This window comes from Phascolarctos cinereus, unplaced genomic scaffold (assembly GCF_003287225.1).
Source record: "Phascolarctos cinereus isolate Bilbo 61053 unplaced genomic scaffold, phaCin_HiC Scaffold_1;HRSCAF=81, whole genome shotgun sequence".
In the NCBI taxonomy this organism is placed as follows: Eukaryota; Metazoa; Chordata; class Mammalia; order Diprotodontia; family Phascolarctidae; genus Phascolarctos; species Phascolarctos cinereus.
Window position 1 is genome coordinate 73218003 of NW_027555514.1, and position 72089 is coordinate 73290091.

Sequence of the window (72089 nt, forward strand, 5' to 3'; positions counted from 1 at the left end):
GACACATATATTAGAGTAGTGTGCTTAATTTTTATTTTTTACTATGTGATCAACAAAATGTGATCACTGGCCTAGAATGTATTCCTTGCCCTAGTGCCTAGGCGTAGTAGATAATTAAGTTGTTGACTAACTGACATCAGTTGACTTACTTAGTAGGGGATGAAAAGTCATTGAAGATTTTTGAGAAAAAGGCTGCTGTGATTAGCATTGTAGTTTATAGATTCATCTGCCAATTGTATGTGACTTGAATTGTAGTGAGAAGAGAACAGAGGCCAGGGAACCAGTTTTCAGGTAATTCTAGCAGTCCAGATGAAAAGCAAGGAGGCCCTCAACTAGAGTTGTGCAAAGGGAAGGAAAATGAGAGTATGGTTGTGAAGGGCTCTGTAGTTAGGGAGAGAATTTGGTGATTTGATTACCTGTGGAGTGGTTGGGGGAAATGGGGGGGGAGAAAAAAAACTCAAGAGCATTGGTTACTATAAAATAGTAATGCCATTAGAAGAAATTGGAAATTTAAAAAAAAGGTGCAGGTCCATGGGAAAGATGATAAATTTAAATTTTTTCCAATATGAAGAGTTTTTTGACTTGGTTTTTAGACTTGTTACATTTGTGGTGGCGATTAAACATTTGGAAAGAAATCCTCATCTGGCTGTTAGAAACAATGGCAACATTGTTCAAGAAAGTGCATGGGAAGAAGGGAAGCAGAAAGCTGGGAAACAATTTTTACAACCATTGTCTCTGATAAAGGCCTCATTTCTCAGATATATAGAGAAATGAGTCAAATTAATAAGAATACAATTCATTCCCCAACTGATAAATAGTCAGAGGATATGAATAGGCAGTTTTCAGATGAAGAAATTAATGCAATCTATAGTCATATGAAAAAATGCTCTAAATCACTGTTGATTAGAGAAATGCAAATCAAAACAACTCTGAGGTACCACATCACACATACCAGATTGGCTAACATGACAGAATAGGAAACTGAGAAATGCTGGAGAAGATGTTGGAAAATTGGAACGTGAATGCATTGTTGGTGGAGTTGTGAACTCCATTCTGTTGTGAACAACCATTCTGGAGAGCAGTTTGGAACTATGACCAAAGGGCTATAAAACTGTTCATACCCTTTGACCCAGCAATTCCACCTCTAGGTCTATATCCCAAAAAGGTCATAAAAGTGGGAAAATGACCACATGTACAAAAATATTTATAGCAGCTCTTTTTGTAATGGCCAAGAATTGGAAAATGAAGGAATACCCATCAGTTGGGGAATGGCTAAACAAGTTGTGGTGTATGTATGTAATGGATTACTATTGTTGTGTAAGAAATGATGAGCAGGCGGACTTCAGAAAAACCTGGGAAGATTTACATGAACTGATGCTGAGTGAAGTGAGCAGAACCAGGGAACATTGTACATAGTAACAACCACATTGTGTGATGACTAACTTTGATAGACTTACCTCTTTTTAGTAACACAATGATCTAAAACAATTCCAAAAGACTCATAAGGGAAAATGCTATCCACATCCAGAGAAAGAACTATGGAGTCAGAACGCAGATTAAAGAATACTATTTTCTCTATTTTCTTTGGTTTTTTTTTTGTTTCTTCTTTCTCAAGTATTTTTCCTTTGGTTTAATTCTTCTTTACAACGTGACTAATGAGGAAATATGTTTAATATGATTGTATAGCCTATACCATAATGTACACTGTCTTGGGAAGAGGAGAGTGAAGGGAAGGGGAGAAAATTTAGAACTCAAAATCTTATAGAAGTGAATGTTGAGAACTAAAAACAAATAAATAAAATTTAAAAAGTGTGGGGGAACCATTTTCAGCAAAACTAGTGAAAAAGATGTTTTAAAAAAAGCATGGAATCCAGAGCAATAGGACCTGGGATAACATCCCAGCTCTGCTACTTATGCCTGAGTGTTCTAGGGCAGGTCACTTGACCTCTCTTAGTCTCAGCTTCCCTTTTGGTAAAATGTAGGAAGTGGGCTCAAAACCTCTATGTTCCTATGATTTAGGAGAAACTTCAGGGATATCAACAAAGATTTAAAAGAGATTTTACCTAGGGTGCTAATTAAAGCTGTAGAATAAACAAGTTTACCAAGGGAAAGGGCCAGAGAAGACTATCTACATTTACAGTAGGATGGTGAGAGGTAGAGAACAGGGAATGAATAAACTCCTTTTCATGTTCAGAAGGGGATAATCATTCAATTATACTAAAATATTTATTATGTGCTTACTTTGTACAAGAACTTCTGACTGTGAGGAGACAGAAAAAAAAAAGCCTACTCTACTTTCTACTCTGGAGATTCCAAAATCTCTACTCTGGAGATTTCAAACTTGTGGGGTGGGAGAGAGAAAATTATGTGCACATGTAAGATTTATAAGAGGTAGAATTTGGTCAATCCAAAGGAAGAATTCAGAGAAAGGGTGATAAGGAAATTTGAGGAGGTATAGTTCACTTTTAACTGGGAAAGGAGTAGATGGAGGTCAGGGAAGATTTCATGAGGGAGCTAGTTTTGAGATGGGCTTGAGAGAAGATAGAAACTTTAACAGAGCTGAGGAGGCACAAAGAAGGACCTTGAGTAAATGGAGAGAACAGGCTAAGGTTTGAAAACTACTCATGGTCTGATTTGGCCAGAACACAAAATATGAAAAGAACAGTGGAGTGAAAAAGAGGTAAAAATCTAGGTTGGAGCTTTGCTGATAGTTATATTCAGCATTGAGTTCTCTCCAGGGACTGGAGAAGACCTCAAGGACTGATACAGGAATTTCCTATTCCCACCATTTTGACTTATGCCAGAGCATATTGAAAATTGTTTCAGCCAAGTTCATGGAGGTCAAGTGACCCCCATTATAAATGAAAGATTTACCTACATCTTTGTTTTGTCCAAGATTGCAGTTAAGAAAATGATTTGTTGAAATGCTTACATTGAATCACTATATCCAGGCAAATTTAGGTGCATGAGTTGAGCAAGGGGAATGTGTCAGCTAGTGTTGAAAGTAAATCTATGTTTAGATCAAATGTTGTTATAGAGCCAATCATTTATAGTAATACAAGAAGCCTGTGTTAGAAGCCTTGTATTGCTAACTACTTCCTCCCTTCATTTAAGTGCTAGAATTCAGGTTTTACAGTTAAAACAACAATTCTTTGGACTCTGAGACAAGGTCTGTTTGAAAATAACGTGACGTTATAGCGAACTTATTAATGTTCCAGTAACAATATAGAGAACATGTTTCTATATTAATCTTAAGATACTGTCTTTGCCTCAGCTCTCCGTTGATTTGCTGAGGAAAAAAAGTGATTTTCAAATCTAATTTTTCTAGGGCCAAGAGTTGGAAAGGGCCATGAGATCATCTAGTTTCACCTTTACATTTTATATATGAAGAAAGTAAGTTAGAAAGACTCTAATTGACTTGCCCAAGATCACACTGACATTAAATAACAAATTTCAGATATGAATCTAGCTCAGTGGCTAGAATGCTGGGCCTGGAGTCAGGGAGACTTGAGTTCAAAACCAGCCTCAGACACTTAACTGACTATGTGACCATGGGCAAGTCATTAACCTCTCTTTGCTTCAATACACCGGAGAAGAAATGGCAGATCACTCCAATATCTTTACCAATAAAACCTTATGCAGAGTGTGGTCCACAGGGTCACAAAGAATTGGACATGACTGAATGACTGAATGACTGAACAACAACAACAACAACAACAACAACTTTAGATTCAGTTCAGTGCTCTTTCCAGGACAGCAGAAATTAAATATTTATAACATTTGGTGGCTTTAGGGCACAATTGACAGGAGTGGAATGCACATACATGGGAGGAAGATATTGGATTTGGTTGAGGCTTTTGGTGATATTTTACACTCCTAAAGTCCATTTTCATAGGAAACACTTTTGCAAAGGTAGAATTAAATAAAATGGAGAAGTGCGTAGTATGTGATTTATAAGTAATCATACACATTTCATAGGCACATGTCAAATATATGCAGTTTTACAGTGAGGTTTCTCCCATGTTTATCTTAAGATCATGTGAGATTCCTTGGTGTTTGCAACCATTAACATAATCCTATTCAACAATCCTCTGATTATCAGCAAGAAGAAAGGCATAGAACAGAGCTGTATTGTTGCCAAAGGCATTCACCAATGTCACAGAGAATATCCTATGCAGAAATCAAATCAAAGCCAGATTTGTTAGAGGTGGTGAAACCTTCTTCCAGAGATTTATGATTTTGCAGTTGCCACTGTGCTGCTTGCTACAGTGATTCCTCAATTCACAACCACTGGCAAGAATTCTTTCTGAAAGTTATCATAGAAAGGAACAAATGAATGAACTATGATTATGACATGCAGTTGGATGGCCAGCCCAGTGCATTTCTACATAAGTATATCTACCTACCTACCTGCCTACCTACATACCTACTGATTGATCTATCTGTCTATCTATCTATCTATCTATCTATCTATCATCTATCTATCTATCTATCTATCTATCTCCTTTCTATACTTAGATATGTATGTGTTTGGGTACACACACACACACACACACACACACACACACACACACACACACACACATAGACACACGAGTGTATATCTATATCTATAGCTACATATCAGATAAAAACTTTAGTGGACAATGAACTGGACCTAGAACTAGGAGGAAGAGAGCAGGCCAGATTGAATTTGGAAAACCTTGTAGTGATTTAAATGATTTCAAGCTGTTTCCTGACACAAAACCGTATTTTTTTCAACTTCAGTATTTTTCCCAATAATGTTATATTTAGAGATGTTATATAAACCCTTTACATAGAGTAGCGGCAATGTGCACCAAAAAGCATTGTAATAGCAGAAGAATAAACTGTAGGTGACCCAAAGTACAAAGGGGAAAAGTATCACATGCCCTCTGGGTCAGGTCTATCTTTTCCCCAAGCCAGAAAGGGAGAGACGATGCACTTAGCTGAGCTCTCTGAGACTTGAGGTTTTTCTATCCAAGACCTCAAGACTGGTGAGTTTGCTCAGCCTGGGGGGAAGTTTGTGAATGACAAGTTGGAAGGGAGAAAGAGAAAGAGCTGGCACTAGAGTGTTAACCCAAAGTCAAGAGGATGCTGGTGTTTGGAGCTGTGAACTTAGAGTAGAGTAAACCTTCCACAGACTTATAGTTAGCTAGGAGCATCAGCAAAACCTTGAAGTCCTAGAGAACTTTGATAAGAGTCCTCTTCTGTCTCCCAGTTTGGGGCAAACACTGACCAATCCATAAGGCTGCTGTTCTTGATGCTTGTTACTGGTGGGGATTAGAAGGTTGATGGATGTTCCCAACAATGACTTGCTTGAAAGAAGGGATATAAAAGTTACTGTCTGGGAAATGCATGATTGGAAAAGGAGGTAATCTGGGCAGATAGCAACAGTGGCGTTAAACAAATGGAAGGCCCACGTGCTGAATGTAAAAAGACCAAAACAAAGGCTTTCAGAACCTCATGGAATCCATAGCAGCATGATGAAAAGAATGATATAAGATAAGAAGGCATAGATGGATTATAATATGCACTCATAAAGGGAGTATTTATATCCATAAAATCATGAATCTGTTGAGGAATAGATTTGATTATATATCATACTATTACATGTACACATTTTTTATAGATTGGTGACAGAATCTGAATCCATTAGTTCTTTAACGTAAATAAATGCTCAATGAGGGTGCCCATGGTCACAAAGCCAGTATGAGCCAGATGTAAATCTTGAGCCCAGAGCTCACTGGCTTTCAGATCAGCTTCCCCCCGCCTCCCATTAATTGTCTTCTCTCCCCCCCCCCAATGTTTCTGTGTCTCTACGTATGCAGGTATATATGTACACATGTATATTTGTACAGCCATAAATCATATGCACACAACATAGGCAACATGGTACAGTGGAAGGTAAGCCTTAGAACCCAGAAGAACTGGGTTTAAATTTTACTTCTGATACACAGTAGTTGTGTGACCTTGGACGAGTCATATAACCTTTAAGTACCCAAGACACCTCTCCAAGAGTCTAGGTTCCCAATGAGTTGCAAGCTTGTTCTGGTGGAAGGAGTTTCAACATCAATCATCGATCAATTTCTTAATTATTTCCCATTTTCCTGGCACTGTCCTAAGTACAGACCATTAAACAATTCTTATTTGTGGGAACATTAGGGAAATCTCAGTTTCAGAAAGGGGAAAATACTCACATGAATACACATAGATGCATATTTTCCATTGTTATCTTTGTGAACGCACCTGTCTATAAGTGTTAGTCTTATAGTCATTTTCACAAAAGCTAACAGTATGCCTAGGTTTTCACTAGTTGTCTCGCTCTTTCTCTCTCCTTTTGGGATTATTTTATCCCTTAATTTTGCTCCCATGGGGAGCTGTGAAATTCAAATAAATGTCTGAGCAGCAAAGGGAAATGGCTACCCAATAATTTCTATCCTAAAATGTCTTCAGTCATGAACATTCTTCAGCTACTGCTATTCTCTTCTGTAACTTCTATTTATGCCTGCTCTAAGCAAGACCACAAATGCTCATCTTCTCTGCACATATGTGTTGAGGATAGGGAATAGTGGAGAAGAGTTAAGAGTATTTTAGTTCAATTCCTTGCCTTTATACTGATTGATAGAATTCATTTGAAAATAGTGCCTGAATTCTAATCCCATTCAACAGCCTGTAATTTCTCTGGCATTGTCTAGGACAACTGATTGGTTTCTTGGAGATCTTTGTAAGTCTCTATATCCAAATGAGAAGACAAGATGTTTTCATATCCACTTACATTAGAAGACTCCTTCAAAACACTGAAGGTAAGTTTATTTCCTAGACCAATTGGAGTCTGACAAATACAGTTGAACTTCCCCCGATCCATAATTTCACAAAGGCCTAATAACAATTTAATTGTTCAACAATGTCCACATCTTCACTCTGGGTAGATCTATTCATTAAAAATAATAAATAAATAAATAAATAAATGAATGAATGAAACAAAACCCAAATTCCTACCATTTTGGCTCAGATATTTATAAGGGAGATCAATTTTAATTTCCTTTACCTCTCAAGCACACAGGCTATAATTCCTCCAGAAAAGATTTATCACAGCTTTCTAATACATTCTGGGGTAAAGGCTGGGTGCCTGAGGGGTTCGATTCACCTTCACCACGGGTTGACTTAACTGTCTTAATCTGCAGACCAATTTGCTCTACAGCCCCCTAAGGAAGGAACTTGTTGATTTTGGCAGTGTTTACCTTTCCTACAAACAAATCCAACATTTTCCAGACTGGCTGGCTCTTAAAAATCACTTGAGAGCTGGGAAAAAAATCTGCCCCCGGGCTGCACCAGTGTTTTTTTTTTTCTATGTTCTAGGAAAGGCTTTTGTGTTCCTCACAGCTGTTTGAGGATAATCCATGGAGTCAAGATTATTCAGTCAGGAGAATGGTCTGTAAAGTTCTTGGAGTATAGTCCTTTTCAGCAAAAAGAGGGAAAGAAGCTGTCAGACAAAATGGAATAGCTTTGGCTCATGAAACGATATCCTGAACTACCTGTATGGGGGAGGGGAAGGAGGAGACTACTGTGATCTTTTTCCATTGAAGTGTTTTTGGGAAATTTTATTTTTAACTTAGGGGGAACAATAGCATTTTATAAATAATGAGCTTGCATTTTTAGCAGCTTTTATTACGGAGGTATTCACCAGTGCTTGAGAAAGCTAAGAATTGGAGCATTGCTTTGTCCTAATCCCTCATTTCTCTTTCTTTCTTTCTTTCTTTCTTTCTTTCTTTCTTTCTTTCTTTCTTTCTTTCTTTCTTTCTTTCTTTCTTTCTTTCTTTCTTTCTTTCTTTCTTTCTTTCTCTCTTTCTTTCTTTCTTTCTTCCTATCTTCCTTCCTTCCTTCCTTCGTTCCTTCCTTCGTTCCTTCCTTCCTTCCTCTCCTTCCTCCTTCCTTCCTTCCTCCTTCCTTCTTCCTTTCCTTCTATCTTCCTTCCTTCCTTCCTTCCTTCCTTCCTTCCTTCCTTCCTTCCTTCCTTCCTTCCTTCCTTCCTTTCTTTCTATCTCCTTCCTTCCTTCCTTCCTTCCTTCCTTTCTTTCTTTCTTTCTTTCTTTCTTTCTTCTTTCTTCTTTCTTTCTTTCTTTCTTTCTTTCTTCTTTCTTTCTTTCTTTCTTTCTTCTTTCTTCTTTCATCTTCCTTCCTTCCTTCCTTCCTTCCTTCCTTCCTTCTCCTTCCTTCCTTTCTTTCTTTCTTTCTTTCTTTCTTTCTTTCTTTCTTTCTTTCTTTCTTTCTTTCTTTCTTTCTTTCTATCTTCCTTCCTTCCTTCCTTCGTTCCTTCCTTCCTTCCTTCCTTCCTTCCTTCCTTCCTTCCTTCTTTCTTTCTTTCTTTCTTTCTTTCTTTCTTTCTTTCTTTCTTTCTTCCTTCCTTTCTTTCTTTCTTTCTTCCTTCCTTCCTTCCTTCCTTCCTTCCTTCCTTCCTTCCTTCCTTCCTTCCTTCCTTCCTTCCTTCCTTCCTTTCTTCCTTCCCTCCTTCCCTCCTTCCTTCCTTCCTTCCTCCTTCCTTCCTTCCTTCCTTCCTTCCTTCCTTCCTTCTTTCCTTCCTTCCTTCCTTCCTTCCTTCCTTCCTTCCTTCTTCCTTCCTTTCTTTCTTTCTTTCTTCCTTTCTTTCTTTCTTTCTATCTTCCTTCCTTCCTTCCTTCCTTCCTTCCTTCCTTCCTTCCTTCCTTCCTTCCTTCCTTCCTTCCTTCCTTCCTTCCTTTCTTCCTTTCTTCCTTTCTTTCTTTCTTCTTTCTTTCTTTCTTTCTTTCTTTCTTTCTTTCTTCTTTCTTTCTTTCTTTCTTTCTTCTTTCTTTCTTCTTTCTTTCTTTCTTTTCTTTCTTTCTTTCTTTCTTCCTTCCTTCTTTCCTTTCTTTCTTCTTTCTTTCTTTCTTTCTTTCTTTCTTTCTTTCTTTCTTTCTTTCTTTCTTTCTTTCTTTCTTTCTTTCTTTCTCTTTCTTCTTTCCCTATTTTTCTTTCTTTCTTTTCTTCTTTATTCCTTCTTTCTTTCTACCCATCTTTCCTCTTTCTCTTTTCCCTTCTCTCTATCCTTCCTCTCTCTTTTCCTTCCCACTCCTCCCTTCCCTTCTTTTTCTCTGCCCCCCACCCTCCCTCCCTTCATTCCATTAAACATAAAATAATCATAGTAATCCCCCTCCCCCCCATACATAATAAGGAAGCTAATTGGCTGCTAACGTAGCTTTAACTGTTATTGGCCCAGGTATTCTAACTTGTGTTTTCAAAAATAAAGTGTAATACACTTGTTTGTGAGAATTCTCTCACATCTGTTTTTTCAAAAGATCATCCAGATGTTACTAAGTATTCTGTCATTGCTATGGCTGATACATTGGGGAGGCTGCAATAAATAACCACTTTGATTACCAAAATTTTCCTTATCCACGAAACAAAGTAATTTAGTTATATTTCTCACTTGACACATTACATGTGACTCCTCTAGTGAATTAAATCCTATGAACACTCCCCTCTAGACTATGTTTCAATGTTATTTTTTGGGGGGGAGCATATTAATAAAGTAATGACCTTTGGTTATTTTTTTTTCTTTTTTGAACTGAAGAGTTACTATGTTTTGCGCTCCTCACCTGTGAGGTTCCCTTTTCTTGGTCAGAATTTTCAATCTTTCTCATAGTTCTCAAAACCTTTTACTCCCATTTCCTGTACCTCTCTGGGATGCGGTGAGGTAGGGGAATTGATGTCTCCAATTTGTCTTCTCTTTCTTTCAGTTTTTTGACCTCTTTTTCTTTGTATCTATCTTTTATAACTCTCTGCCTCAGTTTCTCTCTGCCTCTATTTTTATCTTTGCCTCCTTGTCTATCGGTAACTCTTTGTTTCTTTCACTGTCTGTCTGGTTCACTTTCTGTCTATCTCTGTTTCTGTCTCCATCTCTCTCTCTCTCTCTCCCCCCCACACTCCCTCTCCTTTTCCTCTCTCCCAGTCTTTCCTTTATGGTTTCCTTTCCTCTCATTCAGTTTTTGGTCATCTTTTTTTTATTTCCCTGTCAGTTGTCACTTGCTGCTTCACATCTAGCCTTTGGATGGGTCTGATTTTTTTACTCTTTTTCTATTTCTGACCTTTCCAAGCAAACAATAAAAGATCTCTTCTCTCTCTCTCTCTGTCTCTGTCTCTCTCTCTCTCTGTCTCTGTCTCTCTCTGTCTCTGTCTCTCTGTCTCTCTCTGTCTCTCTCTCTCTCTCTCTCTCTCTCTCTCTCTCTCTCTCTCTCTCTCTCTCTCTCTCTCTCTCTCTCCCCCCTCCTTTTCTTTTCCAGGATTCTCTTCTGCCAGGCTCTTTCTTTTCTTCAGCCCCTCCTCTTTGCTTAGAACAATGTCGTTAATAAAGTGATTTATTGTTCTGATTCTGATTCTACAGTTGCTCAGTTTTGCCACTGCAAGCCAAGCCCTGACACCACTATGTCTGTCTTCTATTACTGGGTGGTGGGAATGGGTTGAGGGAAGGAGAGGAAACAACTATTTGAGACTTCATTCCTAGAGGTATGCTGAAGTGAAGGAACGAAATCTCTAATGCTTTTAAAATAACATTTTGGAAGAAACCTGAATCTTGGCTAGACTCACCAGTTATTTGGCAGGAATGCATGAACCTGAACTGAGTTTTGCGTCACCCTTTCCCCATCTCATGAGAACTGAGGTGAAATTCTCATCTGGGGTGAAAACCAGAGCTAAGTTATTGTTGGAATTTAACAGAAGTGATTACCAGCGGTGTTGAGGACTGAGAAGAAAAGATATAAATTTAGAACTTGAGAGTTGAGGAAGAAAATTTGCTTCCCTTATTGCTTCTACTTTCTTAAACCCTTGTTTTTCATGTAGCATTGACAGTTTTTTTTTTAATGTTTGTGAATGAAGAGTCATGCAAACTCAATAGCTTTTCACATATACTTAGAATATACTTGACGTCTTCTGCTGAGTTTAACTTTGGAGTTCACTCTTTAGTTTGATAGTGTTGATTTCACAGGTATTTGAGCCCTAGCTCTGGCACTTATTAGCTGAGTATTCATTGGCATATGACCTCTTCGAACCACAATTTTTTCATCTGTGAAATAGGAGAGGTGATGATGACACATCACCTATCTCACGAAGTTGCTCTAACAAAAGCATTTTGTAAACCTTAAGAAATTATTTAAATGTGAGCTATTTTTTTCTTTTCCTAGACTGTAAACTTCATGAGGGCAAGGATTATCTCTTATGTAAACTTTATACTCTACCCAACCATATTCTGGCCCTAGTAGACAATTAATCAATATTTTTGAATCAATAAATTTTGAATGAAGGTGTTAATGGGAAGCTGCATGTTGTGCTGATGCAATTCTCGTGTGGAAAAGGCTGAGGACTCTGTTTGGGGAAAGGTCTGATGATACGTAATGGAAGGGCCCTGCTCTCCAGTTTGGAGTTTGCGCATGTATTTTTTAACTGGTTCATGTCTGGTAACCACTTGCTAAAAAGAAAAACTGTTGATTGGGTGATGAGATGGAATCAAGATATATGCAAAAGGCACCAATAGATCAAAGGGTGACTCCTATTCGTCCTCCTTCCTGCCTGGCTGCTGAGTGGGTAAGAGAGAGAGATGAAGTTTTCCACAACTTTGAGCTCCCCCATTTTTACTGCTGCCACCATACACTTTGATGATTAGGATTGTAAAGTGAGGTGTGGGAGTAGCAGAATCCCAATTCTGTGTAAACCTTAAGAAGTCTGCTCTTTAACTAACATGTCTACTGGCCACTGAAACTAGTCCTTGGCAATTAAGTCAGCAGGGATAATCTAGCAGTTTAGAAATGTTCTTAATATGCATGAATTTTAACAAGCTGCCAGACACTATTAAACCAAATCAGGAACCACATTAGATGATGTTGCCAACTTTTTATTGAAGTAAAAGGTCACTGTTTATTATTCCAGATCTTTCTAGTGAAAATTTCTTAGAGTCACAGGTGCCATAGTAATAGCTTGCATTTTTTTTTGTTTGTTTCACACCTCATTTTCTAAAAATGGGAGAAAATTTACTGAGGAACCATCGGATCGGAAAAGTTCCTCTAACCTAATTTAAAGTATAATGGAACTATGTCAGAGAAGAATGAGATTGGCTAAAAAGCTATAGATTTCTACAGAGGTTCTGTAGTGGAGATATAATAATAGACAACAATCACATTAGCCCTCTAAGAATTGCAAAATGCTTTTCTCCTTTGATTTTCAAAACAATTCTGAGAGACTGACATTGCTCATATTTTCCCCATTTTCATGTTGTGCAGTCCAAAGTTCTAAGAAATTAAATGACTTGCTTACAGCCACACAGACATGTGAGAGGTCAGATTTAAACCAAAGACTTCTTGACTCCATGTCCAGTACTCTATTACCCAACTCCATATTATTTCTCTTTGTTAGGACCCATTTGTAGAGGTTAGCCTTGTACTTATCTCTGCTTGGAATGCTATGCCCTAATGCTGAGAACTATTGTTTCCTTTAAAACTACCTAAATTGTTAACACAATTTGCAAGAGGCTTGTTAGCAATGCAAATATAAAGTGACCTGCACACACTGGGAAAGGAAATAATGAAAGTTTTAAAGCTCATTAAAAGGTATCCTGAGATTTCCAGGCTTTGATATTCCAGCTTTGATTAGTTAGGAAGAGAACAGCACGATCAATGAACAGGTATTTTACAAACCACCTACAATTTCTTTAGGATTCTGTTAGGTACTATGAGGAAGGGAAAACGTACAGAAACTGACATTTTAAAGGACCATGATTCTTCCAGCAAGGTTCTATGGCCTAAAAAACTGAGTCTAAGTTGACTGTAACATATTGCTTTGAACTGAGTTATTCTTCAGACACAGAATTTCAAACCTTATCACAGAAGGTTTGCAGAAACATCCTTCAAATCAGGAAGATCTTGGTTTGAGTCTCACCTCTAAACCATTTAACCTTTTAGTGCCCCAAGAAACCTCTAAGTCTAGAAGTTATAGAGCTCATTCTGAACAAAGACCAGTGTTAGCGAGCATTAAGAGGATATCAGAGAACAGGAGAAACGGGAAGAGGGAAATTTAAGCAGATGGAGGTATTATCAACTAGAGCCTGCAAGACAGGAAAGGGTCTACATCTCTGATTATATTAAAGTCCTGGATATGTAACTTATTCGATTAATCAGTTTCAGTAAATTGCTACCTTCCAACTTCCCTGCCAATTACATCTTGGCACCATATACCCATTTCTCAGCAAACATTCTACTGAATCATCCCAGTCCCTCTACCTTATTCTTAGAATAAGTGTAAATATAGCATCACAGGCAGATTATGGAGGCCTTCATGAGCCAGAGTGGAAATGCTGAAAATTATTACTGGGATACACTCTTAATTTTAGTGGAAATTCCAAAAAGCCCAAAGACTTCTGGGTACTCTGAGAACTAGAATTGTCATTTGCCACCTGGTCTTTTTGCATGATGCTTTTTAACTAACCTTAGTGAATAAGGTCAGCGGAGGGCAGATATAATAGGGCAACCACAGACATAGAAACTTTCTCTCATTCTGTCTAGAAACAATGAAGTCAAGCAAAAATCTTCAGACTTGGGTTTTACCTATCATGTGCTTTTAATTTTCAGTGGTCTTCATCTAGAAGTGTTGCCATATTTGGGTTTAGTCCTTTTTTTTTTCTGGCTCTTAAAGTGAAGTGGAATGCATGCTAGCAGATACTGCTTTCCCTTTTTTAAATGGAATTCACTTGCTTATCCCCAAAACCTTGTTTATGTTATTAAGCTGTGTTTAAGTTATTAGAGCTAAAGCCTCAGGAGGATGATAGTACTGTCACTATTTTTTCCTTTGTTATTTTTTTTTCCATATTTGGCTTGGATTCTTAGAATCACAAGATAAGAATTTTAGAGCAGGAAAAAAAACTTTTGAGATCATCTAGGTTGATGGTCAAGCTTATTTCACAGACAAGGAAATAAAGACTCAGGCAGGCTTTGATTTGCCCAAGATCACATAGCTATTTATAGACAGTTATTCTTCAACTAGAATTTTATGTTGTTCATAAAATAACTATACTTTTATCTATTCAATTCAGTAAAAGGGTATTTATTTATTTATTTGATGATGAAACTTACAATTTTCTAAATTTGCTAAACTTTCTGTGCCTTCTAGGAACTTAGAGAGTGGATAAACTTTGCTCTATATCATGCAACCTATTATATCTTATCTTGTTAAGTTAGAAGTACAGGATTTCCATGTACGGTAGAGCTGACCTAAGAGAAACAGGTTAGGATGGTTATTAGAATCATTTGGTAAAAGAATAAGGTAGATTCAGAAGACTGAAGCAAAATCATTTTTTAAAAACTCCTGAGTTCATCCATGGAAGTTCTCCATATCTAGCTTAACCAAGCCCCACCATGATGCTCTCTAGCCATCTTCATGACACGTCCCTAAGCTCTACCCTCAGCCTTCTGGCACTCTAGCTCCCACTCTGGGCTACTGTGCCACTGTATGGGGGTAGTTCTCCATATCTAGCCTGACCTAAACCCATTGCTATCTGGTCATGTTCAAATCATGCTGCACTATAACACCCCCCCCCACCCTTCCCTCTTCACATCCATCTCTGGAAATTGTATCAAATCAGCACTGCCGTTCTGAAAATAGACATGTCAATCACTTAACCTATGACTGTGCTCAACACATCATCCCTGTTACTTTCCAGACCAAAACATGCCTCTGTGGTCACCATTCCTCAATATGTGTTGTCTTTGCCTATTAGAATGTAAGCTCCTTGAGTGCAGGGGCTGTCCTTTCTTTTGTCTTTATGTCTTCAGTGCTCAGAAAAGTGTCTAGCATATAGTAGATGCTTAATAACGTTTTTCATTCATTCATTCACCCAAGAGGACTTTTGGCATAGAAACTCCCTCTGCCATTATAAAAAAGCTCATAGTCTAGTCTTCGAGCTATACTTGGGCATTTATAGATTAAGGCACTTGCAAATAGTTATACACCTAATATATGTCACAGGCAGGAATTGAAGCCTATATTCTTTATTCCATGGTCAGCCCTCTATCGATTATTTACTGCCTCTAAAAGGTTAAGTGGCTTTACCTATGGATAAGCTATGAAACTCATTACTTTATAAATATGCTAAAATTCTCAGTGCCTTCTAGGAACTCAAAGAGTAGATAAACTTTCCTGTTTATCATAACACACATTACACCATTTCTTATTAGGCTAGATGTACAGGCTTTCCATGTATGACAGAGCTTATCTGCCCAGGATGATTATTAGAATCATTCAGTCAAAGGTAAGGGAAAGTTCAGATGTCCGAATCAAAATCAGATAATTTTTTTGAAATTGTGAGTTTGTCCGACAGAGTTCTCTATGACATAGAGGCCCATATTTTGGTCCTAATACTCATCACGATTGGTGCAGAATTGTTACTTACTGTTAAGGGTTGGACAAAACAACTTCTGGTTCAGGAGTACTTCAAGGTCTAAAATAAGGACTAATTGAAATATAAATACTAAATATGGTTCTAAACTCTCAGTGCCAACCATGAACAGAAACATTTTTGTTTTTGTTAGTAACAAAGATAGGCACAGGATTCTGTACTTAATGTATCCAGAAGTGTAGGGAGTCATTGGAAGCTCTTGAACAAGGAATGACATTATGAAAGAAATTTCTTAGGAAAGCAGTAGTTGTTAAAATGGATTAGGAAGGGGAGGGATTAGAGGCCAGTAGATTAGCTAAAACTATTATAATAATTCAACTGTTAGATGATAAGTGTCTCTTCATTGAAATATTTGAGAATAGTAAGCTGAATTTGGGAACACAAATCTTACGTCATAGAAGAACATTGTGATATAGGTGAGCCCTTCCCAGGCTGCTGTTCTCTTTACTCCACTTAAAACCCTGTTACCTTGGCCTTCTTAGCAGCATTTAAGGGCATGCATTGTGCTGTTTCTTTCTAGTTTTCAAGAGTTCTGCGGTCATCCTGTAGCCAAGCTTGTATAAAGCCATAACATATGTTAGGTGAACATGTTTTGGTCCCTTTGATATTTTGTTAAAATGAATCTTTTTTTCCCCATAAGTAACTAAACATGTTTATGATTTATGTTTAATGATTTTATATGATTTTAGAATATACTTATTGGTCGTGTAACTTCTTGTTAATGTAAGAGCTGAAAGTAATAATAATAGCTAACACTTATATAGTTCTTACTGTGTGCCGGGCACTGTGTTATTAAAGTGATTTGTAATTATCTTATTTATTTCTAACCCTAGGAGGTAGGTGCTATTATTATCCTCATTTTATAGATAATGAAATTGAGGCAAACAGAGGTAAAGTGAGTTTTTTAGGGTCACACAGCTAGTAAGTGTCTGAGTCCAGATTTAAACTCAATCTTCTTGACTTTAGGCTTCATACTCTATCTATCTACTGTGTTACCTAGCCATCCAGGTGATCTAAGTCAAAATAGCAACAGCCCATTGAAACTGATTTGGTTTAGTTTTCCTAGTGAGCTTGCTTGCTTGTTTGCTTCCTTGCTTGCTTCCTTCCTTCCAATTACAAATTTGCCAATCAAAAATACATCTTGGAGTGTTGCTTGGGTAGGGGGGAGGGTACGCCCATGGTCTCAAAGCTTGCATGAACATGAATTGAATTCCACATTTTCTTATTCAAAGGCCAGGTCATTTCAACTCAATAAACTTAATTCATGGTGATGACAAAGTGTATTTAACACTTTTCATTATATGTAAAATAATTTAAATAGAACCTAATTTTTAGTTGCATAAAGGAAAAGTGAGATTGGGTTTATTATATTATATTATATTATCCAGGTGCTTTGAAGTTATTCGTGCATCACTTTTATGGCTCTGGCTAGACTATAAACTCCCTGAGGGAAGGGATCTTCATTTTTTTATCTTTGTATCCACCTCAGTGACTAGCATATGACTTTGATAGAAGAGTGGTTTCACAAATGTTTTAAGAATTTGAAAATACACAGATCATTATTAAAGAAGAGCATTTGACATTACCTTTGCTTCATATAACTCTGGGTAGATAGATTTCATGACCTTTAACAGGAGAGGCAAGGGCAATAAATCATTAGTGGCTTTTTATATTACTGATTTTTTTTCTTAGGCTTATATCCACATCAATATTTCTCCTGATTTATAGAAGGCAAGAGATTAATAATCAGTTTTTTTCTTGACCATAAGGCCTCATTATTGCCATCTCTTACTTTCATTTTACATGTTGATTTTATGCAAATCCACAACATGGACCCTCCAAACTACTAGAACAATTTAAAAAATGTGGACTTTATTTGAGGTTTTAGTTTCTGATTAAATAAGTGTACTAATGAGTCAAAAAAGCCTGGATGGTTAAAGAATGAGCTTCTGTTTCTTAATTCTACCAATATCTTGCTTTTCTTTCTTAGTAATCCATGTTTTTTTTTTAGTCATTACAAAATATTTCCATGAGGACAGTAAACATTCTTATCAACCACATTTTTTCATATAAAAAACCCAAAGTTTTAAGAGGCTTAGTCAAGCTTACAAAGTCAATTCCTGGCCATTTTAGTCTCAGGAGCCAGAGATTTAGGTAGTAATTGTTGTATGTGACACTCTCAGGATGTAGGTCAATATTATGCTTACAAACAGTGGACATATAAATGCATTGTTCAGTGTTCCCTTTCTCTAGTTGATCAGGAAAACAAACACTTACATTGAGTTGGCATTATTTCATGAAGCAAATTGCAGTAAGTAAAGAAAAATGATGCTTTGCTATTAATAACAGTGATCATAATATCAAAGTGACTGTTTAAGGGAAAAAAATAACTCTATACATCTTCATTAATCACCAAATGGAGTGATTTATGAGCTTTGGAAATCCCCAGTAGTATTCCTGTGTTAAGGACAGACAGATAATATTTATAAATGCAGAACTGTTCTGACAATCACTTTTGGTGGAACCCATGACATTGTTATATAGTATTACTCCAAAATCAGAATAATAAAACAATTTATCAATGAACAAATCTTTATTAAATACCTACTGTGTGCCAGGCACTATTCTACATACTTGGGAAAAAATGAAACAATTCTTGATCTCAAGTAGACTTTTGGGGGAAGACCATATGCATACATCTAGACATATACCCAGGAAATATAAAACAAATAAAACAAAATTTTGTGGAAGGCAGTAGCAAATGAGAAGATAAGAAAACGTATGATTCAGGAGGTGGAATTTGATCTCAGTTACAAGGATTGCCTGATAGTATCATCCCCCAATTTTATTATTGTATAAATTATGGGTTTATATATTTGTGTGTGTGTGTGTGTGTGTGTGTGTGTGTTTATGTGTGTGTGTATGTGATAGACCTTTTGGCAGCCTGGTGAAACCTATTGATCTCTCATCAGAGTAACGTTTTAAATAACTGGGGGAGCTACTGAATAAAAAGATATATGTGTTTTCCCATACAAGATGATGGAGCCCTGAATACTTTTTTACAAACTGCTTGGGGAATCCAGTGACCCCAAGTTAAGAACTCCTCATGTAGATGGAATGTGACTAATCATTTTGGCCACACATTTCGAGTAGTGTAGTTCTTTGATTTTTCTGCCTCAGTGCAACTGAAGCAGAAACCAATGTATTTTATATGATCTAACTAAAGCATCCTGGATAGAATTCTGTTTGGGATACTCTAAAGAAAATAATTTTATAGATAAGTAATGTGTTCTTTAAAAAATTGGTTACAAAATTCCCTTGCTTTTCTTTCTTGTTTTTTATAGTCATTACAAAATATTCCAATTCCAATTCCAATTGGTTCAGCACCAAAACATTTGACAGCTACAGCAGGTTATTAGACTTTAATGTTACTCATATCAGCATAGTGGATAGCTTAGTATAGATTATCAGTATTTAATAATTTAGTTCAGTTCAATAAGCATTCATTAAACATCTACTATGTTCTAGACACTGTTCTAGGCAACAGAGATAAAAAGACAAAAGTCAGTCTTAATAAATTATTGAAAAATTACATAACACGAACTCATTCAAAAGTCATACATAATATGCAGGAGAAGCAATTGGTTTATGAATTAGAAAATTGAATAGAACTGTTCAAACTGAGCTAATTAACTACTATGATTTAGAACTGCTTGGTTATCCGTTCACTCCCTTGTGTAGTAAGAAATAGTTTACATTTATTGAATGCTTTAAGATTAAGAAAGAACTTTTAAAAATCTATCTATCTATCTATCTATCTATCTATCTATCTATCTATCTATCTATCTATCTATCTTTCTATCATCTATCCATCCATCTATTTTACAGTGGAGCCATTAGGTAGGTAGAACAGGTATAAATACAGCATGGTGAGAGAGCTGGACCTGGTATAAGAGTTGAATTTAATCCAGGCTTAGGCATTGATTAGCTGTGTGACCCAGGGCAAGTCATTTAATCACTCTGCCTCAGTTTCCTTATCTGTTAAATGTGAATAATAATAGCAGCTATCACATGTAGTTATTGTGAGGATAAAATGAGATTATGTTTTGTAAAATGCTTTGCAAACCTTAAAGCATTATATAAACACTATTAATGTTATCACTACCTATATTTACAGATAGGGAAATTGAGTCTGTGAAAAATTAAGTGGTATTATAACACAGCTACAATTTTTCTGATGCAGGATTTGAAGTCAAATTTTCTGACTTTAAATCCTGCCTTCTTTCTACCACAATGTTGCCTCTCATAAGAAATTTTGACACTATTCTAATGTTAATTTTAGCTTAGTCAAAAGGATATGAAGTTCAGAGGTGGATAAAATTATATTATGGATGGTTCTAGTAAGGACAGAATAAGGAAAGATCAAATTCAAAGAAGTGTGAAAGAATAAATCTACATTCCTCCTATTACTGGTTCTGGAACTTTAGTGGCACTCTGGTAGTAGCTTATCTTAAAAAGTTTGGTGCTCAAATGACATTGGTCCATCAAGCATAATATCATTGTCTCAGCATATAGAATCTACAATTTGTTAATCCCTTGGGTAAAGAGCTGAAAGAATGATTGCATGGGTTATCTCTGGAAATGGAGGGATCTTGTGAACGAATAAAGCACATTACATGCTTGGTTAATATTCATCTTATAGCTTTGCCCCATACACGTAAGCCTTACTATTCCATTTCTTGCCATTTGATAGGTTGGTTCCCCTTCTAGGTTTTCTTGGCCCCAATCAAGCTTGTTCATTCATAGTTGCAGTCTATCAACTAATTATCTAGGAGCTGAGGAAAAATAGACATGAAAAAAGATTTCAAACAGCATTTGTGTTGTTAATTCTAAGTACAATGCTCAAGGACCTATCTTATATGTCATAGAAAGAACCATTTCTTTATTCTCTATGGAGAGTGACTTAGAAATTGATTTATAACCCTGGCATGCATTTTATAGCCATAAAATATATTAAACCAGGCTCCCTTTTGCTAAAACATGTTCTCTGTTTCAGCCACCCAGACCTCTATTCTGTTTCCTGATTATACCACTCCATCACCCACTTTTGTGCCTTTGTATAAGCTGGCTCTCATTCCTGGAATGCTCTCTCTTCTCACTTTTCTCTCTTAGAATCTGTAACTTCTTTCAAGGCTTCACTCAGTTGGCACCTCCCACATGACATCTTTCCTGAATTAATTTCTAGTGGTCTCTCCAATCTTATTTTGTGTTTATTTGCTACTATTGCTCCCCATCTTCCCTCTGAGCAGTAGAACATAAGCCCCTTCATGGTAGGGACTGTTTTGTTTTCATCTTTGCCCAGTGTAGTACCTTGCAAATTCTCTGCCTCATTTCTTACCTAGCCTTAATCACTGAATGGGTATTGCCTCCATCAAACTAAGACCTATTAAAGACCTTAACTTAAAAAGGCCAAGGTCTCCCACTGAATCCTGGGCCATATCCAGTCATCCTGACCTATGTCTTGCCACTGGATCCAGATGGCTCCAGAGAAGAAAATGAAGCTAGTGACTTTGCATAGCCCTTCCTCACTTAAATCCAATTCACTTGCGTGTCATGGCATTACCTCTCTGATGTCATGGTTCTCTTCAAGAATGAAAGACAACTTACAAGCAACAACCTTGCAAATAATAGGTCCTTAATAACTGTTTGCTGAATTCAACTGAATGAAATGAAATGCAGTAGCTATATTATCATGTGAAAAATTAAATGCTACATATATATATACTTAAAAACTCTTGGAATATTGTAGCATTGGTTTTGGATTTGATCGGATTATTCAAACTGTTTATGAAACAGTTCTATCATTTATTTGCTAATTTTTTGTGAGGCCCATCCCCTTGGGGGTCTTTCTTCTAATACTGGTATTTCCCAAATCACCTCCATTTCCAGCTCAATGAAATGTATTCACAGCAACATTTATAATGAAGTAGCATTGTTCACATGCAAGAACCAAGTGTTGCTTCTTGTGAAATACCCCAGCAAGAACTGCTGACAGCTTGAGTGGACAAAGGAAAAATCCAATGGGGAGAAAAATAACTGTTGGATTTGAAAGTGGCATATCTCCTACTGGAAGTGTCACATACGACACACGATGATGTATCCAAGTTCAATTTTTGCTCTATCATGTCTTACACCTGACATGAAATGATAGCTTTAATCCTTCTGCTTCTTTGGTTCTATCCCCACATGTCAAAATAAAAGCCAGCAGGGGAGGGTAGGAAACTTCACCAACTGCAAACATTCTACTATTATCCATTTTCCCTTTAAGACTGACCAGCACGTGCCAATGACAGAAAAGTAATGAGAGTTAATGGATGTCAAAAAGCTGGTTAACAGGCAAATAGGCAGCTGCAGTCTATTGGAGGATTCTCTTTAATGAGCCATTAACAGTCACCAAAAAAAAGCAATCTCAAAGAGGATCTATGATCAGGTGATTGGTACAGTGGAAAGAGCTAGAGAAGTCTCTAATCAGAGGCTCAATGACTACTTGTCAGAGATACAGCGGAGGGGGTCATGCTATAGACCTAAGATGCCCTTTTGACAGAATTCTTATAAAAAGGCAGAGGGAGAAAGAGAAAGAAGATGAGGAAGCTTGCCTTGATTCTGACTTCACCTACCCACATGATCTTGGGGGAAATCATTTCGTTTCTCTGTGTCTTAGGTTTTTCTTCCAATAACTGATTGCAGTGGTTAGATAAAATAACCTTGAAGGTTCTTTCGAGTTCTAAAATCCGATATCTTTGTGACGTTTCCACTTTGTAAAGCAGTTTTCCTTGCTTCCCTTGACCTCCAGAGAGAAAATAAACAGCTCAACTATGCAGCTAGAACAATTTGTAATACAAAAGCCAGCTAGTTCAATCCTCTTACTTTTAACAGATGAGAAAACAGGTCAAGGTAGCTAAATGACTTGCCCATGCTGTAAGCTCTACAGCTAAGATTTGAATCTATACCTATCCCCTGACTCTTTCCCAGTCCTCCTTCATCTGTGTGCCTTTCCTCTGAAACTATCTCCAACTTAACTTGTAGATATCTTGAGTGTGAGCAGCTGTTTGCATGTTGCCTCCTCCTATTAGATCATGAGCTTGAGAGCAGATTGTTTTTGTTGGTTTTTGTTTGTTTGCTTTTGCCTTTCTTTGTATCTCCAGTGCTTAGCACAGTTCTTGCCACTAAATAAAATGCTAATTGACCGGACTGAATGACAAAAGAGCTTTTTCTTGATTGTAGCACAATTAGATACTGGGGAAAAAAAAGCCTGAGCATTCTCTTTGAAACTGTTAGAAATGAGTAGCCATCTCTTTTGGGGTTTGTGAGGGGGAAATCCCTGCCTAAAGGCAGAGATGAACTAGTTGAGGGTTTTCTTGCAGCTACATGGTATTATGAACCATGGAAGTTAACTCTAACATCACTGTTGTAAATTCATGTTCCTGGTCAGATACTTACCAACGACTGATGATAACTAGTGTGATGAGGTTAGTCTGTTATATTTTCATTGATGATGGGAAGGATGAACAAATACTTGCATATATTTCTCTTTCCTAGAGAGACTGGGTATACAAATTATGAGAAAGTGTCTGGGCCAAAAAGAGGGATGGAAATGAGGATGGTAAGGATATTGGTCCTTTTAATGCATTACTCTTGCGCCAAGAGTGGCATTGATGTAACATGTCATTTTCACCAATAGTGACATTAATATAATGTATAGAAACTATTAGAGAAAAAGGATAAAACCTCTCCAAGTAAGACTTGATAAGCAGATTGGGTCCCTAGAAGCTCTTGGGTAGCTTCTGGCTTACTTCCTTTACTGTGTATTACTTGTATTCATATAAGGAAATATTACATTTGCTTGGGGGCCTGAAAAAGCATCGTAGTTCTCAGTACTGTGTTAAGAGCAATATTTATTTTGCTCTAAAATAAAACATAAAAATATAATTTGAGTTATGCAGTCCAATATTTGAACTTGTTTAGCATTATCTCCTTTCAGTAATGTTTTATTCTCAATTAAAGCAATCTTGCTATTTGAGAAAATTAAATTCAACTATGCTGTTTTGAATGTTTTTTCATTTTAATTTCTTTTGAACACAAACATTTAAAAAATGGCTTTACAACTCTTTGTCTAAGTATAATTGCTAGAAGTACGAAATAACAGAAGAGCAAATTAAAATACAAATGTTGAAGAATATTTCCTTTAGCTTTGCTAGGCCAATGCTGATTGTTGCCAAAGTTTACTGAAACACAGTCTTTAGAAACACACATTTATACTACTGTATCTCATGAGCACTTGAGAAGAGAGACTCTGATCACATTAGCTGCCAATAAATGGAAATATAATTTCTCTAAAATGATGGCGCTACCAATTTTTTTTTTCAGATGGGAAAATGCTTTGTATTTATAAAACATCATGGCAGCTCCAGGTTCTGATAATAAACAGCATATTCAACAGTAAATAATATTTTGTCTGATGCCCCCTGTAATGACAAGGTTGTTTATAAAGTCAATCATACTTTGGCATGGATCTTAAATGATAGTTAATAAATTATTAATAAAATGCTAAAAAAAAAAGCACACATTAGATTACTGGCATTGTTGCCCTGTCCCATATGATCCGGGAAAGTTTACTTTTCCAATCATCTAAATGAACAGGAGTAAATTAAGAGAGTGAAGTGGCTTTCTTCGTTGCATTGTTATATAGTTAAAGGCCCATAAAGTTGACGGGACACACGTTTTACTGCAATTTTCATTGGCAGAATAACTGATTTGGAGAAGATTTTTTTCAAGTATCACATAGGCATTTTTTGCTTTTATGATTTCCAATGCAATTTGTCTGAGAAAAAGAATATTTTAGATAATAGATATGTGCATGTATGTGTATCTATTCATATACACACACATAAATCACAAAAATACATAGATGTATAGGTACCATATGTATATGTAATACATACATGTATAGATAGAGAGGGCTTCCCAAAAGTCCTGGTAATACTTTTAAGCCATGAAGTGGTTGTTAAATATTTAGTTAAGCTGTTAAAGCTTAATCGTGTACTAAGACTTTTGGGACACCTGTATATACTTTGCAGATTATATGTACTCTTTCCTTCCCCCACCCTCGCTCTACTTCCTGCCAATGGAGCCAAGGTAAGTTCCAGCCAAACTTTGTTGCCTGGAGCCCTCCAGGAAGCACCATGAAAACTCCAGAATATATAGGCCTGGGCACGGTAGTCTCAAGAAGTAATTTTCTAGAATGAGGAGTCAAGAATAAAGGAAAAGCTTTCTAGGTTAAAGGGCCAGCTGTCTCTGGGTAACAATCAAGCAAGGACCAGGCAGACAAATATGGTAGGAGATATGTCTAAGATTTGGAAATAAAGGTGGCAAAGTCAGAATACAAGTCAGTCAGTCTGTTGATAAGCATTTATTAAGTACCTTTATGATAGAAACTGTGCTAAGCATGCAGTGTAGTGACTAGAATTGAAAAGGCAAACCAGGCACATCTTGTATCTGTTGCTTAATTTCCTATTACCCCCTTTCTCTATTAATTTCTTCAAATACAAAGTGATTTCTACATAATTTTTTTTAAAATTGGGCAATTGCTACTCCTGATACTAACAATCGAAAGCAGACATCACTTTCTCTGATGCACACCCATGCCAGCCAAACTGGCCTACCTACCCTGCCTTAAACTCAGGAGTCCATCTCCAATATACTTACCTTTGTTTGCCTGGAACGAACCTCTTAGAATCCCTAGCTCCCTTCAAGCCCAAGCCAAGTGCCACCTTTCCTAATCCTCCTTGTTCTCTTTTCCTTCTTGAATTACCTTGTATTTCCTTATCTGAATATGTACTGCATCCCTCTGAGTAGCATCTAAGTTCTCTGAGGTTCGTTGAGACTCTGTGATGCTGGCTTGGGCTCCCATATATAGAATTTATTGGAAGTGGAATTTAAGACTCCAAGTATGGTTGTTTTCCCACTCTGGCTGTGTAGACCCTCTGTTTCAGCAGATCACCCCTTTTGAAATGCTGTTTAACTGTTTTTGCTTCTTTGTTAAGAGAGAAGGTTCTGTGGAAGAGGAGGGTGGTTATAATGCCCAAACCATTGGTTTAGAGCTGGATAGGACCTTAGAAATCATTTAACTTCATTATACCAATGAGGAAATTAGGTTTAGAGAGTTAAGTTAAGGAACACGACCAAGGGTATATATGTTCCAGACTATAAGCAATGGAGGAAGGATTTTAAATGAGGCTCTCTGACCATGCGCCGTGCTGCCTTTCCCTTGGTGTTAAGACTGATGGACACAATGAGTCCTTCTGATAAGATGTGCCGTCATCTTCATAGTTCACCACCTCTTTATAGAGGAGAGAAGTATATTTTCATCATTAGTCCTCTGTTGTTCATGACATTGAATCTGAATACACTTTAGTGGTGCTTTCAAAAATATTCTTTCTAAGGTTAAAAAAATAATTTATTGTTCCCAGAATAGTGTAGCTATGTCTGGCAAGAAGTAAAATGAGTAATAAAGTGCACCATTGCTATTGGTTTAGTTATTTTTGCTATTATAAACATTTAATGAGAACTTACAGTGCGAGGAAAAAAATGATATGTTCTGCATGCACCTTTGTCTCTCCCAGGGCGCCCATGTCTTTCTGAAGTATGCCATGAGAGTTTAGGGACAGCAGAAGTGTGGACTAAGACATCCACAGTAACCCAAATAGGATTTGATTTAGAAAATGGGGCTTGTCGTGACAGGGCTTGCTGATGTGGACAAATAACCCCAGATGAAGCTTTTATGGTAAATCTGTGCTAGTGCCACCCTCAGGATAGGATTTGATCCTTTGGTGAGAGTTCCTGTGTCCCCAGTTGCCATGTGCCTGTGTCCCAGATGAGGAGAAGCAATGCTATAAAATTTGATGTTATGCCGTATACAGTTTCACCAACGTGACCAAATGAACTCATTAGACCACAGTACCCAATTCAGCTGACTGTGCCTGCTTTCCAGAAAGCAGCATGTGCACTTGGGAGCTTAAGAACACACATTTATTTTTCAGCAGGTCTGCAGACACATTTTAATTAAGTCCTTGCTCCACCTTCCAACCCCATCTAATCCCAGACCCACAGCTGATCTGGGTTGGTTTGCACTGGCTCAGAGGTAAATTCAGTCCAGGTTGAATCCAAAACCATGTTATTACAGTTGAAAGGCAAGTGTGCTTAGGCACTCAATTAATCCACTTCACAATGAGTCCAAGAACAGAGCCATGTGCTGTCCAGAAACAAACTAACAGACATATAGTTCAGCCCACAGTAAACTTCTTGGCGATAAGTGCCAGCCAATAAGCTAGTTATTCTTCTGTTTGTAGGTAACTGCTTGCTGCTTAGTGATGGAGGTGGTGGTACTTATAGAGCACCTTATACACTTAATCTTATACTATTGCCCTTAATTTCATTAGTCTATAATAATGATCTTGAAAGGTTCTTGAAAAATGGAAGTCTAGATATAGACATGTATTATTTTCTTATATATTTCAAGGAGATGAGCATCTGGTTAAAAGAACACAAAATGAGATACACTTGAAATCTCTTTTTATAAAGGTGGACCCTCCTAGCATTGCAATTGCCTCTTATTACCCCAAGTGACCCTTGGGGCATTCATTTTTTTTTCCAAATGGGATTAGAGTATTAGCATTCACCAGTATTTTTATGACTAGCATGCTTCCCAGAAACACGTCTCATCTATTTGAACTCTTCAGGATATAGGGAAAGCCTATCCAAGAAGAGAATGATGCCAGCTATACTCTGATTTTTCTGTCCTAATTGAGGAAGGAATAGAGGAAGGCAGGAGCTAAAGAAATCCCTTTGCTATTATGGTCTCATTTTGTTATTTTTAAGTGGTTGCAATTGTTGCCCCAAGTCTTTTTGTGAAAGGTCTTACCAAGGTCAGGACCATGGAGATGGCCCAGGGAAGCTACCCTCAGGAAAAGTGATGTTGAGATGTGCAGTTGGCTAATAAAATTGACAAGATTGGAGACGGTTATAGGAGGAAAACATGAAGGAGGCAGAAATCAGTCTGTGAGGGTAAGCCATAGCCTCCTGAATCACTGTCTAAATATGTGAAAATGAAGAAGAGAAAATTAATTAGCAGCAAATCTATCAGGAGATTGATTTGGTGCCTGGAGTAATTAGCCTTTTGCTCTAAGCCCAGCTGTCCCTGCTTAACACTGGCTATGCCATTCTGCCCAGTTAATGAATTCTCCTGACCTCATACCGGATCTATGTCTCAATCTCTAGCTTCCCAAGCCTGTAGGGTTTTTCTTGTTCTGTAGGACTCCTGATGTAGCCTGGAGGAGGTCATGCTCTTCCCTCAGTTACTAATAAGGGGAAGCTTTCCTAGCAATGCAGAGAAGACCAAATCAGAAATTTGGGGGGCACAGGTGGTGCTGAATAGAGGCTAGTTGTGAAATCTAATATTAAGTATTCCCAATTACATGACTTTTGGGGCAGTGTGACCTTTTGGGGCTGCTTACTTGCTCTATTGCTTTTAGGGTGCTGACTGCCTTGTTAAAATGAAGTGAATTAAAATTGATTTTTCTTTAAGAATTTCATCACACTTGACCATAAATAGGGCTATGCAGAGGTTATTTATTTATATAATAATAATATTTAACATTTAATAATATTTAAAAATAATTTAACCTAATTTAACTTTTGTTACATATTAAGTTCCGTTTTGATTTGGGTATTTACTTTTAAAAAGGAATTCACTTTTAGTATGGTGGCCCAAACCAAGATGGGAAGATCTAACAAAAGTATATGTGTATGTAAATTATAAATATGTGTATATATTTATGTATATATTTATGTATATATTTAATATGATTTAATATTTATTTATGTATTACATTTCTGTCTACCTATTACTTGTATAGCACGTGCTAAGCATCCTATGTGATGGTTTACATTTCTCAGGTTCTCTGAGAGAGATGCTTTGGGGATGGAGACTACTAGAAAAAAAAACCACCACCCAAAAATTCTAAATGCAATAATATGATTTTGGGCAGTAGCAACTAGTGTGTTTTCCAGTGGTGTGGCAGAGTTTTATCACAAGGTAGGTTAAATCTTAGATAAGAAGTAAGGCATTTGTCTATTTAATTTATTCACAAAACTATTGACTACCAAAGGCAACAATGAACAAGGATGTAGATAACTGAAACCTGCAGCTAATTAAACACAAGCATGCAAGGAACTTCTCTTGAGCCAGATAGTTTTAATGTCTTCCTTCCTCAGAAACATTTAATGAGAATTATTGGTTTGAATTTCATTTCTTTGTGTTTTTTCCTTCACACACTTGGTAGAGGTGTTAATGATCAGTGAAACTGTCAAAAGGCAGACAGCAGGAGGGAGAAAAGGGAAACACCAAGCCTGGATAATCCACAGATCGAATGGCTGATTGTCTGGCTACCCTTGAGAACTTAGTTGTAGGAGATGGTGTCTTGCCACTTGATATTCAATGCCAGACAGGTGGCATTTATGTAACTGGTTGAGAAGCCAGATGTGACATCTGTGGTGGGTCCAGACCTCACAGCTATATAGGAGATAAAAGAGAACTTCTATTTGGTCTGAACACCGAATGAAAAATAGAAAAATATGATTTGCAGTTTGTTGTTGGAGTTAAAGCATTGCTACAGACCTATCAAACTGGTAGGTGAAACTTTGCATGATTGGCACAATTGGGTATTTTAATAGCTGTCTATGTTTTTACTGGAATTGGAAAAAGAGTATGATTTATTGAAGGTTTTTTTTTATTTCCCAGAAGGCAGGTATAAAAATGTTCATGACCTTTTAATGCTATAAATAAGGATTGGTAATGTTTTGAAGGAAATGGTTTAAGTTTATTCATTTCTCATAAAAATTAAGTTTGTGTCATTTATGAATTAGGGTCCAACCAGTACAATGGTGATACAAATTGTGACCTTTACAAGGCACTAAAACATTAGCCCAATCAAATGTTTTGTTTTTCCAAAATGCTCTATAATTATTGATTTCCTCTACCCATCCCACTTGCTCCTGTTCTAAACTCTCAAGGAAATCTTGCTGATAGCCTAAAGCCTTTGACGATAGAAATGATTTCAATGACACTTTTTTTTTCCAGTTATATTTAATTGCCAAATAAACACAAAATGAAATCTAAACTTAGTATATTGGAAATGGTTTCTCCTATTTTCAACTGGAGAATTCCCTGCTGGATTCAAATATCTTTGCAAATTCAGTGGATAGACATGTCCTTCTGAATTGTAAACAGGCTAGTATGTTATTGCTTATTTTAAGAAAATACTTTTGAATTAGTAAGCATTCAAGCAGGCTGGAAGGTTTTGTGGAGGAGAGGATTCTATGCTTTATTCAACTCACTCTGGCATCTCAAAATTTCCAGAATCATGGATTTCTCCACTTCTGACTTCTTCCCACAGTCTGTCAAGTGCTGCCATTTGGCAAAGCAAATAAAGAACACTAAGAGACATTTCATTTTGGCTCTTTGGAAAAGAATGTTCTGATTTTTGTTTCCATTTCTTTAAGTATTTTAATAATGAAATGACCACGTTACCCACCTCATCCCTTTTAAAGACAGTTCTTGATAACATTCTAGGAAAGAAAATCAGCACCAAATATTCTCAATTCCTCCCATGTCTGGAAATATCTCTCATTTCTGTAATGTGTTTATGTTACACTGGTCACCTGGCTTGAGTGACTTCTTCACTTAGGTGACTTCCATAGCTTAGGCAACACCTGGTGCCTTCTCCCTAGCTTCTTAAAAAGATAGCTAGGAAAGGTGAAATCACATTCAGCCCCTGACAGGAATAGGAAGTCTGGCAAGTCAAAACATTGCTTCCATGGATTGGTTGAACTTAGTCTGCTGTCAGAAATGCATGTTTTTACCTGTATCATCCTCACTGAAAATATGCAGTCTAATTCATTGGACTGTGGTCTTGGGATAATGTCAGTGTAATAGAATTTGCCAACAGCAGAGCCAGACAAAGAGATCAAACGGCAACTACTGGAGTGTATACAGTGAGACAGGATTTCTTTAAAAAATGTTTTATCTCACCCAGTACAACACACAATACTGTTGTTGTGAAAAGCGAAAGGCAAATGTTAAGAGGAACTAATGATTGACACCTATAAAGAAGGAATAATGTAGAACATAACAAGTCATCTTGTCAAGACCTGCACGAAACCACACCTTTTAACAGAAGTAAAGGATAGGCCTCTTGTCTATTTCCTTAAAAAACAGTTTTAATCTTCCTTGGGTAGATTCTATAGAAAGACGTCAAAAGCTTTAAGACTTCAGCAGAAGTTTAAAAAATGTGAGAAATTCATCTTAAACCCATCATTTTTAAAGGTTCTAGTTAGAGAAATAAATATTAGAATTAAAAGCTTTTTTTTTAGCTTCAAATTGTGAAGTAAACATAGAAAATGTTTTTAAAGACATACTTCCTGCCACTTTTGTCTTTTCCTGTTACATTACCCTGGATTTCTTTTCTCACAGTGGGATTTCAAATTAATTTATAATTATACACACTCAGAGGGGATGAGAAAGAAATGACCTAATTATAGACCAAATGGATACCCTCTGGCTAGCATCCAATTACTCAGAGCTACTAAGGCAAATGATGGGCCCTGTCCTGTCTTGGGTAGATTTAGTGGTTACTCTGCCAGTGAAAACTGCTAATGGTTCAAATATGCCCCTGCTTAATATATAAAAAGGGGTGAATTTAGAAAAGAAATAAAACAAAAATCAAAAATGAATATAGGATAGACACTTCCCCAGATCTCAATATACATAAGCCCACACTGAGCATTTAGGGAGGAAAAATGGCAGAAGGTTTTAATGGTGTCTCTATAGCCAACTGGATCCTAATTAGTTACAATTAAGCTGCCAGTGAATAATAGGAAGATGAAAATGCACATTTCTGATATAATTCCCATCATTCTCCAGTTTTCTCTTCTTTTGGTGTGTGTATGTATGTGTGTGTGTGTGGTGTGTTAGGATAGATATTTAGTTTAAAAATGGAAGTGAAAGCAAAAATTTTAATATATATGGTGACTAAGCAGAATGTTCTTTTTCTGATTATTGTTCTCCTTATTTTCCCCTATATTTTGACTCAAGAGAATATTTTTATTTTGTTTTACTTTTAGGGATGCTGGATTCTTTCTCCCTCCCTCCACAGATCCACTCTTTTGTCCACTCTTTTTGTGTTAGAGTATGTCTTATTCTCTCAGTAGTATATAGTAAGCTTTTCTAGATGAAATATATACTAAAAATTTTTTTGTTTAGTAGATGAATGGTCTAAGTTTGTCAGAGCTTCAGACCTCAGAATACGGCTATGAAATAAGTAAGTAATTAACAATGCACTGGATGATGGTGTTGCCTCCTGTACCAAGATGTCAAAGTAAATGTCTGCCCGTCAGAAGCTTACAATCAGTTCAGGAGACAATCAACAAGTATTTATTAAGCACCTATTATATATCAGGCACTATGTTAGGTGATGAAGATGCAAAGATAAAAGTGAGACAATCCTTGCTCTTGATCTGTTTGTATTCTATTGAAGATAAAATGTGTACAAGTAAAAAAAAATAAAGAATGATATAACATGATATTTCTATACTTAGACACCAGAATGTGTGATACTAGTTGTTGCGTTTTATAGGAACTCAGAGAAGGGAAAGCTTATTGGTGGATTAGATACCCAAATAGGATTTAAAGAAGTTCAAGGATTGGATTGGTCAAGAGTACGGGATGGGGAGGAGGCATTACTGATGGGTAAATGAATATAGTAATGTATGGAACAATAAAAAGAATTGTTCTAGCTGGAGGGAAGGATTTCTGCTGGGAAGAAACCTGACAAAAAAGTCAAAAAAATATACCTGTCAGCTGGACCTGGAGTTTAAGTAAGTGCTCAAGGTTAGAGATGCAAATTAGGAATACCTCAACATAAAAATGGTAGCTGCACAGGTGAATATGGATAAACCTTCTAAGCAATCAAATATTTGTTCCAGAAAAATTGTTGCCTGAAGGCTAAGTTTTGGGGGACATCCTTAGCTGGATAAAGAGAAAAATTAGGCAAGAGAGAAGTTACATTCAGAGAGGCAGGATTAACACCAAGATGATACATTGTCATGGAAGCCACAAGATAGAAGAGTTACTGCAGAGCTTCAAATGTGGAAGAGACATCAAGGATGATGAGGAATGAAGCAAGCATGGCTAGATAAATTAGAATTGTGCCTGCACAATGATTGAATGAATTATCTGCTTGCTAAGAAATTAATTAGTAGGTGCCTTCTTATATTCAGACCAATGAGAAGTGGGTACAGTTATAGAATATGGTCAATATTTTCATCTTGTCAATTCACAAGCTGGTATTGGTAGAGATGTGTAGTTTTATTAAAGACCAAAACCCCTCTTAAATTGGACATGTTGCATATAAGAATTTTGTGAAAAATCAATTAATTCATCCTCCTCCCAGCCATATTTTATTCAGTACTTTTTTCCAAAAAGGAAAACATATTTTCCCTGCATTGTTACTCAGATTTGCATGATTTGTAGCAGAAAACTTTTGTCACAAAGATTCTGAGCAGGTTAGAGAGACCAAATTTGAAGATCATCTGACTCTGCATGTAGTGTTTCATGTTATTGTTTTTTTTATTTTGACATTTTAATATGCACAATTAAAAAGAATGTATCAAAGAGCTAATTGTGTAAAAAATATCCTGCTATACAGCTTCTCTTGAATTTAATGACCATTTTTCTAGCTGTCTATTGGCAGACAGTGTTTGAAAGTCCAGGGTGAGATGGGTACAAGAAAGATATGGAGGAGCAGGATGTGATCTTGGCTATTTACACATATCCTCAGCCAAAATTCAGCAAGACAGTTGAAACTATCCACTGCCTAAACTATTGCGTGAGATTGGGAATCTTAAATACTCCTTCTATGCCAAATGTCTAGGAATAGACTATACCAAACTCTGAAACAAGTTTATTCCTCCAGACATCTGTGATAACTGTGACTTTTATAGCAGCCATAACCCCCCCCCCCCAAATATGGGGCTGAGAGGCCACTGGTGAAAGATTTTGTCTAAGATGTTGCCTTAGGGCCAAAACTATAATTTCTCTTTCACAGCTACTTCATCTATTTTCTTCTGAGAGTGTCCAATGAACCCATCCCAAACAGTAGCAGTATCTTCCACTTCCCCATTTCTCCAGTTCAAAGTATTGTATATAGTCATGATATATACGTCTGTGTAATACACGAATGTATACATGTGTATATACACACACGTATACATATACATGTGTATGTGTATGTGTGTATGTGTATGTATGTATGTATCTATCAATCTATCTATCTATCTATCTATCTATCTATCTATCTATCTATCTATCTATCCCCTCCTGGATCACTGCCTTGTTGTGGTAGAGGGACTTGCATACCTCAGTGAAATTATGAGCTATGCTGTACAGGGTTACCGAAGATGGATAGATCATAGTGGAGAGTTGTGACAACAGGTGATCCCGCGGAGGAGGAAATGGGAAAGCATTCCAGTATCTTTGCCAAGAAAACCCAATGGACAGCATGGAGGACCGAAGGGCCTATTGTAATATGGTCCATGACATCACAGAGAGTTGGACATGACTGAATGACAATAATATGTATGACCTTTATCTAAAAATCTGTCTATCTATCTACCTGTCCTTCCCTCCATCCATCTTGCGTATGGGTGTGTGAATGAGGACTCACAATGTCAAGCTGCTGTACCAGGCAGTGTTTATTCATTTGATGTGGAAATGAAATAGAATGTGTATTCTCCTTAAAAAAGAATACCAGCCATAATGCTAGCAAATGACTTAGCTATTGTCAGTTATGTTTCTTCTAGCATATGTGCTGTTAAGAAAATAGTATATTGTAAATAACTCATAGGGTTTTTTTAAACTTTACAATAGTCTCAGCTCTGAAACTCATTTAATTGCAATATGTTGCAGATGTGAAAATATGATACACTGCTTGTCTTGCATACCCTTTGCTGTTGAACTTTACTAGTCTTTACTCTTTCTTTTGAACTATTTTCTATTTTAATTGAATAACTATAGTGGGATATAATTATCTATAAATGATGACTCTGAAGATGACTTTTTAAAATAGCAAATCATTTCTTCCTTTTTGCTTTTTTTGCACATCTCTCCCATGTATGTATAACCAGATCCTCATTCATCTCCTTTTAGACCAAGAGTCCTTTCCCTAGGGAACTTAAAATAATATTTTGATAACTACATTTTGATATAATTGGTTTCCTTTGCCATCTTATATACTTTATATGTGCCTCTAAATCCATTATTGTGAGAAGGGATCAATGGGCTTCACCCAACTTCCAAAGGGTCCGTGACACTCAAAAAAGTTAAGAACCCCTGCTTTGTACCCTCTTTTGCAGTGCAGTGAAAATTAACAATTTTTTAAAGATGAGGAATCTTTAAGTGACAAAAATAAACTCCTGGCCATGGTTGCTTGATGTAAATACCACCACCACCGCCACCACCACCACCACTAACAATAATAGTTAACGTTTACATAGTACTTAACCTTGTGCCATCACTACACTAAAAACTTTCCAAGTACTATCATTTGATCTCACAACAACCCTGGGAGGTAGGTGCTATTATCATCCTCATTTTATAGATTTGGAAACTGAAGCAAACAAAGATTAAGTGACTAGCCCAGGGTCACACAACTAGTAAGTGTCTGAAGCCATATTTGAACTCAAGTCTTCCTGACTCTAGCCCTATAACTGTATTATTACCCAGGTCCGATAATCATTTCTTTTGCTTAAGCTTATTAAATTGCAATTGCTTAAAATTTGGGAGAAACTCTGATAATTTTTAAGATTTTCCTTTTATTTTTCAAATGTCTTTTGTGAAAAACTGAGTCTTTTTTTTCTTTAGCATTAGTAAGGTGGGGAGCAGTCAGGAAAGGCTTCCTATAGGAAGGGAGCTTAATATGAGTCTTGAAGGAAATCAAGGAATCCAAAAAGTAGAAGTAAAGAGAGTCTGGATTTTAGCCATAGTGGATAGCTAGTACAAAGACTCAGCAATGAAGTGCCATAGTGCCATATGTATGGAAACACAAGTAGGCTAGTACAGCTTATTCTATAGTGCATGGTGTAGTTGGCTGGTTATTGTCCTTTGTTCTCACAGAGGACAAAAATGACATCACTATGTTAGAGTCAGGGTACAGTATGCCTGACTGTGGCTGATCAAACCAATACAAGCTTGAAATTCTCTACCACAAGTCAAGCACAAATAGTCCATATGAACATTTGGGGTGGATTATTTACATTTGCACATCTCACATTTCTTTTGGGCTACTTCAATCCTGCTTTGCTCATAGAGCATAGCATCTTCTCTGACGAGGGCATGTCATGCTGGGTATCTCCCATGTCATGCAATCAATTCCAAGATTCTTTAGAGAAAGTGGTATAGAGTAATAATATATGAGACTGGAATGGTAAGAAGGGGCTAAGTTGTGAAGACAAGTTTGCATTTGATCCTAGAGCCAACAGAGTGTGTGTGTGTGTGTGTGTGTGTGTGTGTGTGTTGGGGAAGGGAGTGTGTGGTATGGTCTGACCTGAACTTTAGGAAAGTCATTTTGGTGGCTATGTGGAGGATGAGTTGGAGTGGGGAGGGGCTTGAAATAAGGAGTTCAAATAAGAGAACTTCATAAATCATAGTACTTATGAGTTGAAATTTACCTCTACCTTATCTTCTTCCTAGGTTTTATCAGTGAAAGAATTCATAGGTGGTAGCACCCATAGAGACCCTGATGAATGTATAATATATTAGTACTTATTTAAGTGATATTGTGCAATACCTTTTTGATTGCCAATGGAAAAGTGCATGGTGGAGAGGAGTAGACTGCAGCATACAATCCTCAAAGACCTCTGAAAAAGAGAAGGATAGGATGTTATCAAAGAATTATATGGCCCAACGACAAGATGGGCTGGTCATTTAATGAAAGAGGATGATATAGATAGATGGCCGGTTCCACTGATATTGTTAGGATGTGGGAAGAAGGGAAGGAAGGCCTCCAGGTTGTTGGGAGGACTCTCTCTGGCAAACTTTTGGGAGGATGTGGATTAGAAGTATATAATTTAGGCGAGCATGGATGTGTTATGACCTACATTGTTGGGAGAAATACACAAATCATTGAGAATATCAATCCATTTGTGTAGCACAATAAATGCTTTACCTAGATTTATCTTCTGATTGCACTTTCAATGATGTCAATTTTTCATGGTTATATTAGAACATTCGCTTGTGAGAAGTGGTTGAAACATTAAGAAAAATGGCTTTTTGGCCAATCTAGGCAGAAAGTTCACCTTTCTGACTGCTCTGGTTTATTTTGTACCCAAGACTTTACACATAATAATGAATAAATATGTGTTGACTGAGATGACAGTTTTTAATGAATTTTACGAACTTGAATAGGCGCCTTGTTTTGGTACCATGGAGACATAGTCACAGTTTGACTCTAATTGTTAAATATTAATAGGATCTGATTAATGGAGAATTATAGAAGGAATCTTAGGCATCATCACGTCCTGGATGTAGTTTCGCTTAGAAAGATTGTGGTGTGTCCAAGATCATACCATTAGTTATGTATGACAGTATTGGTATTGAGATGCAGGTTTACTGACATCATAAATAGAGAATTGGGGACTGTGTTAGAAATCTGCTCCTCCAGCACTCTTGCTGTAGAGATAAGGGGCCACAGATGTGGATTGACTTGCTCGGAGCAAGTAGCAATGCAAAGATCTGTCCACTATATCATGCTTTCACCCTTATGCTTTTTTCCTCCTTAAATATCTAAACCTTTATATGTCTAGCTTCACATGATTATGAAAACTGGAAGTGATTCAAAAGTGAATTTTTCTGTTTTTCAGAGTATATAAAAGAGGGTTAGATTTTGGATTCTGTTGTCATCAAATATCCTAAAACTTCTCCATTGTGAGTTATATCTTAATTATAATAATATGAACTAGAAGGGAATTCAGCACATTTTACTGCTCTTTGTATTGTCAGCATAATTTGAAAGCTGGTCTTTTATAATAAGATAGCCAAGCCACAGAAAGCCGTTGGCTATCCCTCAAGTTTAATGGGTTTATCAATGCATGTATAAGAGAAAAATAATAAAAGAGAAGTCCTCTTAGACTAAGTTATAAAAAACTTGCTGCTGTGGGGAGTTAGATCTGTAACTTTTGAGTCTAGTTCATAATCTCCTACAATAAGCAAACTGAATTAATTAATCTCTTTGGACACTCAGAAAGTCACTAGCAATCTCCTATCTAGTAAATCATAAATATTTGAAACCCTATAAGGCTTTTATCATCCTGAAAGCCATTCATGACACTTTTAAAGGAAAAAATCTGCACATTTGTAGCAGTATCAAAATGGTTAAACTAGAAAGTGATACAATATAATTAGTTTCCTTTGCTATTTTATGCATTTTATTTTATATATCTACTGCATTTCACTATTTGTCAGTGTTAGACATTTACTAGTGAGGCAATAAATTAAGGTCCATATTTTTAAAGAAATGCATATGATTATAAACATCAAACAGATATAATAACAATAATAATGATAACTTGTTTTTATATAGCTCCTATTATGTGCCAGGCACTGTGCTAAGCATTTTAGCAACACCCCATATGATCTCATTTGATATGTGACTGCCTTATGTGAGTATTCCATGTGTTTTCATTTGGACAGGTATAGTCCTTACCAGTTTAAGGTTTTATTTCTATGCTCTGGTCCAGCTTTCTTCCCACTGAATTTGAATCAGACAGTCCTCAATGTTAAAGTAAAATGGTCTCAAACTCTTCCTGGTTTCCTATATGCACTAATCCTCAACACCACTATTTTCAATTCTCAAGCTACCAAAGCTACATATTGACAGGAGGGAACAGATAGCTTTATCTGTGTCAGAATCTATGACTCTATCAAAAATATCCTGCAGGGGTAAGCCCTGGGTCCAAATAGGTCTTGTTAGATCTGTATAGATACTTTAGAGCTCCCCTTTCTGAACACACATTTAATCATTGTGCAGATTCAAGCCGTTTTCCCTTTGCCCCTAAACTCTGGATACTGAGATCACAAATCTGTACCTCCTGCAGGCAAATATCTTTTATTAATGGAAACATCAAAATTCTGGCTCAGCTTTTGGCAACTCCATTTGCAGAGAATTATGAAGCTATTTTGAGGGCTCTGGTAAGATAGCATGTATACTGGGTAAAATGCCACATGCAGTTGAAAAGTCTAGTCAAATATATATAAAATGATTCTGTAAAAAAGTAAATGACTTCTGGTTTTACATTTAAGCCCATTTTGGATCAGTCAGGGACATTACCAAAAACCATTACTATTTAAAATACATATATATATATATATATATATATATATATATGTATTCAATGAATTTGCTTAACAAAGTTTTTTATCTTGGTCCAGAGTTCTTAAGTGTCACTAGACAGAGCAGTTGTCTTATGATGTAATCAGTCCAATGGCTTGAAAAATGCATTAGATTACCTAATTAATGTAGGTTATCTAAAAACAGAGAGAAGGCAGTTAGATTCCATCCAGTAGGAAAGTAGATCAGAGCATGTGCTAATTTCAACTAATTTTAATAACCCAGTAATATCTATCATAGGCATTTATGGATAAATTACAGGGCTCAGGGGAAAATAAATCTTACTTGCTCAATGGCATTGGAAATAAAGATATCAAAACATGGTTCTATGGATGCCTAGCATTTTTTTCCAGACATATTTTACATAGTTGATCCCAATATACATTTTCTAAAGAGATCCTTCAACAGTCTATTATTCTATCTGAGTAGGAATCCAGTAACAGAGATTATAGCCCCCTCCATAAATTAACACATCATTTCATGAGTTCCTCTGACCATTATGATGTTATGGCCAACCCTCTGATGAGACTCACTGAATGTAAGTCCACTGGTTCTTTGACAACAGATAGAGTTTTGCCTGACGTTTTCAACTTGGCAAGGTCTATCATGGCTTGTATCTCCTTGGTATCATCTTGAAAAACCTGAGTGAATTATCAACAGACACAAGGCAACCTCAGATGAAAACATAGTAGTAGCAGCTGGGATAGGGGTAGGGTAATTGTGGTGGGAAAGAGGATCTTTCTCTGGATAGTGTTACTTAAATTGATTTTTATGGAAACCAGCGATTCCAAGAGGCAGAGGTGTAGAATGATCATGTTCTAGTCTCTCCTTAACCAGCAACATACTCTTCCCATGGACTCATATCTTATATTCCAAGAGGATGAGGATCTTTGGAAACTGGCAGCAGTGTATTTTGTTAGACTATACCCAAAAACTCACACACAGGTTTCACCTTGACAACAGGGATGTGTATTTATAGATGACATAGGATTAAAATATACAAAGATAACTTTGGGAATATAGGAAAAATAGACCAGTCTATCAGCGAATCCTAGGTGACCTTCATGCCATGATGAGACAGGAATAAGAATTCAATGAAGAAGTCAAAGAAAAACAGTGTCCACTAAGGAAGAGAACCTTTGCTAGATTAAGTAAAAGTGGCAAAGTATCAAATATATTATTTTTTTTTATTAATTCAGTGTACTGTAGCCAGTCTTCAAAGTTCTGAGGAAAAGAACTAAGAAATAGCATTTTCTGTTGCTTCAGCAGCAGTTTGAATATGCAATAGCATCAGGCTGACTAGTTTGTTTTTTTTTACATATGAGTATATAAAAGTTGTAAAGTTTCTCTTGCCACATATGTACAATCAGCCTTTTGTGTACTGAATATCTTGAGTTTTTCCTGACAAGCTAAGATTTAAAAATGAAAAAAAAAATAAAGCCAGGTTTCAGTGTTTTAGAGTATAAAGGAAGGGACAGAAGTCCTGGGCAAATGGTAGAGTCAGGGGTAAGTTGAGTCAGCTCTCTTTTTACCATACCAGTTAATGCAAGAAAATAATATATACATGCTATAGGAACATACACTGAAGGAAGAACAAGAAAATCCAAAAGTGTGAGATTGTGATGATGAAGCTTGATACAAAAGAGAGTTTAGAAAATGGACTTTTATCCATTCTTTGCAGATTGAATAGAGATGGGGAGGGGAGGGTGTAGAATATTGCTTATGCTCTTAAACACAGTTGATGTTTTATTTGGTCTTGCTTCACTGCTTTTCTTAATTCCCCTCTTTTAAATTTTTTTTTAAACAAAGGATTTCTTCCTGGGTAGGGAGTGGGAAAAGAATATATTTGCAAATAAAAGTTCTCATAAAAATGAATGATAGCAAAATAATTTTAAAGGATTACATTTTCTGATAGTGAGAAGTCAGAGAAAGCATCAATGGGTTAAAGAATAAAAAGCATAATAAAAAACATCCAGAGGAGAACAGTAGAGGAAGTGAATTAATATTTCAGGGGAAAACTCATCCCTTCATTAATAAATCAATATTATAGTTTGTAGGGTAATATAGGTGACTGTTTCTCAGATGAGGAAAGCAGTGTATAGAACAGAAGACCCCAGGAAACTGCTCAGAGCCCAAGAGGAGAGGTGCATTAGAAGCTTTGGATTTTTTTCCTCCCCAAACCCTCCTGTCTTCCCAACTTTCCTGTTACTGTTGAGGGCACTAGATATCCAGACTTGTAACCATGCTAACGTCCTCTGCTCTTCATTCACACTCATCTGAGATATTTAACTTGTCATTTCTTGTCATTTCTCTCTTTTCAACATCTTTCCTATATTGTTTCATTCTGTTCTCTGACATTGCCATGGTGCTGATCTAGGGCCTACTGACTTCAGGCCTGGACTATTGCAATAGTCTTCACATTGGTCTCCCTGCCTCAAGTCTTTCCCTGCTCCTAGCAGTCCTCCTCTACTTGGCTGCCAAAGTGATTTTCCTAATGCACAGGTCTGGCCGTGTAACTCTTGCTGCCCTACTCAGTAAATTCTTTATGGCCTCCAGGATCGAATATGAAGTTCCCTGTTTGCTTGCATTTAAAATCTTTCACAACCTTACCCCTTCCTACCTTTCCAGCCTTTTAAAATTCTACTCATCCTGTTCTCTGTGCTGTTCCTCACACATCATATTCTACCTCCACATTTTGTGGAGGCTTTGCACTGGCTGTCTCCTATGCCTGAAATACTCTTGTTTCTTACCTTTTAACATCTCTAATTTCCTTTGAGACTCAGTAAACCCTACACTTTGAATGCCTTTCCCTCCCCACTTACTCCCAACAAGTGCCTTCACTCTGATTGCCTTCCTTCTATTCTGTATATGTGTTTTATGAATGTTCTTGTGTTCATGTCATGTCTCCCCCTAAGACGTCCCAGCCATTAAGATGCAAGATCATGTTTTGTGCCTTTCAATACCTGCAGAGCTTAGTATAGTGCCTGGCATGTAGTACACACTTAATAAATGACTATTGATCAATTACTTTTCAGGTGGTAGAAGAGTAATGAAAAAAAGTTGGATGATAAAGGAGTGAGGATTGGGTATGGCCAGCAGAAAGGGGAGGTTTTGGCAGCAGTAGCAGCAACCTTGGCATGACATGAAGTTGTTGTATTTGTGACTTGGATTTTTTTTTCTTGTGACCATCTCTTTCACATGTTTTTACTTAAAAATGTTCTTCCCACTCTTCTTCCCCCCTTGCCATTGTGCAAATGAAAACAGTAAGCCTGAAAAATAAATCCCTCAATACATAGTCCAGCAAAACAAATTCCCTTATCAACCACGTCCAAAAACAGATGTATCTTTCTGCATTTTAAGTTCACCAGCTCTTTGTCAGGAAATGGGTAGCGTTTTTAATTTTTGTTCTTGATGGACCGTCTAGTGGTTTATCATTGTATTAATCAGAGTTCTTAAAGTCTTTCAAAGTTATTATTCTTTATACTACTATTATCATCATGTAAATTTTTATCCAATTCTGCTTACTTTACTCCACATCATTTCACAGAATGTTGCAAAGATTTATTCCCACAGTTGCCTGTTTTTCTTCTGATTTGATGTCATTAGATTTACTTATACAAAAGCTTTTTATTTTTATATGATCAGAATTATCCATCTTACAATTTGTGATCCCCTCTATCACTTGTTAGTCATGAATGTTTCCTGTCTCTGTAGATCTCAAGGATGATTTGTTTCTTACTTCTCTGATTTATTTATTGTGTGGCCTTTTATATCTAGGTCATGTATCCTTTTAAGCTTCTTTTTTTTTGATGTATGGTGAAAGATTCTTGTCTAATCCTAACTTCTGCAACACTAAAGTCCAATTTCCCCAGAAGTTTTGTCAAATTATGAGTTCTTTCTCCAGCACATGAGACAGCTGGTGGTTCAGTGGATTGGGCCCAGAGTCAGGAAGCCTTAAATTCAAATGTAGCCTCAAACATTTACTAGTTATGTGACCTTGAGCAACTTACTTAACCTCTCTCTGTTCCAAATTCTTCAATGGTAAAATGAGAATAATAATAATAGCACCTACCTCCAAGTGCTGTTGTGAGGATTACATTATGTGTTATTTATAAAGTTCTTAGCACAATGCCTGGCATAGAGTAGGTATTTAGTAAATACTTTTCTCTTCCCTTCCCCTTCTCTCTTGGGTTTATCAAGCACTTGATGTATGAGTTTAATTATATTTATTCAGTCTCTCCCATTGATCAACTCTGATATCTTTTTAATCAGTAAAAACATTTTTTATGATTGCTACTTTATTCGATACTGAGATACTATTACCTTTCACTGCTATTTGTTTTCATTATACCTTTTCATTTTTAAAAACCTTTCCTTGCCAAAATAAATCTTGCTATCATTTTGTCAATCTTTTTAAACTATATGTCCAATATAATTTTATTGATGTAGAAATAAATATGTGAAATAAATATAGAAAGTAAATATTTAGCTATTATAGTTATTTTCTTTATATTGGTATGGCCAAGCGAGTACTGAATATTGTGACTGTTTCTTAAGTTAAACTTTATTTGTAGAGGATATTTGTAAATACATCTATACAAGTTTTTAGTGTCACTTGATAGCTCTATTATTGATCACTAAAATAATGGTTTTTAAACTTATAAATTACTATGGGATTTAGATGACAGATTTTTATTAGATATTTGATTTAAATATTTTTTTCATATTTCCTAATCTTTCTTATTCCACATGCATTAGCTTTATTCATTCAAAATCATTCAAGTTTTAATTAGAATTGCCTATTGTGTTTTTATTATGTATTCTGTCCCTTATCTTATTATTAATCTCCCCCTAACTCTTGGAAATATGTTATCTTCCAGTATCCTTTAATTTTTTATAGTATATTCTTTTATATTTGGATTATTAATGCATTTGAGATTTATTGTGGTATGTAATGTGAGATATGGCTCTATTTCATATAATTGTGAGGAAGCTATGTGGTACAACTGATAGAGCATCGGAATTGTAGTTAGGTAGACCTGAATTTAAGTTCTGCGTTAGACAACTACTAGCAGTGTGTGATCCTGGGCAAGTTACTTAACTTCTGTCAATCTTTATTTCTCTGTCTCTAATATGTGGATAATGATAATAGCTATGGCACTGTTGTGAGGATATTAGATCATATATTACATAGATATACATGTAATTGCTCTACAAACTTTAAAATGGTATATAAATTCTAGCTATAATAATCACTATCATCATCATCATCATCATCATCATCATCATCATCATCATTACCACCATTATTATCAAAATTATCACCATCCTGGTTTTCAAGATTTTCAGCTGTTTTTGTTTCTGAGACTGAATTTCCCTTTATCACCTGCGCTGTAGTGCCTCTGCCTCTCCTCTGTTAGCAAGGGCTCACCACATTGATGCCAAATTTCATGGAATACATAATTGGTGTTAGCTCTACTACAGCAATAAACTCCTGAACTCAAGTGATCCACCAATCTCAGCCTCTCCAGTATCAAGGACTATAGGTATGTACCATTATGCCCAGAACAAATGTACCATTTTTTTTTCGCTCAAGTACTTATTAACTATATGATTCTGAGCAAGTCACTTAACCTCTGTCTACCTCAGTTTCCCCATGTGTAGAATGGGGTTAATAACCTCCCAGAGTTGTGAGGATAAAATGAGATATTTGCCAAGCACTCAAAAAACTTAAAATACTCTATAAGTGCCAGTTATTATTATTATTATTATTATTATTATTATATTATTATTATTATTATTATATATTAATGTTGTTACCATCTATTTTGGATAATATAGGAATTGATTTCACTGGAAGTTGAGTTTTTTAGAGACTATTTCATGGTATCTTTTTTTTTGGCACTATAATTCTTTGTCCTACATGGATGCAGCATACATATGCATATACACACATACATACATGCATACACATACATGCATACACGCATATATATACACACATACATTTGTACATATATATGTACTTCTATATCTTTGGCTGAGGGAAAGTATGTGCATATATGTATTCTGTATGTTCTCTCTCTCTCTCTCTTTCTCTCTCCCTTTCTTTCTCTCCCACCTATATATACCCACATTCATCCTTCTTTGTATCTGTAAAGGACAGAAAAGCAATGATAGATTGCCAAGTATCTGACATATTTTATAGGAGACCTAGAATGCTAACTATTGGTTGACTAGTCCAGATGACACAAAAGCTTAATTGATTTACTAGAGATTTGAAGCCACGGAAATGTTTCAGGAAATGTCTTGGTGGAAATCAGGCAGAGATAATAGAAGTCTCTTTAAATACAGTGCTTGAAAATCAGAAAAAGTCATGAGCTAGGTTTATTTGCTTGAGGTTTCTTAAATTCAAGAAGATAAATAATAAAAGTGACATAAAACACACAGATTTTTCTGCCTGGCAAAATCTAATAGTCTACAAATTCCCAATCTCTTGAATACTTTCTTCCACGTTTAATCCCTAAGGTTCTGTACATCACATCTTTACTCTCTGAATTTCCATTCTGGCACTATTTACATTCAGTATGCTCAGTCTTGGGCACCAAGCTTTCATTAGCTTATTGTGTATTCTCTAAGGAATTATTGATTGGTAGTCAGCCAGAGCTCTTCCATATTAGTCAGATTGAAAATGCTATTTTTATTCAGATTAAAGAATCTGGGATTCAACAAGTCAATAGCACACAGAGATGTCAGGCCAATTTGCTCCTTGAGTAGTCTTTTTGGATACCCTGGGGTATGCGATAAACCAAGTATGGATTGTTTCAGGCTGACTGTGCAGCACTCTATCTTAATGCCATTTTACATTAATAGCTATGCATAGTGTCTTCAGAGTAGGCAGTCAATTGAACTACAAGGAATGCATTAAATTTTGAACCTAGCAGTCATAGTGCCAAGTTTGAAATAAAATATTGATCCAAACAAACTAAAATGTTCTCTTCCTCTTCCTGCTTCTCTTTTAAGTTATGCGTTTCAAATATCAGTTCATTTACACTAGTTAGATCGAGATACAAAGAAATTATAGTAAGGGTTTTGAGAATCTAGAAACGTTCATCTCAAACACCCTTTTAAAAATGTGTTTAAAATTGTACTTAACTCATTTTGTCCACATTTACTATTCTTTGTTGGTGGATCTTGAAGACAGGTCATTTGATTTCCCCAACCATGTCATATTTGTGCTTACTTATCTATCTTGGAAGAAAACAGAAGGAACTGTTTAGGCTACTAGAAAAGGCATGCACAAACAATAACAATAATTTCTGAATGACACTCTGGATCATTTATATGTGAAAAATTCTTTTGATATTTAGGCAAAGCCAATGAATGAAAATGGGGCTTTGATGCCCTCCAGTAAGTTCACCTGACGCATTTATTCATAGGAATGCATGCCCCGATTTAAAGTTAAATTGGAATGTTGACAATAAGCAGACACGGCTTCCGGCATAATTTCCAATGTTTTAGAGAACCTAGGAAAAGAAAGTAAGTTTTTAAAAACTGTTAAAGACACAAATCATTGCAGAAATGATAGTTTCCTTTTGGCCCAATTAGGAGGTCTGAATGTGGCTAAGTTGTTGTGGTTCTCAGGGCTCTAATTGCACATAAAACCCCCCTTCAAATCATAACATATGTGCAATTCCTAAGTCTAGTTCCATTCCAAACAAAAGGCGAGTTATTAAAATGCGGTGAGATTTTATCCAGCATTGGCAGACAGCTTAGACGGCAATAATTTAACACTTGCACCATGAAATTAAAATTTACATCCACTCGGTGTAATTCCACAGACCAACAGCAGGCAGTTGTATTTTCCCTCTTTCCTTCTTTCTTTCTTTTTTTTTTTTAATGAGAGCAGGGAGATTTAATTATTTCTGTTTAAACAGAGCTGCCTAGCACGGCCTGTTGACAGGGCCTCTGGTGCTGGCAAAATATGGCAGATAATGTAGCTGCTCTAGCAGAGCTTCCTGAGGGACTCCCTGACTTGCTGTCCTCTGAGCTCTTTGCAGCACAAGATTCTGGGGCCCAGTGACTGCTAACTCTTGCCTGGAGTCCTTGAGCATCAGATGCAAAGCCACAGAGACTAAAAGCAAAACCTCATAACATCATGGTTGTGACACAAAATATTTGGCCAAAAGAAGACATCACAAAAGAAGCTGTCCACATCGGCTTCTGGTTCTCTATTTTATTTGCAAATTGCTGTTTATAATATGTTCAATACTAACATAATTTAATTTCTCCTAATAATAAGAGCCATGAAGAAGTAGATTTTCTTTTAAATTGAGGGAAGGGGGTCAATCCAGATTTTCTTAGCAATATATTACAAATTTTGGTTTTCATTTTGCTTTGGACTTGGAATTTCATCAATGATGAAGAATTCCCAATGTGGGGACTTCTTCTATAGTTTCACATCAGAAATATTTTCATAACTTAGATTCTTAGAAAGTGACTTGAGAAATGCAAGGCCAAATGATTTGCCCATGGTCAGGTGTTGAAGGTATTGACTTGAACCTGGATCTTCTTGACTCTACAGCGAGTGCACATTCACTACTCTATGCTGCCTTGTGTACATTAGAAATATATTTAATTTTTCAGTGACAAATACCAGGGGTGTGAAACATCTCAAGCTGCATGCTAAACAGAAGACCCAGATCCTTTTTGCTATTCAAGGTAACACACAGTTCTCATTGCTGTGCAACTGTTTTCAGTGTGTGTGTGTGTTGGGGGGAGGGGAAGTAGATTTTAAAATCTGGAAGGCATTGGATTGACCTTTAGCTCTAAAATACAACCAAAGAGAATGGGGGAAATGTGGTAGAATGCATAGCATTGTGTTAACAGTTTAAATGCATAATGCAGATGTGGAAAAATTACAGATGTGGGACAATGTTTCTGTCCAGCTTGGAAGATGATGTTTCATTGCTTTTCAACTGCTAAGTTGTTTAAAACTTCTCCCTGATTGCATATCTGCTGAGACATCAGTCTGTGCTTCAAGACTTGATTTCCCCTCTCCTTTCTTCAAGTGTGTTATATGGTTCTTGTCTGTGTTATAGGCTTTAGCCTGTTTTCCCCTTTCGGTAACTGCTTCTTATGTTCCATTTTCATGGTGTTTAGATTATAGCAGACACGGACTTCCTCTGTCTCACAGCCAGTCATGAATCAGGCTGGGAGCAGGGACCATGGGGCTGTCAGATGAGTTGACTAGTTCCAGCTTTAAAATGACAAGTATTTGATAGCTTAGTTTACATAACAACAAATCGTGGCTATATTCTCAAATGCAAGTACATGTGGCCTAATAACTGGGGACTTCATTTAGGCTTTGTTCCTTACACTAAAAGTTCTAATAAATAAATCTCAGTAGTAAGAGGCTTTCATTATTTTCCTCATGGGATAGAAGCCTATTTCACTTTCTTAGTATGTTACAATTAGAATAGAATTTCATAACTTTATTTCTGCCCAACATTTTGCCATAGACCTATGTGAAGTGTTTGTAAGAGTGAGTGGGAACCTTTTCACAGTATAGAGGTAGGGACTATGGGTATGTAATATAATGTAATATATACTATACAATGTGGTGCCCATGTTAGTTTGTTTTGTTTAAATGTTTTTCTTTGTTTCAAGGAAGGTTTTTTATTTGTTTTGAGGGGGAGAGGATTCAAGAGAAAATAACTATTGTAAAAACAAAAGATAAAACTTTAAAAACTTAATAAAACCTAAAAAAAAAATCCACAAAGCCCAGAGATTCATGGAACACTGGGCATTTTGATGTGTTAATCATTATTTTTATCATGATTTTAACTTTGACTTTTAATGACCTGGGGACAACACTGACAGGGATCTTTAAATTACAAGTATATTTAAGGCAATACAGTGTTACATAGAAAAGAGACCCTTGTGCATTTTATTTTGTTTTTCTTTTCTCTCCAATAAGTGGTCAAATTGAAATGAGTGTGAGTTGTTTTTTGTTTAATTTATTCATGGTTTTTTTTTCTTGGATAGGAAAAAAAAAAAGCAAAATAAACCTGAGCAGTGCAAAGCATACCCTTTCTTTCAGGGGGAAGCATGGTCATTTTGTTATTTAATATTTATCCCAAGATGATTTGAATGGTACAACACCATAGATGACATCACATCAAAGATAAACAAAAAGAACCCTGCCTCAATGTGCTTCCTATCTAAAGCTTCAGATGAAGTGCATAGTAAGGTGGCAAATGATGTGCATGGTGGTCAGTTCCTCAGAAACGTATGGACTTTGTTGGAATCTTTTTTTGGGGGGGGGAAGGGAGAAGGTTAGGGAAATTAATAACAACAAATTTCACCTATACACAATAATAATTTAAAGGTTAAAAGGTGCTCTCCATAATGGAAAGATTCTTTGGAACTTTGATTAGCAGGATATTACCAACAATAATTGCTGCTGATATGTCTTTGGAAAAAGCAACCAAGATGAATAATTTGATGGAGAAAGTAAGAAAATAGAATGGGAAAAGGAATTGAGAGTAATTAAAAATCTATTATTTGTACCAAACTATTTAGTTCCATATCTCTTTGAGACTAAAATACAAAAAAAGTTCTCTGTAATCTAACTTCGTCTTCCCATCTTATTCCATATTCTAGATTTACCAACTTTCTGTTCCCCTAAATGATAGTCTCTTGCCTTCGTGTCTTTGCATAAGTGTTCTGCTATGCCTGGAATTCACCCTCTCCTTGCCACCCGTTCACAGAATTCTTAGTCTGCTTCAAAACCTAGCTCAGTCACCATCTTCAACATATGACCTTTTTGATTCCATCCAATTGTTAGTAATATTTCCTTTTAAAAATTACTTTGTATTTCTTTGTATGAACTTGTGAGCCTTTCTTGGCTCTTTCACCAGCAGAAGAATGCAAACTCCTTGAAGACAAGGGTTGTTTTGTCTCTGTATCATCCTATTTAGCATTGTGGGAGAAAAATAGCAGCTGCCTAATCAATATTGAATTGAATGTAATAATCATCATGATGCAATTTAGTTGTATTTCCATTGGAGTCATTGGACAAACCATTTAGCAAGTTATTTATCGAATGATTATAGAACATAGGCCGCCAAGTGAATGGTAGGAAAGATGATGATAGAAATTCTAAGTGAATGGATTTACTTTTCTCTCTCATAAAAATGAGATTCTATCCACGCCTACTTTATTTGCTTTCGTATCTTATGGATGGATGGATTCTTCCCAGCCTATTTTTGTGATGGTGCATGATGTGATGTCAGCTATAGTTTATATACATAGAAAATCAGCATTAAAGGGCAGAGGGGATCTGGAGAGCAGTCCCAGAGAAGCTACTTAAGGGTACGATTTCTATCTCCAGCCATTAGATGCTACTTTGTGATCCTTTTTAACAATAAGAGGCTAGAATTAGACAATTAGAAGCTTCTTGGGAACATTGAGATTATATCTAACTGGTCAATCTATTTTGGTCATTTTAAATAATTTGCAAATTCAGTTTTTTTTAAAAAAGGAGTCAAGTTGTTCGAAGAAATCATGCATGTGTATCTTTAGATACTGTCTGAGTTTGTCCCCACGCAGCATGGGGAAAACCTATTTTCCCTTCAGTAGGGTGATTATTGGGTTATTAGACATAATAAACGTGTTATATTTTTAATTTGGTTGGTGTAGATTGTTAACAAGAAAAACCTGGATACAGAATCTTATTTATGTGAATAAATAATGTGTTGTTTCATTTTTCATGATCTCTTATTAGATCATAAATTCCTTGAAGATTCTACAAAATGTTCCCCAAAACACATAATTCAATTTACGTACGTAGGAGTCACTAATGTAGACTGGAGTTCCTTTTTGAATTGGTTGGCCTCGTTGGCTGCTAAGTTGTGATTCTGTGACTGAATGAAACTGAATCCCAGAGAAGTTGTGATTTGTCTAAACTCACAAAGCCAAACCAGAAAGTTAGTGTTAGGGAGTCTCCCCCAGAACTAATTTCTACCAGCACCTGATCTACACCAAGCAGTGAGATGGTATAGTGACAATGGATACAGCACTAGGGGTGCAGTTAGGCACATGAGTTCAGATCCAGCCTCAGACAATTAATATCTGTATGACTTTGTATCTGTCATTCAGCCTCCATTTACCTCCATTTCCTTCTGAGAATCAAATGAGGGTGTTTGTTAAGTGTCTGGCATATGGTAGATGCTGTATAAATGATACCTCTTGTCATTAAAAGTACACACTGGATAGCAGCAATGGAAACATTTTTATTTAAAAATTGAAACTTTATATAACTGGAATCCCACAATTCAGCCCTTAAAATTTGTGGCAACCTTTTCTTTTCTTTAATAAATCCCACCTTTTTTGTCTCTGAGCCTTACACATATGATATTTGTTGAGGTGAACTCATAGTTTTGTTGGATCATAGATTTAGAACTAGGACATCCCTTGGAGGCCTTCAATTCCAACCCTCTTATTGTTCAGAATAAGGAAACTGAGGCACAGAATCTTTCCCAGAGTCACACAGCTACTAAGTGTCTGAGCTGTATTTGAATAACTTGAAAAGTGTTCAGTCTTTCCCTCTCCCTTTCCCTGTGTGATGTTCCAGCATCCTTCTGTGACAAATCTTTGGGGTGACAAGTCAAAAAAGTGACGGACTCACATGTTCCCTAGGGTTTGAAGATAGATCTTTATCAGGGCTCCAATGATTTAGAATATGGCTTTGTTTCCTTAAATGTTAATAATTAAACACTCATCAATGTCTGTTTTAATTGTGACAACATTATTTTGCTTTTGCAGAGGATCCAATTTATAAAGCAACCTATCTCTGATCACAAATATTTTGGCAGGTTTATTAGCAACAACATCTAGCACAAATAGTCTCACTATTTGTTACCCCAAAGTCTATGACCCCAGACTATAAAATACCAACTTGGAATTCTGAGTACTATAGCATGAGTCTACTAGAGGTTAAAGGTTAAAAATACCTCTTTTCACTTCTACCCAATTTATGATGTGCATGTAATGCCTGGAATTAGAAACCAGATAAATGAATCATTAGAGGAAAAAGTGGAGGGAAACATAACTCTAGCATTTGGGTATATTTCTGCTCTTGTTTGGTTTCCTTTCCCCTGTCCCCCAAATACCAACCAAGATTCAAAGAATGATTATAAAAGTTAAATTCTTTTTCACTGAAGAAAGCATTTGAATGGAAAATAGAAATAACAGGATTTAAATAAATGCTAAATTATGATATTTAAGGAGATAGATGCAAATTCAAGTTCTATTTGTAAATACATCATCACTTAGATTTTTTTGTAAAAAGTCCTAAATTTGTACAACTTGTAGGATGGCAAAAAACCAAACTACATATGCCACTCATTTATTAAGAGCCTGCAGAAAGGTATTATGCTGGACTCTGAGGATAAAGACACAATGAAAAATAATACTTGCCCTCAAAGAACTTATATTTTAATGAGATACAATTTGTACACAGAGAAGTAAAGACAATCTAAGGAAGCATATGCCAAGTTGTACTGGAGCCCAACAATTTTCTGCTGTATGACTTTGAGCCTCTGGGACTCAGTTTCCTCATCTATAAAAAGTAGCTAAATTAGATGTGTTCCTTATAATTCCAAATCTGTAAGCTTGCAATGATTTAGTTTAAAGGTAACATGAAAGATTATGTTAAAGATTTTTATCAAAGTTCTGGTGAGCTGGCACAGGAGCTAAGTAACAAGCAATGACTCTTTGAAAGATTATTGCTGGGACTTCTAGGGGTACAGCCAAAATGGCAGCATAAAGGAAGCACTCAGCTGAGTTCTCCTAATATTCCCGTCCAAAAATTTTAAAATAGTGCTTCAAATTGAATTCTGGAGTGTCAGAGTCAATAATAAGGCCCGAGTGGGATATTCTTCCAGCCCAAGACAACTTAGGAAATCAGAGAGATCTGTGACACAGAGGCGGCCTAGAGCACATGTGGATGCAATACCAGTGGTGGTGGGACTAGGTGGTGGCATTAGAAGCAGTAGCAGTTTCAGTAGCTCCCAAAGCAGAGATGCTAAAGTTACCTAGCAACTAGTCAGAAAGAGATTACAAGGGACCCCTGTGATAGTACTGGACATAGGACCAGATGTTGTTTGGCAACTATATTGCATAGACTTACTGCTGGGTTATAGTTTAAGGGTTGAAAGGAGAACTTTTGCTCAGGAGGGACAGAAAGCTCTGAGGGGCTATATCACTTTTGTTCATAAAGGATCAGGGACTGTGAGGAACAGGATCATTCTGATTCCAAGGAAGCAGGGTCCCTTCCTGTGTAAGGACCAAAGTGCAGACCAAGAAAGCACACTATGGAAGCAAAATTTTCCAGACCCCAAGAACAGTAGTGCAAAAAAGCCTGAAGATTGAGACAGTGCCCCTCCCTCACATAACATTCAAAACTTTAAGGTAAAGTTCAAAATCAAGAAATAGGGTGGAAGAATGAGCAAGCAACTAAAAAAAAATACTCTGACCATAAAAATCTGCTGTGGTGATAAGAGCAAGACACAAACTCAGAAGAAGACAATGAGATCAAAAAAGCTATAAGCAAAGCATCAAAGAAAAATGTGAATTGTACACAAGCCCAAAAAGAATTTCTAGAAGACCTGAAATGATTTTCAAAATAAAATAAGAGTAGTAGAATAAAAAGCAGGTGAAGACATGAGAGAAAAGGAAAAAAATATACGAAAAAATAACTGCTTGGTAAAAAGGCACAAAAATACTGAAGAAAAAGGCACCTAAAAAACAGAATTGGCCAAATGGAAAATAAAGAGGTACAAAAGCTTCGCTGATAAAAATACCTCCTTAAATACCAGAATTTGTCAAATGGAAGAAGAGGCACAAAAGTTCCCTGAAGAAAATAATTCCTTAAAAATTAGAATTGGGCAAGTGAAAGCTAATGATTCCATGAGACATCAAGCAACAATAAAACAAAGCCAAAAGAATGAAAAAAAAATAGAAGAAAATGTGAAATATCTTGTTGGAAAAGCAACTGACCTGGAAAATAGATTGAGAACAGAAAATTGAATAATTATTGGACTACCTGAAAAGTATAATTAAAGAAAGAGCCTAAACATCTTATTTTAAGAAATTGTAAAGGAAAACTGCCCCAATATCTTAGAGTTAGAGGGCAAAATAGAAATTGAAAGAATCCACCTGTACAACCTGAAAGAGATACTAAAAGCAAAACTCCAAGAAATATTATATCCAAATTCCAGACCTCCTAAGACAAAGAGAAAATACTTCAAGGAGCCAGAAAGAAACCATTCAAATACCATGGGAGCCACAGTCAGGATCACACAAGATCTAACAGCTACCACATTAAAGGAGCAGAAGGCTTAGAATATGATATTCTGGAGGCAAAGGAGCTGGAGTGCAACCAAGAAAAATCTACCCACCAAAAGTGAGTATAATCTTTCCAGTGAAAAAATGGATATTTAATGAAACATGACTTTTAAGCATTCCTGGTGAAAAGAATGGAGTTGAATAGAAAATTTGATTTTCAAATATAAGACTCAGAAGCACAAAAGAGTAAACATGAAAGAGAAATCATAAGACGCTCAGTAAGGTCAAACTGTTTACCTTTCTGTATAGGAAAATGATACATGTGATTTCTAAGGACTTTATCAGTATTAGGGCAGTTAGAAGGATTCTACATAGAAAGAGCCTGTGGGAGTGAGTTGCTTATATTGGGATGATTAAAAAAAATGGGCAGATGAGAAAGAAAGATATCCTGGGAGAAGGAAGAAAGGACAGGAAAAATGGGAAAAAGAGAACTAATTAAAAGAGATAAGCAGGAAAACTATATCTTGCTAAAAAGCACCATAGGCAATGAAATAATATCAATAATAAATGAATTATAGGAGGACATAGTAAAGCTATACTAATGGGGGACCTCAGCTTTTCTCTCTCAGAGCTAGATAAATCTAATTATAAAATAAATAATAAAAAAAGTTCAGGAGATGAATAGAATCTTAGAAAAAAATAGATATAATAAACCTCTGGTGAAAACTGAATGGGAATAGAAAGGAGCAACCATTTTTTGAACTGTACATGGCACCTTCACAAAAATTGACAATGTATTAGGGCATAAAAATCTTACAACCAAATGGAAAAAAGCAGAAATATTAAATGCATTATTTTCTGACCATAATGCTATAAAATTACATTCAATAACATGTCAAAGAGGCATAGATTAAAAATTAAATTGGAAGCTAAATAATCTAATCCTAAAGAACAAGTGGGCCAAAGGAAAAAATTATAGAATCAATAATTTCACTAAAGAGAATGACAACAATCAGACAACATACCAAAATATATGGGATGTTGCCAAAGCAGTACTTAAGGGAGAATTTATACTTCTAAATCCATACGTTAATAAAAGAGACAAAATAAATTGGGCATGCAACTAAAAAAACTAGAAAAGGAATAAATTAAAAATACCCAGTTAAGCATAGGGAAGCTAGGTGGTGACTAGCTGTGTGACCCTGGGCAAGTCACTTAATCCCAATCACCAAAAAAACCCAAATACTCAATTAAGCACAAAAATGGAAATCCTGGAAATCAAAGGTGAGATTGGTTAAAAACAATATTAGTACCTCAGTCAATACTTTGATATAAGTCATTTTGGGGTTAGACTGTAAGATTACTGATTAGAGGGGAAGATGTGGAATGCTGTATTACTCCCAATACAAGAAAATGGAAGGAGGAAACAGGGTGGCTCTAGGCAAGTGGACAATTAAAAGGTCATAGTTCATAAATTATACTTCCACCAATGCCCCCCCAACAATTAGAAATATGTTAAAAAAGGAAAATCATCAATGACACATATTTTAAGAATACAACTCTCAATTCTTCTTGCTGATAATAGACCTACTTTTTATGGGGAAAAAAGATGTATTTTAAGTACTTTTCCATAACATGACTTAAAACACATCACATAACATAAATGAAGCTTTATAAAGGGAGAAGTCAGAGTCAAGGCAAAATAAAACATATTCAGATGATTACAGTATCCCTCAGTAAAAACGATGAAGAAAACCTAGGGTGGTAGCAGAGTCAGAAGAAGAGGATAGAGGGTAAGGGCAAAAGATATCTGCGAAATCCATCAGCAGTGAGCAAGTCTGTAGATATATCTGAGGCCTGGTTTACCCAGGATAGTGAACTAGGCCTCACATCTTTCCCATGGTAAAAGCTTTTCCAAGGTTTGCTGCATGATGTCAATGCAAACTTTCCCCAAACTTCCTGGATCTGTTACAGGCTATTCACCAGAGATTTAAAAAAATATCTGGGGCCTCAGCCAGCAGCATTCCTCTATGGATACTGGTATCTCAATTTGCTTTTTATTTTTCTTAATTGGCACTAGGCAATATTTAAAGGATTTCCAGTCAGGAAAACCAGAAGTAAGATTGGGGAAGGGGAACAGGGACAATTAAAAGGGAAGGTCAAAGCTGAAAATGACATTAACCTTTTAACCACTTGGTGGATGTGATACCAAATTTTAAATTCCAGATAAAAAGAAAAAACGGTTTTGTGGCAAAAGTGCCCCTTTAATCAACTGTAATATATTATAAGAAATTGCTAACTTCCCAGATTAAATTCTATTAGGGTCAATTTCATGAATGTTTTAATCTACTTGAGAAATAAAGTACAATTAGAATTACTTAATGCCAATTTTTTCTAATGAAATAATAAAAATCACATCATATTTTTTTGCCTGAAAAACATATATTTTAAAACCATCAGTTATTTCTATATTTTTCCTTTCTTTTTTTGGCCTCTAGTCCCATCATCTATTAAAAAAATGGGCATATCACAGTGTGACTGGTATGATATCAACTGGGCCTTTTCCGTGTCTCAAACAAAATCTTCCAAGAATATTAGACATTATCCGATAATGCAGATCTGCTCTCATGAGCTCAGAAAGCAAAGAAATTGGGAGATTCTTTTTTTAGGAAAGGTCTCTCAGGAAAAATGAGTATCATTCTTGATAAGTAACTCCAGGTTGGGTACCTCTGAAAGTATAGTGAGGGTGGTGTCCCTTTAAGCCGAAGAAAAGGGCACGTCCTGCTGTTATCCTTGACCCTCTGACAAAATAGTCAAACACTGTTTGTAAAAGAGCGAAGTAATTAAAAGTATCCCAGGGTTATGGTGAAATAGGGCAAGTAAAATGCGCTCCTGGATGCCAGTTCTCTTTCAGGACCAGCTCTTTTGTATCTGCTCTCTATTTTGTTTTCTTTTTTTATTTCCATTTTTCATGGCACAGTTTCCCCTCTCCTTCATTGTTCATCTCTTACTGTCAGTTTGTAAAATTGTAAGTCCCATTATTGTTGCTTATCTAGCCAGAGGTCACCTCGTTTATGGATAATTCCCCTCCTTTTAAAATTTTTTTCACCTTTGAATAAATTACCAATCATAAAATCATACTATGGTAGGATGTAGAAATGGGAATATAAAACAAAAAAAATGCAAGAAACCTCAAACCTCCATTCCCATTATTTCAGTTGTATTAAGCTCTAGAATGCAATGTTTCCTCTATACAGGACCCAGTCCTGTATTACCTCTCTCCCTGTTAGGTTGTTGGCTAGATGCATCGTGGACTACCAGGTTGGCTCTGTTTTGGCCTCAGAACTAAGAGAATGGCTAGAATTCTTTCTCTTTACGTTTGTCCTTGCTTCTGTTACTAAACCAATACATTTGTCTGACCTTGGAATGAAAATATTTTACTCCCATTTGGATTCCTCACAATACTGATCAGTTCATTTTCTGATCTCTCCATTGTGAAAGAGATCTTTCATAAGAACCCAGTACACCTGGGTACCTCACTTACTTGGAGAATCTGTTTCATAATAACTCAATAACTAATATCATCTAGATAACTGCATTTGCCTAAGAAAAGGGCATTGCTGACACATGCTACTCCCAGAAATGGAGAATCTCAGCATTAAAAGTGACTTCAGAGATTAACTAGTACATATCTTACTAGAACAAAAATCACTTCTTCAACCTACATCACAGCTGGTCCTCAGTCTAGCTTTGGACTGAAGATTTCCAGTGAAGGCAAATCCATTCCATCTAGAGATAGTCCATTGCCCACACCCTTTACTTGAGTGTATGTGTAGCTCTAATTGGTAGGAAGTTTTTGAGTTTAGTTTTCATGATTGTTCTCTTCTCCATGCTGTATACATCCTTGTTTCCTTCAAAAAAATTTCATGTGACATGATCTCCAGATCCCTCATCATTCGGTCACCCTTCAGCTTGTTAATAGCTTTCCAAAATGTGCAAATGGGGCATCTAGAATTGAACACACATTTTCAAATATGATCTGACCAGAATGGAGTACAGAATGACTAGTACCCTTCCAGTCCTGGACGCTATGACTGTCTTTATGTAGTCTGAGAAGGCGTTAGGTTTTCTTTTTTGGGGGGGAGGGCATCTATCATATCAAACTTTTGGTTAATGTCAAGTCTAGAGTCTATTAAAAAAAACAACAGAACTCCAGATTTTTTTTTTTAATATGAGCAACTGTCTAGTCTTGGTCCTGCTATCTTATACTTGTGTAATTCTCTTCCAATCTAAACGTAAAATACAATCTTATCAAATCTGACCCACCTTTCTAACATGTCAATCTCTTTTGGAATTCTGATTTCTGTTGTTAGTGTTGTTACCCCTCTCATTGTGTGTGTTTGTGTGGGGTGTGTGTGTGTGTGTGTGTGTGTGTGTGTGTTTAAAGCATTGAAGATTGATTTTTTTTTCCCCAAAAAAACCTCCATTTTGTTTTTCGGTTATGTCTCTTAGACAATGATTTCTCTTGTTTTTATATTCCTCGTGAGATTGTCCTATGTTTTGGAGTCTATGGACCCCTTTACAAATGATGGTATAATACTTGTTTCTTTGCCAATGTGACATGTCTTAGAAAATACACCTTCTGTTTAAAGACAGACTGAGCTACTTTGAATTTGTAGTCAACTCAATTATTCTGGAGCATGTACTTTGTTATTATCTAGATACTTTAATCCTCATCTGCCCTCCTAGTTTTTAGTTGCTTTTCCTGTTTATTATCACTTCTAGCAAAATATAGGAAAGGAATGTGAAAGGAGATGAAACTTGAACCTGGGAAATTTAGGTTCTTGATAATAGTTCTACAAAACACCTAGTGGCAAAGGAGAATATATCTAACTCTGTAGCTAGCAAGAGAGTCTATTGGTTCCAGTTTGGAAAAAATTCTAAAAAATGATGGAGGAAAAATTATTTGGACTTATGTTCATTCTTTTTCTTTTAATGAATGGCTGGAATCATATAGGACAGTAAACATACGGGAACAGGTGCATCTCAATTTACAAAGGAGATGTATCCTGAAAATATGCACTCTAATTGATGAACAATGTCATAGAATTTTGAATTGGCCAGGTTCTTAGAGATCATCTAATCCAGTGGTGTCAAACTCAAATAGAAAGGGAGGCTACTAAACTGTGAGCTGAACTTTGACTGAGAAAACCACACATTTATATATATATATATATATATATATATATATATATATGTCTTTTCATTAATATATTGACACATTAAAACTAGATAGGAACTACATATTAGACTGGTTCAGGCCACACTTGGGAGTGTTGTGGGCTACATGCAGCCTGTGAGCTGTGTGTCTGACACCTCTCATCTAGTCCAACCACCTTGCATGATGTAACTTACTCAAGGTTTCACCATTCATTTGCACTCAAGTCCTATGGCTCCAATTCCAGGGCTTTTTTTCAAATCATATCGCATTTATGTAAACTAGGGACGTGTGCTTTCAAATGTGTGCTTTCAAACTACAATAGAAAGGCTTCCTTAAACAGTATTAGTCAATACCCTTCCTACCACCACTGCCTCTACTTCCTCAAGTTACAGATGAGGTTAGGAAGTTTAAGTTTACATAAGTGGTAAGTGATAGCTACAGGATTTGAACTCAGTTCCAGTATTTCCAAATCCTGCTCTCTTTTCACCGTATCATCTTAAGAGAGAATGAGAAATAGAAGACAATCTCTATTAAAACAACTTTTCCTTGTAATTCCATGAGATGCGCTGTGGAAAACAACTGGGATTATAGAGAGGTTTGCCCTCTTAGTTGGACCCAAGGGTAAATGAGATGATTGTGACATCCGATTGTGAGTATGGTAACATCAGGGCTGAGAAGGTGCATCTCTGTGGGTTGACTCCTACAACTTTTGGCCCTCATTCAATAAAGACTCTCTCTTCTTCTGACTCCAGAAGGCAGCCAACCCAGGAGACTCCTAGTTGCTATGGTAGTTTTTGCAGAAGTGATAGTGAAAGCATGAGGATGATAGAAGGAGAATGACGAAATCTGAGATCTGACATCAAATGTGTACTCTATTGTATAATTTTTAAAAAGTTTGGACAGAATGAAATATTATATGTATGCTCGGTGCTTGGCAGAGATTCCTTCAACAGCTGAGGGGCACTGTACATGCAAAAAAAAAAAGCAAAAACAAAACCAGAGACTAGTTTATATTTCAAGGAAAAAAATGATGAAAACCTTAATTTTTTTTTATGGGGATCAATTGGGTTTTCAGACTAACAGTCAGAGTCTTTGGAGGTCTAATGTGCCTTCCAGAATATTGTATCTGGCATAATACAAATAATCATAAAAATAACAAATAGAAAATGGAAGAAAATCACTTATTTGAATCCAAATAAAAAACTGGTAGGAGGGGAGCAGTGGATTCTATAGCTTTGGTGGTAAGGGAATAAGACAGAGAATATGGTTAGGGGAGAGATAATAATAGTCAGCCTCAGCTGTTGCTAACATTATATTCTGTTGTATAAGTCCCAGACCTTGCTGAAGGGAAACCCCTAAACTGAGAAAGAACAATGAAGATTGTTGATGAAAAGTCTGTCCCAAGTGGGAGTTTGGCCTGCTATGCAATTGCCTCACTGAAAATGCTCAGACTTTCCCAGTTTGCAACAGTTGGATTAGAAACTCCTCTGCAAGCCAAGATTGCTGCTAACAGCTGGGGCACAAACTCCTTGGTGCCCTGCATTTCTCATGGGACGCCATCTGAATGGACAATGTAAAATACAAAATGTCTTCTGGCTGAAGAGGCTTCATTTTTCTAGCCTGCAATGAAACATTCTTAAATAAAGTTTAAAATGGAAATTACCCTGCTTAATAAGTAACAATTTGCTGATTTAATTGATATAAGGAAATCAATGCTTCCTGAGAGCCAACAACCCAAGTGTATTTATTTACATTGGCATGTAAAGTTAGATTGTAGAGCAATAAAGTGAAAATATGGTGACAGGATAAGGGTAGGGAGAGGAAACAAACCCTTTGTGAGGAAGTCAGACTAAAATATTTCAGATTTGGGTGGAAAATAGGAACCTTGCCTCATTGTGAAACATTCTCTGAAACAGAATTGATCCAGATTTTCATATTTTATGATGTTGAGTTTTAGTTCTTCAAGGAAAATAAAACTCAAGAATGATACGTGGTGTGCAGAAGCTACATCTAAAAAGATCCACAGTTTTTTAAGAGTTCCATATGAAGTCCTTTCACTGAATCCCACTTGAGACCTCCAGGTTACAGGTTCCCCATTCCTGGTAAGCAGTCCCTGAATTCCTCTTTCTTTCACAAAACCTTTCCCAAAGAGTTGAGAAAGATGATGAGTTCTCCCTGACTCTTTCAGTCTGGATAATAAAGCCTAAGAGCTGATCTCAATATCCTGGTTATAGAATTATGTTCCTTCTTATCTATAACATTTACCAAACTGTAGATCTTAGTACATATTTTGTGGCTTAAGAATGGACAATAACATTGTAAGCAACAGAAAACAAAAATTAGAACATTCATGGATTAGGATTATGCGGAAGGCAATTATTTATTTCATGTTTCTTTTTCTCAGAACATGAGCCTTTATTTTAATATCATCATAATTTTCCTCAGAATCTCTCCCCCTCCCACCCCACAAAGTCTCTCCACATATCAAATAGTATTTTGGAAATAGAAAAAAAAAGAAAATGAAGAGGAAAATACTGGCATAACTGTCAATAAATCTGCATTCTGAAAATATGTAGAAAGTCCAATATTTGTGGATCACTTACCTCTGCAAAGTGGTACGTTAGGGGTGTCTTCTCATATCTCTTCTTTCAAGCCCAATGCAGATCCTGATGTGACTTCCATGGCTAGAGGGAATGGTCTGGATGAAGACCCTGCAAAGGAGACTAAGAAGGAATGGGAAGCTAGGCAAGAGAACCAGGAAGGAATAAGGTTCTGAAACCTAGAGAGAAACAAGCGATTTAGAGAATTTTCATATGACTGATAATAGTTTACAATTATTTGGAGAATTCTTTGTTTATGTGCCTTGGGGACAATTGGAGACTATTTACTTACTACTGGGGAGGAGCTATACACACATATACAAGTCTGAATATATACATACATATATGTATGGATATACACATACCGAGATATGTGTGTACATATACATTTCTCTGTTAATTGCTTATATATCTTGCATACCAAATCATTATTGAGAAAATTGATACCAAAATTTCCCCTCTGTTTTGACTGCTTCCCTTCTTATCCTAGGTAGATTAATAATAATAGTGATAACAGTGATAATAATAGTGATAACAATAATTACTAACTATGTAACAATATTATATGCTAGACACTGACTAGGTTAAGTTTATTAACTATTATTATCTCATTTGATCCTCACAAACACCCTGGGGGGTGGGTGCTATAATTGTCACCATTTTACAGATGAGGAAACTGAGGCAAACAGAGCTTGGGTGACTTCCATCAATTCACAGCTGCTGTAGTGACTGAGGGTATGAAGTCATATCTATCCACTGGGCCATCCAGCTGCCTCAATTAATTTTGCTTGTGTAGAATCTTTTCAGCTTCAGGTAATCAAAGTTATTTATTTTTATTTTTATTACTCTTCCTGATCAGTTAGGAATATATCTTCTACCTAAGGTTGTGAAAGGTTATTAATTATCTGCTTTTGTTTTTACATTATTATTTCTAACATTGAGGTCACATATCCATTTAGAATGTATTGTGAAATTCAGTGTAAGTTGTTGCTTTAACCCGGATTTCTGCCAGACTGTTTCCTATTTTTCCCAGTAGTTTTTTGTCAATTAGAGAGTCATTTCTGAAGTAATTTATGTTTCCTGCTTTATTGAACCCTGGGTATTGAGTTCCATTGTTTCTGGTTCTCCCTTGTCTAGTCTATTTTGTTGATCTACCTCTCTCTTATTTTTTTAAACCAATACCAGATGGCTTTGATGACTGCTGATTTATAATATAGTTTGAGGTCTGGAAGTACTATTATCTATTCATTCTTACCTCCTTTCATTATTTTCCTTGATATTCTAAATCTTTTATTTTTCTGAATGAATTTTGTTACTATTTTGTCAAATTCTGCAAAGTATCCCTTTAATAATTTGCTTAGTATAACATTAAAATTGTAAATTAAGTTTGGTAGAATGGCATTTTTATGATACTTGTATGATTCCAGCCAGGAGCACTTAATATTCCGCCATCTATTTACATGGTTTATTTCTTTAAGAAAGACTTTGGAATTGGATCTATAGAAGTATTTTGTGTGCTTTGGTAGATTGATCCACAAAATACTTTTAGTAGTTTTTGAAATGAGATTCCCTTTTATCACCTTTTGGATTTTATTATTATAGAATGCAGTTGATCTTTGAGGGTTTATTTTATTGTCTACAACTTGGCTAATGCTATTTTGTCAATTAATATCTATGCTGATTCTCTGGATTATCTTGGGTAATACATCAAATAGTAATTGCTTTATACCTTCTTTCCTTGTCTTGATGCCTTTTATTTCTCTCTCTTTTCTTGTTGACACTGCTAGCATTTCTAGAATTATTTAAATAATTTATATAAAAATATAAAACATGTATAATAAAATTATGTAAAATAATAAAATAATTCTAGAAATATATAAAATTAAATATAAAAATTCATTTAATTCCAGAATAGAATAAAATAAAATATACTATATAAAATACTATATAAAATAAAATAAAAAATTATATAAAATAAAAACAATTTCTAGAATTATATAAAATAAAATAATTATATAAAATAATCATATAAAATAAGAAATGTTATTTCTTTCTCTTTTTTTGTTGACATCACTAGCATTTATGGAATTGTATAAAATTATGCAAAATAGGCATCCTTGTTCACTCCTACATTTATTAAAAAAAATGTTCTGGTATACCACCATTGCATACAAATGCTTGCTTTTGATTTCAGATTGAGGCTTTTTATGAAATCAATAAAGGTTAAAGGTGCCTCTTTGCAAATCATTAGCAAGGTTTTTAGCCTAAATAAGCATTGTACTTTGTCAAAAACTTTTTCTTCATCTATTAAGATAATTATACGTCTTGGAATATTTTTGCTTTTAATATGATTATGTTGATTGTTTTCTTTTTGATCTATCTTTCCATCCCTGGTTTAAATTAATTTGCTTATCATGATGAATGATTTCTAGGATAAATTCCTGTAGTGTATTTGAAAGGACTTAAAAAATTTTTTTGAAGTGATGTTCATTAATGGTATGACTCTATAGTTCTTCTGTGCTTTATCTTTCCCTCCTTTAGGCATTAGCACTATATCTATATCATAAAAATATTCTGGTATAGTGCTTTTTTTCAACTTTTGAAAAAATTTGAGTAGAATTGTTATCCCGTGAATCTTCAGGACAATTTTTTTTCCTTTTATAGTTCCTTTATAGCTAATTCTATTTTCCTTTCTGGTTGGATTATTTCAAATTTCTATTTGGTCTTAGTTTGTATACTTTATATTTTTGAAAGTCTTCTTTTATTTCAGATTCTCAGTTTTGTTAGCATATGACTGACTTCAGTAGTTTCTGACAATTTTTTCCTGAGTTTGTAATTTTCCCTTGTTCTTTTCCTATTTTGTTTATTTGATGTTCGGTCTTCTTTTTTATTGACATCAGCTAAAGGATTAAAACCTACAAGGTGTCTGTTTGGAATTTCCTCTTCCATATTGTTTTTAGTATTGCCTTGTAGATCTTGTCCCTAGCCTCCCTTTTTTCTGTTGTACCTTACTCTTAGAAATACTAATTCTTGCAAAGCAGTAGAGGAGGTATTGCCTCATGATAGCAATCTTCCTATATCCTTGATTATTCAGTTCAGTATTAAGCTTATTTCTCATGCTCATTTCCTCCCCTTTGTTTCTCTGGATCTTTACCTTCACACTTTCTTGACTATCAGTTGCCTTCATGAGATCTGATTCCCCTTATCCCAAGGCAGGATGAGTATTCTCTAAAGTACTAAAATTCCTGCAGATTATACCCATTGTAAGGTTTCCATATCCCTTCACAGAAAATCTTCCTTAATGAGAACATTCATCAGTGGCATTCGCGTCCACTGAAACAAAGTTCTCCCTTTCTTTCCACCTGATTCAGTTCTTCCATTCAATTCTTAATATATTCTCCCATAGACTCTCTTTTTCCTGAAAGACTGCAGGAGTTATTTTCCCTTCATTATTAATATTGTACTTGATTAGGTATAGCACATATTCTCTATCTTCTTCCTCTTCTCTCTCCTTTATGCAGCCTCCCATTCTATCATTTATTCCCACAGAAAACATTGATTCACCTATAGATGGGTTGTTGTGAGATTCAGTTCATGAAATTTCCCACCTGTTTCTCCACCATCACTTCTGTTGGACATGCTTTTTCTCTGTTGTCTACTTTTATGCTTTTAGAAAGAAATCTCTTATTGGCCTCTGTGTTGTTATTTCTTGCTGCCCTTGAATGCTGTATTTGTTTGCTTGTCTTGTATATCTATTACCTGAGGTATTTGTAAAGCAAACATTTTGTTCATTTAGTTTTTTTAAGCTTCAAAATTTTTTTTTAAATTTTTTTTAAATTAAATGTCCATCTTTTTAACTTAAGGATTAGGCTCAGGTTTACATGGTGTATCACTTTTGGTTTCATCTTGAATTTCTTTACTTTTTGGAGTATATTATCTTATTCCTTTCTGAGGTTTCTGGTTTGTACAGAATAATCTTATGCTTTTCCTTTATATTTAAAGGTCTTTCACTTAGTCATTTGCAGAATTGGCTGTTTGTCATTGGAACTGTTAAAATTAACCACTGTGTATCTTGGAGTTTATGCTATAGATTTTACATTTTTCTTTGTTAGTTTGTTTTTCCTTATTCATCCATTCATTTATTTATATTTTTTATTCTGGAAGCAAACTGTGAATAATTTTAATTGTGTTCAGAAACCTCCATGCCTTCTCAGCCTCCTCTCTAGCTGGGTGATCCATGTTTCACAGATCTCATTCTTTGCCCAGGTGACTTCTATAGAATCAAAGCTCCTCTTAGCTGTATATTGGCTTCTTTCCTTTGGACTTACTGGAATAGCCATATTTTTGTCCTCTATTCAGTAGTTCTTAGGCTGAGTTTCTTTTAGTATATATGCCACATGGCTCTTCCAGTCGGCATGCATTTCTGCCTTTTGGTCTTTTGTGGCACTGAAGGAAAGGGTGGTTGTGAATAGAGTTGAATTTTGTAAAACTCTTAAAACAAAATCCAGTCAAAAATATCAAATTCACACATTGACCAGATCCAAAAACTATGTTTTGCTCTGTAGCTTGAGTCCATCACCTCTCTGTGAACAAGTACATAGACTGTATAATTACAAGTTCTCTGCAATCATGGTTTATAAGAGATCTTTCATTTATTTTAGGTCTTTCACAGGTATTCATCTTCACAATGTGGTTATTATTGTATAAATTGTTTTTTTTTGGTCACTTCACTTTGCATTAGTTAATATAAGTCTTCTCAGGTATCTCAGAAATTTTTTCATTATTTCTTATGGTACCTTCTCATCTACTGTAATTTGTTCAACCTTTCCCCAATTCAGAGGCACTAGCTTAGTTTCCAATTCCCCAATAGTACAAAAAGAGTTGTTAACGATATTTTTTTTTTTGGATATGGGTCTTGTTTTTTCTTATGTGAGGGTCAGTAAGAAACTAGAGATGAATAGTCATCAAAGACATATTAGACAGAAGATGGCCTGGTCATGTAGGGAGGATGAAGGAAGATAGGTATATGGCCCAATTATTCTATTGATTTCCTGAAATCAAGAGAAAGTGAGGAAGACCATCAATATATTTCATGAGTCTTTTGTGGGGAATTTGTAGGATCAAGTGGACAAGATTCACATAGGAACGGCTATGGATGGGTTGTGGTATGCATTATCAGAGGGAATTTTCAAACCAATAAGTTTTCAGAGTTATTTGTTTGACTCAAAAAAAATTGTTCAGAATGGACAGGACTTTGAAGATGTGTAAGTAAAAATGTTTAAAGAAATTTAAGGCATTATGACTACATTCTTAGTGGGAAGTAGCCAATTATTTCAATCAACATTGAATTAAGGGAATTTGAGAACATGGCATAGTTGCCTTCCTAAATACTAAATTATTGGTTTATTATCCTTCCTAAAGATTTTTAATAATCATTTAAGGACTTATTATCTGCTAACTTTTGGAGGTAGCACAACATAGTAGAAAGTACATTGGACTGGCAATCAAGAGATCTAGCTTTGAATCTCAGATCTGCCATTGCAATTCATGACCTTGGGAAAGTCACTTATCTCCTTTGAATTGCAGATTCCTTGTCCATAAATTTACAGTGGCCACTAAGATTCCTTCTAACTTTAAATTTCTTTAATATGTTGATATATCTAACCTATTATGTAGGTAAATTTTATAAATTTTCTATTTGCTATGTAAATGAGCACTTAATTTTAAATTATGTATTTTAAACAATATTACATGTCAAGTCAGTCAAACTTCATTTGTAACTGACATTGAAAGAGACAAAACATTTAAAAGCAAGAAAAGCAAAAACAAACAAAAAAGATTATTCTTGCCTTTAGAAAATTCAATGGGATACAACATTATATTCAAATTTCCTTGAGGGCAGAGAAGATACTGTTTTTCATAATTGTATCTCATGCAGTTGGCAATGTACTTATGTACTTAGTCCACTCAACATTTTTGAGTTATGTAATAAAATAAAGGTTATTGAGTTATTATTTCAGCAATATAATAAAATAAAAAATACTATGTTTTCTGACTAATATCCCCATTATTTTACATTTGTGATTTTTTTTTTATCCAGATCTCTGGCATTATAAGGACCATGAGACCTTTCCATGGGACTTGCAATAGAAATCTTCTATATGTGTTTTCTCCTGTATTAGAGTGTGAGATTCTTGAAAGAAATAACTGTTTCAATTTTCTATTTTTATACTCAGTATTTAGTCAGTAGGCAGGTAGATGGATAGAGTACTGGGCCTAGGTAAGGAAAACCTGAATTCAAATGTAGTCTCAGATACTAACTGGCTGTGTGACCCTGGGCAAGTCACTTAACCTCTTTTTGCCTTAATCCACTGAAAAAAAGGAAATGGAAAACCACTCTAGTACCTTTCCCGAGAAAACTCTGTGGACATTATGTTCCATAGGGTCACAAAGAGTTTGACATAACTGAATAACAACAGTACCACAGTGCTTTGCATTAGGTAAGCACTTAATCAATGCTTTATTCAATCATTTATGTAGGAAACTCCCTGGTGAGGAAATTCCCTTTATTAATGAAGATCAGCAACTATTCCTATAACTTATACTATTCTTGGGGAATTTCCTTAGAGGTTTAATAACTTGCTCAAGATCTTACAACCAGTATGAGTTAGAAGCATCACTTGATTCTAAGATAGGCTCTCTATTAACTATGAATTGCAGACTCACTCCATTTGTTCCATATTGTTAAAAGTCTGAAATAGTAAATTGATGTAGCTGGAAAGGAAGTTTAAGATCATATAATCCAAACTTCTCAATGTACACATGAAGAAATAGGGAAGTGAAGTTATTTACTTAAGGTCACAGAGACAGCAAGTGAGAGAATGCAGTTTTACACCCAGGTCAAGTGAAGACAAGTCAACAAATATTTATTAATCATCTACTATGTGCTAGGCATTGTGCTAAGTTCTGGGAATCCAAAGGAAGGCAAAAGGAAAATATTGCCCCTTCCCTCAAAGTCCTCACATTCTAATAGAGGAGACATCATGCAAAGAACTGTACATACATACATATGTGTGTATATATACATACACATACATGCATACGTGCATACATAGAGGGTATATTGGAAGTAATTTCAAAAGGAAGGTATTAGCATTGAGGTAGACTGGGAAAGGTTTTTTTTTTTTGCATAAGATGGAATTTAAACTAAATCTTGAAGGAAGCCAAAGAAACCACAGGTGGGGTGGAGGAAGGAAAAGGTACCAGGCTCGGAGCCAGTCATTGAAAATGCACAGAGTAGGGAACTGGAGTGTTTTGTGAAAGGAACAGCAAGGTCAGTGTTGCTGTATCATAGAGTACATACGTGTAGGATATTAAAGCGTAAGAAGAATGGAAATACAGGAAGGAAGCAGGTCATGAAGGACTTTAAAGACCAACAGACGATTTTATATTTGATCCTGGTGGTAATGGGAAGTTATCAGATGTTACTGAGTAAGAGAGTGACACGGTCAGACCTACTCCTTGGCACTTGACTGGAGACACGTGAGGCAGATTGACCAATCAGCAGACCATTTCACTCATCCAGTCACGAGATTGTGAAGGCCTGTATGAAAGTGAGACACAGTAAGAGACAATATGGGGACATATATGAGAGCTGATACAAAGGTAGAAGGCAAAGGATTTGGCAACTGATTGGATATTTCAAATTCAAACTTGTTCTCTAACACCATATAGCCCCTCATGCTAACACTTGTAAGACTTTAAAGTGTCTTACAATTAATGACATGGATTCATTTTTTCACTTTTGTTCTGTTGTTCCCCTACATTGTAAGCCTCTGGCGTGCTTTCTTTGTATATGTAATTAATCCTCTCTCTAACCTAGTATATTTATTCATTCAACACATTTATTGAGTGACTGCAATGCATAAGGTCTCTGATAGTGCCACACAGCAGTAAGTAATTCGTAAACATTCTTTAATACTGATGAGGTGCTGTGCGTTCATGTGCAGTAATGTGCTGTCCTTCTAATGATGGGCCTTTATTTTGCCTTGCTTTTCAGATGGGGATTTTGGATTTTCAGTGATTCAACCTCAACTCTTCATGTACTTTCCCCTGTGATTAGTGGCATACATTTGCAACGTACCTAGCTAGGGTTAAGGGTGTGGTATGTGGCCGTGTAACCGAGCCTAGTTAATTGGCTCACATGGGAATCTATCTTATGACCTTGTTAGCAGGGTGCCCTAACCAACCGACCCAACTTGTCACAGGCATCTCAGTATCAGGGTTCTCAGCTACTTTATTTTATCTGGTATTCCCCAGGCCAAGCTAGACTTCTTGAAGCCTTGTTTGCTATGATTTGCTCATCTTCTTTTTTACCTTCTCTAGCCTTTGCATACTATGGATGTTGTGAGAAAAAAATGAGATAATGCATAAGCAAGCATTTTGGGCCTTTGGAGTGAGAAGCCTTATGAACGTGAAGGAATTTTTATTCTGTTATTTTTCATTTAATGATCCCAGAGCATGATATACTCTATTATTACCACAGTATATTGGCTGGAACGTTAGTGTCCCAGAAGAGTTATTTATGCTGCTAGATTTTTGTTATACAGTACAGTAGGAGACCCTGATAAGCAGAACATTCCTACCCTAGGCCAGTATTTCTCTCCTGTTCTGGCTCTTTCCTTTGCTTTCATTCCATTCCAACTTGCCTAACTTTATCTTTTCCCCAATCTACCAACCTTTCTCTTCTTTACTTTCTTATTCTTCTCCTTTCTCTTCCTTCCTTTCTTTCATACAATTTGTGCAACACCAAAATTATAATTCACATTTTACATATGATTTTCCATGTGTACAGTGATAATGTAGTCAGACATCATCCACACAAAAGTAGATATCCAACCTTCTGACATTTCTCTACTGCACCTACTTAATCATTCCTTTACCTGCTTAATTTGTTAATTTTAGCTTTGTACATGTTTTGTATTTTTTCAATGAAAATTAGCTTTGTGAAGAGGAAAAATTTAAAGAGACTTGGTATTGTTGGACCACAGTGGGGCATTGCCACTACATTAGTACAAGTAACAAGACAAATATGAGAGAAAGTGTGGCACACTGGACAGGTAAATAGCCTCAAAACTTGGTCACTTGGAAGACCCACTTTCAAGTTCTGCCTCTGATACACATTTGTTCTGTAACCTTGAGCAAGTTATATCTCATCTCTCAGTGCTCGGATTGATTTTCCAAAACTGTAAATTAAAAAGGAGGTACATACCTCCATTGATAGAGGGATTTTCATTATGTGGGAGTTCCATATGTCAATGAAATTACATTTCCAGTCTTTATCCTTAGTAAGATACACAACAAAGTTAGAAGGAAAACCTTGTTCTCAACTTTACTTAAAGTAGTTTTAAGGTTGAACCTTAGACATATATATAATTCATAGGGAATTCCAAAATCCAACACCTTGGCAATATAGACTTAAGACATTCGTGTCCTTCCATACAAATTTTGCCCATCTGCTTGTCTTGCTCTGTCTATCCATTCTATCCATCCATGTCATCTGTTCCCAATCTGATAAGAAATAGAAATGAGAGAATATAGTAACAAATTCTTCCAGTGGAGAGAAAATCATAAAGGAGAATGAGGAGTAAAATTAAGCGTTCTATTTGAAAATTGTTATCAAGACTGACATAAACAGAGTATATGATTGCCTTCCTGATATGATTTAGGATTACAAGAATGGCCTCCTGGCTCCAAAAGATTTCTCATGATACCAGAAATTCATCTATTAATGATTTATTTCTTTTAGTTAATCATTCCTCTCCAGAGATCATAATTTTAAGAATGATTATCCATCGAAGACTAACACATTTAATCTTAAGTTA